Genomic DNA, 72,089 nt, shown 5'->3' with positions numbered 1-72,089 from the left:
CACCCTTTGCCTTGATGACAGCTTTGCACACTCTTGGCATTCTTTCAACCAGCTTCACCTGGAAAGCTTTTCCAACAGTCTTGAAGGAGTTCCCACATATGCTGAGCACTTGTTGGATGCATTTCCTTCACTCTGCAGTCCAACTCACCTCAATTGGGTTGAGGTTGGATTATTGTGGAGGCCAGGTCATCTGATGCAGCACGCCATCACTCTCCTTCTTGGTCAAATAGCCCTTACACAGCCTGGAGGTGTGTTTTGGGTCATTGTCCTGCTGAAAAACAAATGATCGTCCTACTAAGCGCAAATCAGATGGGATGGTGCATCACTACAGAATGCTGTGGTAGCCATGCTGGTTAAGTATGCCTTGAATTCTAAATAAATCACTGACAGTGTCACCAGCAAAGCAAACCCACATCACACCTCCATGCTTCCTGGTGGGAACCACACATGGCGATCATCCATTCACCTACTCTGCGTCTCACAAAGACACAGCGGTTGGAACCAACAATCTCAAAATGTGGACTCAGACCAAAGGACAGATTTCCACCGGTCTAATGTCCAGTGCGCATGTTTCTTGGCCCAACCAAGTCTCTTCTTATTATTATTGTTGCCCTTTAGTAGTCATTTATTTGCAGCAATTCAGGCTCTCACACAACCGGCCGCCATTGGGAGTCCCATAGGGCGGCACACAATTGGCCCAGTGTCATCGGGGTTTGGCCAGTGAAGGCCATCATTGTAAATAAGACTTTGTTCTTAACTGACTATACTAGTTTTATATACAAACACACTAAGAAATTCAACCACGAAGGCCTGATTCACGCAGTCTCCTCTGAACAGCTGATGTTGAGATGTCTGTTACTTGAACTCTGAAGCTGGTAACTAATGAACTTACCCTTCGCAGCAGAGTTAACTCTGGATCTTTTCCTGTGGCTGTCCTCATGAGAGCCAGTTCCATCATAGCGCTTGAAGTTGTGCAACTGCACTTGAAGAAACTTTCAAAGCTCTTAATTTTCCAGATTGACTGACTTACATTCATGTCTAGGACTGTTGTTTCTCTTTGCTTATTTGAGCCATTCTTAGATATATTTTTTTCACCTTTATTTAACCAGGTAAACTAGTTGAGAACAAGTTCTCATTTGCAACTGCGACCTGGCCTAGATAAAGCAAAGCAGTTCGACACATACAACACAGAGTTACACATGGAATAAACAAAACATACAATCAATAATAATACAGTAGGAAAAGAATCAAGGGGCATATTGAAATCCAAATGATCCTAATGCATGTATTTACTCAACATCCAAAGTAATTTCCCCTGGTATAGTTTGTGATGGTTAGCTGGCTAGTTTGGGTTGATAGCTGAATCGCTAACATACTACTATAAAGCAAACAAACGTATAATTAATTAATGGATGAAAAATAGGAATGTTTTTGACAAGTTTAAACAAACCATGATGTAACATTAATTTGTATTCTTAAAAATAACTTACTTCAGACACCACAATTACGCACAACGTCCAGTTCGATCCCAGAGACTTTCTCCCTCATCCAGCAATGCACAGAAAAGTGAGCGGGTGAAATGCACTAGCAACCTCGGCCTACTGACGAGCCAATAAGTGTTTAGAGCAAATTAATGACAGGCTGCGTTTACAGAGTCAGCCTAAATCTGATCTTTTTTTACACTTATTGGTCTTTTGACCAATCACAACAGAAATTTTGACATCAGCTATTTATCAGAGCTGAGCTGATTGGTTAAAAGATCAGAATTGGGCTGCCTGTGTAAACGCAGCCAAAGTGGGCCCAATTCGGATCTTATTTAGACTAATTGGTATTTTGACCAATTACATTTACATTTAAGTCATTTAGCAGACGCTCTTATCCAGAGCGACTTACAAATTGATATCAGCTCTGATGTGACTGGTCAAAAGACCAATTAGTGGAAAAAAAGATCAGGGGCATAATCATTTTTATATTTGATTTAACCTTTATTTAACTAGGCAAGTAAGTTAAGAACAAGTTCTTATTTACAACGACGACCTACCCCGGCCAAAACCTAAACCGGACGACTCTAGGCCAATTGTGCACCGCCCTATGGGACTCCCAATCACAGCCGGTTGTGATACAGCTTGGAATCGAACCAGGGTCTGTAGTAATGCCTCTAGCACTGAGATGCGGTGCCTAAGACCGCTGCGGCACTCGGGAGCCCCGATCATTATTCTGATTCTGTTGCAAAACGTTTTTTAAAAGGAAGCAAATGGAACGAAACGTGGAGGGACCTACCTGAATTTGTCCAATAGAAACTCGTTTTGCGCTGTTTGCTTTCGTTTAGTTCTTTAATGGTAAACTGTTTCCGTAATTAATAAACCCCTGAATTGGGCTGCCGGAATAAACACAACTGTGAATGTAATCTCCACAATATGTATATCACATCTCAATGGCGATTCGTTTTGGCGGAGTGTTCCTCCGACTACATCGAGTTGGTATCATTCTATGTGACCCCTGTCAAATTGCGCTGCACAATCTACTGTTTTTGCAATGAAGTTAGCAACTTCAAACATGCATTACCACTCGATCATTTTATACATTTCAATTAGTTAACGCTTTATGTACCTTGTCCTGATTGTTATAGAGTTGTCAGTGGGCGTTGATTAAAACAAATTCTATGCATCCTAAGCCAAAACAAAAAAAATCTGACTTGCAATGACGGGGCTGCTCTCTCAAACAACTGCTCCCTTGGTGGACGTCGCTTATAATGCTATTTGTTTATATAAAAAAAACTACGGATTGCAGCACCTTTACACGGGACCAAATATGACAAACGCACTGTAAATCAGTTTATACTCCTGTTTTATGTTTGCAATATTGTATATTCTGTATGTTGACTTTGTGTCTGTGTTCTTTTTGTAAATTGTCTATTGCTGGCAGCACCTATTCGCCTAGTCAAATTCCGGGTATGTGTAAATGGACTTGGCGAATAAAGTGATTATGTTTTTGTGCTTTTTAATGGAACAACCAATTTGGCTGAATTTCGTAGCGTGACGTAAGGCCCTACATGTCGCTTTGGATAACAACGTCTGCTATATTACCGTATTACTTCAGTACTGTATGATCATTGTTTATGCAGGGAGTCATCACTCACACAACCCTAAAGCAGTTATAATGAGTTTACTTCGGTCAAAATTGGAGCTGTAGGACAACAGGACAAACCCGTTGTTTCACTATATTGGATCACTCCACTATATTGGTATCGCTCTGCGGCGGAGGGATACATCCGAGGTGAGGATTTACAGATTTACTCCCGTGTACATCTGTGTCACGGCTGGGGTCCGCCCCTATATGTAACCCCATGGCCTCGACACACGTTCTCTTTCATTTTCTCGGCGATCGTCTGTATGGTTTGAGGTACAAACTTTCTGAAGTTCGTTTGGTAAATCACTGGTAAGTGTAATATCTTGTGTGGAAGTATACTCACTGGCTGTTTGCAGTTTTCTTGTTCTTTCTCCTGCAGAATATAAGAGTATGGTGGTGGGCTGCCACTAAGTTGATGGAGTTCCCTAATGGAGTTACTCCATATGGTGCAGTCCCTTACCGGGTTCCTATTCCTCCAAGCGAGTCACGACATAGCTCTTCCAGGGCGTCGGACCCCTGCTCCGTGGCCTTGTTGGCTTGGCTGAGCTTATGGCTTCCCTTTGTGATAGGTGTGATGTTGGCATCCCCCTGGGGATCTGCATACCTCGCGTATGCACTGCCTGGGTTTGAGCCATACTGGATGTCTGTTTGTGTGGTGTTCTTAGAACACCTGCACCTGGTGTGATTGGAGGCCTTGCGCAAGTGGGTCGGCCAGGCTGGGGACGAGCTCCCTTCCTCAGGAGTGATGCAGCAGCAAGCTGTTAGTCCCTCTACTGGGCCCAGTACCACGCCAAGGAAGCGTGTCCAGAGCCACCGCAGGCAGAGCCAATCTGCTGCCAGTCCTGGACGGGGGCATGAGTCAGACCGCTGGGACCGGCGGGCCCTCGGCGTGTGGTGTCAGGAAAATAACCTCGCACTCAATGTCAACAAAACAAAAGAGATGATCGTGGACTTCAGGAAACAGCGAGGGAGCAGCCCCCTATCTACATTGACGGGACAGTAGTGGAGATTTTTAAGTTCCTCGGCGTACACATCACGGACAAACTGAAATGGTCCACCCACACAGACAGCGTGGTGAAGGCGCAGCAGCGCCTCTTCAACCTCAGGAGGCTGAAGAAATTTGGCTTGTCACCAAAAACACTCACAAACTTTTACAGATGCACAATCGAGGGCTTCCTGTCGGGCTGTATCACCGCCTGGTACGGCAGCTGCTCCGCCCATAACCGGAAGGCTCTCCAGAGGGTAGTGAGGTCTGCACAACGCATCACCGGGTGCAAACTACCTGCCCTCCAGGACACCTACACCACCCGATGTCACAGGAAGGCCAAAAAGATCATCAAGGACAGCAACCACCTGAGCCACTGCCTGTTCACCCTGCTAACATCCAGAAGGCGAGGTCAGTACAGGTGCATCAAAGCTGAAACCGAGAGACTGAAAAACAGCTTTTATCGCAAGGCCATCAGACTGTTAAACAGCCATCACTAACATTGAGTGGCTGCTGCCAACATACTGACTCAACTCGAGCCACTTTAATAATGGGAAAATGTATGTAATCAATTTATCACTTGCCACTTAATATTATTTATATTAGATAATGTTTACATAACCTGTTATTCATCTCATATGTCTATACTGTACGCCATACCATCTACTGCATCTTGCCATCTTGATGTAATTAGATGTATCACTAGCCACTTTAAGCAATGCCACTTTATATAATGTTTTCATAACCTATATTACTCATCTCATATGTGTATATACTGTACTCTATACCATCTACTACATCTTGCCTATGCCGTTCGGCCATCACTCATTTATATATTTTTATGTACATATTCATATTCATTCCTTTTACACTTGTGTGTACAAGGTAGTTGTTGTGGAATTGGTAGATTACTTGTTAGATATTACTGCATGGTCGGAACTAGAAGCACAAGCATTTCGCTACACTTGCATTAACACCTGCTAACCATGTGTATGTGACAAATTAAATTTGATTTGATTTGGGACCACCTTGAACGGAGGGTGCATGCCCTGCGTCAGGAGGTTGATAGCTTCGATGGCAACGACAGCTGTTCCCTGTTGGCCAGTGATGGGCTGTTCCTGGGGGACGATGCTGGCACTGTTCACTACGTGGGGGGGGGGGGGGGGCCGCCAGCGGCTCAAGAGGCTATGAGAGGCCTACTCACTTGGGTAGCCACTGCACTGGACATCAGCTGGTGGACAGTGAGGACTCCATCTGTCCCCATCTCTGCTGTGTTCTGCTAGGCCTTGCAGGAGAGCTGGGCCTCTTTTCAGTCACTTCTCTTGCGTTCTGTGCAAGCAGAGTCAGGGTATGTGCAGCAGTTTGGGTCGCCTGGCTCGATGTAAACTGTGTGAAGATCATTTCTTCCTAACAAAGACCGTAATTAATTTGCCCGAATTTTACATAATTATGCCATAACATTGAAGGTTGTGCAATGTAACAGCAATATTTAGACTTAGGGTTGCCACCCGTTAGATAAAATATGTAACGGTTCCGTATTTCACTGAAAGAATAAACATTTTGTTTTCGAAATTATAGTTTACGGATTTGACCATATTAATTACCTAAGGCTTGTATTTGTGTTTATTACATTATAATTAAGTCTATGATTTGATAGAGTAGCCTGACTGAGCGGTGGTAGGCAGCAGCAGGCTCGTAAGCATTCATTCAAACAGCAATTTACTGCGTTTGCCAGCAGCTCTTAGCTATGCTTGAAGCACAGCGCTGTTTATGACTTCAAGCCTATTAACTCCCGAGATTAGGCTGGCAATACTAAAGTGACACTTGGATGTTCGTATAGGCATATGAAATACATATGGTATAGAGAGAAATAGCCGACGTGTCATAATTCTTACAATAACTACAACCTAAAACTTCTTAACTGGGAATATTGAAGACTCGTGTTAAAAGGAATCACCAGCTTTCTCATGTTCTGAGCAAGGAATTTAAACGTTAGCTTTTTTACATGGCACATATTGCACTTTTACTTCTCCAACACTGTTTTTGCCTTTATTTAAACCAAATTGAACATGTTTCATTATTTATTTGAGACTAAATTGATTTTATTAATGTATTAAGTGTTAATTGTCATTTTAATATATATTAATCAGTATCGGCTTTTTTTGGTCGTCCAATTATCGGTATCTGCGTTGGGAAAATCATAATTGGTCGACCTCTAGTTTCGACTGATTCTGGGCCTCCGCAAACTCAATGGGTACTTGAAGGTACTGAGGTTTCACATGCTGTCCCCAGCCCGTGTGTTGCAGGCCGTGTCCAGGGACAAGTGGTTTGTGAAGCTGGACGTGATGGATATGTACTTCCATGTTCCTCTTCACCTAGCTCATTGGCAGGACCTCCGAATCGCGTTCGAAGGGAGGGCTTACAAAATTATGGCTCTTCCCTTCAGCCTCTCCTTGGCACCCCACACTTTCACAAAGTGCATGGACGCCGTCCTGGCACTTCTCACGTCCGAGGATTGTTTATCCTCAATTACCTGGACGATTGGCTGATTTGTGCCCCGACTAGGACCCTGGTCCTGTCAGATAGACGTGCTCCTGACCCACATCGGTGGGCTGGACATTACTGTAAATGACAAGAGTCATCTGACACCCACCCAGAGGGTGGCCTTCATTGGCATGGAACTGGACTGTCGTCATGAGTGCACCCCTGCCCACCAGAAGGGTTCAGGCATTCTTATCTTGCCTCGACTACTTTCATAAGGGGCGGGTGGTATCCGCCCTAACCTGCCAATGCCTGTTGGGCTTGCTGACTGCGTCCTCATTGTTGACTCCCCTGGGCCTGCTTCATCTGCGGCCTTTTCAACGGTGGTTCAACTCCCACCAGCTTCACACTGTGCTGGACAGGACCAGGATGGCAGAACATTGTCTGCTTCTGGTGGCCCCATACTGGCCCAGATGACACTGGTTCAGCCTTCTCCTGTCCCTGTTGTCTGGGACACCTTGGCAACTTCCCCTGAGACCGGACCTGCTGTCTCAGGTCGGGGAAACTCTGAGGCCGCACCGCCTCAGTCTGTGGGCTTGGCCACTGAATGGCACCAGTGGTACATGTTAGGACTATAGGAGGCTGTAATGAACACCGTGCAAGGGTGCTGGTTACAACCGCGGCATACCAGTTGCACTGGCGGTTGTTCTGCTCTTGGTGCACTGGTATTGAGGTTGTGCCTGAGTCATGGGGGGGTGCAGTATGTCCTCCAATACCTGCAGTCTCACTTGGATGAGGGCTTGGCAGCCTCTACACTGAGAGGGTATTTGGCCGCTATATCTGCCTGCCATGCGGGGTGGATGGACAGGCCAATGGGGTGCCATCCCTTGGCCTCCAGGTTTATGAAGGGGGTTTGTCGCCTGCGTCCAGCTAGGACCCGCTCAATGGCTATGTGGCCTTGGCAGCTTTAGCAAAGCCACCTTTCGAACAGTTGTCTTCCTCCCTGAAACACCTATCTATGAAGGTGGTTTTCTTGGTAGCAATTACTTCCATGAAGAGGGTGGGTGAGCTCCATGCCCTTTCGGTAAATTCTGAGTGCTACCAGACTGACCCTGGGGGGAGGAGTATATCTGTTCGCCCCAACCCTTCATTCCTCCCGACTGTTATGTTCACATGCCTGTCTGACAGCACTTTTTATCCTGTCTGTTTATGACCTCCGGTGCTAGCGGCTCCTCAAAAATGATGTGGAAAACGTGTTGCGGCCATGGGGTATTTAAAAATATATATATTTATTTTTAATATGGGCGGACCCCAGCCGTGACACAGGTGTACACTGTGTAAATCTGTAAATCCTCACCTCGGATGTATCCCTCCGCCGCAAAGGCTAAACGGGACCCTTGGAAAGTCGCACTCTGTCATCTAATCGAAGTTGAAAAACTAAACTCAGCAAAAAAAGAAACGTCTCTTTTTCAGGACCCTGTCTTTCAAAGATAATTTGTACAAATCCAAATAACTTCACAGATCTTCATTGTAGAGGGTTTAAACACTGTTTCCCAAGCTTGTTCAATGAACCATAAACATTAATGAACATGCACCTGTGGAATGGTCGTTAAGACACTAACAGCTTACAGACACTAAAGAGGCCTTTCTACTGACTCTGAAAAACACCAAAAGAAAGATGCCCAGGGTCCCTGCTCATCTGCGTGAATGTGCCTTAGGTATACTGCAAGTAGGCATGAGGACTGCAGATGTGGCCAGGGCAATAAATTGCAATGTCCGTACTGAGACGCCTAAGACAGCGCTACAGGGAGACAGGACGGACAGCTGATCATCTTCAGTGTCAGACCACGTGTAACAACACTTGCACAGGATCGGTACATCCGAACATCACACCTGCGGGACAGGTACAGGATGGCAACAACTGCCCAAGTTACCAGGAACGCACAATCCCTCCATCAGTGCTCAGACTGTCCGCAAAAGGCTGAGAGGCTGGACTGAGGGCTTTTAGGCCTGTTGTAAGGCAGGTCCTCACCAGACATCACTTGCAACAACGTCGCCTATGGGCACAAACCCACCGTCGCTGGACCAGACAGGACTGGCAAAAAGTGCTCTACACTGACGAGTCGCGGTTTGTCTCACCAGGGGTGATGGGCTGATTCACGTTTATCATCAAAGGAATGCACGTTACACCGAGGCCTCTTACACCATCCTCCTCCCTCATGTGGTACACTTCCTGCGGGCTCATCCTGACATGACCCTCCAGCATGACAATTCCACCACGCACAGAACGAGCAGTATGGCTGATTTCCTGCCAGACAGGAATGTCAGTGTTCTGCCATGGCCAGCGACGAGCTCGGATCTCAATCCCATTGAGCACATCTGGGACCTGTTAGATCGGAAGATGAGGGCTAGGGCCGTGCAGGTGCCTTGGTGGAAGATTGGGGTAACATCTCACAGCAAGAACTGGCAAATCTGGTGCAGTCCATGAGGAGATGCACTGCAGTACTTAATGCAGCTGGTGGCCACACCAGATACTGACTGTTTTGATTTTGACCCCCTGCCTTGTTCAGCGACACATTATTCAATTTCTGTTAGTCACATGTCTGTGAACTTGTTCAGTTTGGCTCAGTTGTTGAATCTTATGTTCATACATAAGTTACAGTTTTGACTTAAATCTATGGCAAGAAAATTGCTGTCTAGCCATGAGGGCTTCAAGAATTATGAAAAGAATATTGCGCAATCAAGGTATGTAAAGTTCATTAAAATGTACCCAAGAAGGCATACGGCTGTAATCGCTGCCAAAGGTATTTATAACAAATATTGACGGAGGGAGCTGAATACTTTTTTTTGTATTTTTTTATTTTTTTTTTACATTTAATTTCTGTCAATCATTTAATTAAAAATAATTCTTCCACTGACATTAGTGTTTTTTTGTAGATTGTTGACAAATGACAAATCTATTTAAATCCCACTTTGTAACACAACATGTGAAGAAATTCACGGCATATGATTGACATACAGTGCCTTGTAAAATTAGTCTCATTAACCTGTTAAATGAAAGCAACAATGTAATCTCCAGAAGTAATTATTATGAAAGGGCTATAAACCATAACTAGTATTGCTGCATACTCCAAGAAAGGTTAAAATCTCACTTTTCTGGTAATTTTTTTAATAAATTGCAACATTGTGTAGTCACAATGTCAAGTATGATTTTTTTTTTTTTAATATATTTGTTGTACAGTATTTCTTAAACAAAACTGTATGAATACGGCTTGAAATGACATGCTTTCTAAATATAGTATAATCTAATTATAAAATGACTAACTATGAGAAGTCATCTTCCTTATAACTGTAAAATACATTTGTTTGGTGTTAGAGAAAATGTGCAGGTCAAAATGTCTGCCCCATTGCTGTGAATGTCTCAGAGCTCTAGCTTGGCTTCCTGAACTCGTTAGGAACTTGTCCGTTCATGGAAAAACAGGTGTTTCTTAGTTAAAATTTATGAATGATGAGATTTCTGGCAAAAATGGATCTCTCTATGCGATACAGTGACAAAACCACACGATATAAGGTTTCCAGGCATATGCGTTGTCAGTGGCTGTGAGGTAGGGGTCAGACAGGAGTTGATGGACAGTCAGAAAAGCGAATGAAATGGTAGGAGGGACAACCCAGCTTCAAGTGGTGTCAGATTTCACATCCTGCTTCATACAGGCAAAATATACATCAAATTTTATTTGTCACATGCGCCAAATACAACCGTTATAGGCCTTCCAGTGAAATGTTGGTTAAGGGCTTGTAAGTAAACATTGCTTTAAGAATAAGTGTTAAGGAAAAAAAATAAGTAAAAATATTTATAAAAGTAACAAATTCCACAGCAGCAGTAAAATAACAATAGCGAGGCTAAATACAGGTGGCACCGGTTAGTTGAGGTAATCCAGCTTAAATCGGAAGTTTACATACATTTAAACTCAGTTTTTCACAATTCCTGACATCTAATCCTAGTAAAAAAATCCCTGTTTTAGGTCAGTTAAGATCACCACTTTATTTTAAGAATTTGAAATGTCAGAATAATAGTAAAGAATGAGATTTCAGCTTTTATTTCTTTCTTCACATTTCCAGTAGGTCAGAAGTTTACAGTGAGGGGGAAAAAAGTATTTGATCCCCTGCTGATTTTGTATGTTTGCTCACCGGCAAAGAAATGATCAGTCTCTAATTTTAATGGTAGGTTTATTTGAACAGTGAGAGACAGAATAACAAAAAAGTCCAGAAAAACACATGTAAAAAATGTTATAAATTGATTTGCATTTTAATGAGGGGAATAAGTATTTGACCCCTCCTGCAAAGCATGACTTAGTACTTGGTGGCAAAACCCTTGTTGGCAATCAGAGGTCAGACGTTTGTTGTAGTTGGCCACCAGGTTTGCACACATCTCAGGAGGGATTTTGTCCCACTCCTCTTTGCAGATCTTCTCCAAGTCATTAAGGTTTCGAGGCTGACGTTTGGCAACTCAAACCTTCAGCTCCCTCCACAGATTTTCTATGGTATTAAAGTCTGGAGACTGGTTAGGCCACTCCAGGACCTTAATGCGCTTCTTATTGAGCCAACCCCTTTGTTGCCTTGGCTGTGTGTTTTGGGTCATTGTCATGCTGGAATACCCATCCACGACCCATTTTCAATGCCCTGGCTGAGGGAAGGAGGTTCTCACCCAAGATTTGACGGTACATGGCCCCGTCCATCGTCCCTTTGATGCGGTGAAGTTGTCCTGTCCCCTTAGCAGAAAAACACCCCCAAAGCATAATGTTTCCACCTCCATGTTTGACGGTGGGGATGGTGTTCTTGAGGTCATAGACAGCATTCCTCCTCCTCCAAACATGGCGAGTTGAGTTGATGCCAAAGAGCTCCATTTTGGTCTCATCTGACCACAACACTTTCACCCAGTTGTCCTCCGAATCATTCAGATGTTCATTGGCAAACTTCAGATGGGCATGTATATGTATTCTTGAGCAGGGGGACCTTGCGGGCGCTGCAGGATTTCAGTCCCTCACTGCGTAGTGTGTTACCAATCATTTTCTTGGTGACTATGGTCCCAGCTGCCTTGAGATCATTGACAAGATCCTCCCGTGTAGTTCTGGGCTGATTCCTCACCGTTCTCATGATCATTGCAACTCCACGAGGTGAGATCTTGCATGGAGCCCCAGGCCGAGGGAGATTGACAGTTCTTTTGTGTTTCTTTCATTTGCGAATAATCGCACCAACTGTTGTCACCTTCTCACCAAGCTGCTTGGCGATGGTCTTGTAGCCCATTCCAGCCTTGTGTAGGTCTACAATCTTGTCCCTGACATCCTTGGAGAGCTCTTTGGTCTTGGCCATGGTGGAGAGTTTGGAATCTGATTGCTTCTGTGGACAGGTGTCTTTTATACAGGTATCAAGCGGAGATTAGGAGCACTCCCTTTAAGAGTGTGCTCCTAATCTTAGCTCGTTACCTGTATAAAAGACACCTGGGAGCCATAAATTGAGAGGGGGTCAAATACTTATTTCCCTCATTAAAATGCAAATCAATTTCTAACATTTTTGACGTGTTTTTCTGGACTTTTTTGTTATTCTGTCTCTCACTGTTCAAATAAACCTACCATTAAAATTATAGACTGATCCTTTCTTTGTCAGTGGGCAAATGTACAAAATCAGCAGGGGATCAAATAAATCCCCCCCCCCCCCCCCCCCCCCCCCCACTGTATAGCCTTAAATCAGTGTATACAAGTGTTTAAGCCTATGCAAGGTCAATGACGACCAGCCAACATTGCTGTAGAGATCACAATGATATGTTAGACGTTTTTGATTGGTAATGAACCTAAGGGCCATATGATATACTGAAATAAATGCTCTCAGGATAGTGGTTGAGGCATAGAGATATATATCACTACCATTCAAAAGCTTAGGGTCACTTAGAAATGTCCTTGTTTTTGAAAGAAAAGCACATTCTTTGTCCATTTTTAAAATAACATCAAATTGATCACAAATACAGTAGACATTGTTAATGTTGTAAATGACTGTTGTAACTGGAAATGGCAGATTTTTTTTATGGAATATCTACATAAGCATACAGAGGCCCGTGATCAGCAACCATCACTCCTGTGTTCCAATGGCATGTTGGGTTATGTAATCCAAGTTTAGCATTCTAAAAGTCTAATTGATCATTAGAAAACCCTTGTGCAAATATGTTAGCAGGGCTGAAAACTGTTGTCCTGATTTAAAGAAGCAATGAAACTGGCCTTCTTTAGACTAGTTGACTATCTGCAGCATCAGCAGTTGGGGGTTCGATTACAGGCTCAAAATGTCCAGAAACAATGAACTTTCTTCTGAAACTCGTCATTAAATAGTACCCCCAAACACCAGTCTCAACAGTGAAGAGGCAACTCCCGGATGCTGGCCTTCTAGGCAGAGTTGCAAAGAAAAAGCCATATCTCAGACTGGCCACTAAAAAGAAAAGCTTAAGATGGGCCAAAGAACAGACACTGGACAGAGGAAGATTGGGGGAAAAAAAACGTGTTATGGACAGGCAAATCAAATTTTTAGGTGTTCGGATCACAAAGCATGACTTTCGTGAGATGCAGAAAAGATGCCGGAGGAGTGCTTGATGCCATCTGTCAAGCATGATGAAGGCAATGTGATGGCCTGGGGGTGTTTTGCTGGTGGTAAAGGGGGAGATTTGTACAGGGTAAAAGGGATGTTGAAGAAGTAAGGCTGTCACTCCATTTTGCAACACCATGCCAATCCAATTTGTGGGAGGTGCTTCAGGAAGCAAGAAATCTCTTCAGATTACCTCAACAAATTGACAACTAGAATGCCAAAGGTCTGCAAGGCTGTAATTGCTGCAAATTGAGGATTCTTTGATGAAAGCAACGTTTGAAGGACACCATTTCAATTAAATATCATTATAACCTTGTTAACGTCTTAACTATATTTCCTATTCATTTTTCAACTCATTTCATGTATGTTTTCATGGAAAACAAGGACATTTCTAAGTGACCCCAAAGTTATGTATGTTTCCAGTCAAAAGTTTGGACACACCTACTCATGCCTGGGTTTTTCTTTATTTTTACTATTTTCTACATTGTAGAATAACAGTGAAGACATCAAAACTATGAAATAACACATGGAATCATGTAGTAACCAAAAAAGTATTAAACAAATCAAAATATGATTTAGATTCTTCAAAGTAGCCACCTTAACAGCTTTGCACACTCTTGACATTCTCTCAACCAGATTCACCTGGAATACTTTTCCAACAGTCTTGAAGGAGTTCCCACATGCTGAGCACTTATTGGCTGCTTTTCCTGCACTCTGTGGTCCATCTCATCCCAAACCATCTGAATTGGGTTAAGGTCGGGGGATTGTGTAGTGCAGGTCATCTGTAATGTGTAATGTACATCATACCAGCTCCTTCCTGGCCTCCAGAGAAAAACAAGCCTAATGCTGGTAATAAAAACTTATTCTCAGCTTGAGCTTCTTTATCAAGTTCTCCACATGAACAGTGAAGCTCAGCTTGTCATCCACCCACACTCTCAAATATTTGTACAATTTGACCTGCTCTATAGTATGTCAATCCAATGTAGCAATGACATGTTTAGTAACATCCCTGGCATTTGAAAATACCATGCATTTTGTTTTACCTGAATTCAGAACCAACTTCAAATCACATAGATTCTGTTGTATGTTAAATGCTCTTTGGGCATTTTCAAAAGCTAAAGATAACTGCTACCACTTGAATAAAGAACAGTATTATCGGCATGAAAATGAACATCCGCTGTTTCAATATGATCCCCAATGTTGTTGATATACAAAATTAACAGTGGGCCTACTTGACCTTTTGATAGGTTAAGTAGAAATTATGCACCAATATATAATTTTAAAGGCCTGTTCTATGTGCCCTTTTAATATAGACTCCATGCAGAATTCAATAAATCAGATTTTCAATATGAATAAAGCCTTTCTAAAGTGCCAAAATTCATCATTTTGACATGTCCCTCCATGCACCCTCTGTGACTTCTAGGAAGATTTTAACTCCAAGTTTTCACCATCATTGTAAAGACCTAGTTATTTTGTTGCTTTGACAAAGTTATTTCTGAAGATGATTATGTATTTCATGTGATTAGTGATTCATTTACGTCTGTCCCTCATTTTAAGGTCAACCCTGTGACCTGAACTGAACTCTCATTTTAATATAGCAAAACTATTCCTTTTGAAATATTTATTTCAAAACCAACATTGAATATCTAATCAAAGCATAGTAGAACCAGTTCACCTGGTTTTACACCACTTTTTGCAATTTTCTCGTGTTTTGTGTTGGAAAAACTAGTAATTACCAGTTATTACCAGCCTTTTCAAGTGTTTTTTTTTCTTCCCCCAGATGTGATAGATTACAACTTTCAACTTGGTTATGAGAGCACCATAACATTGCCAACCATCCACTGAGGAGCCATATAATATCACTCATTGGAAGCACAAAACCAAGACCTACACATATTGACACATTGTGGCGTGTTGTATGATGTATAGTTTGTTAGAATCGATTAAAAACAACAAAAACACACACAAAAACAGCCAATTCTTTTCATTATTTAATTAATTAATTACTGTGGGGGTTTTTCACGTCTTGAGATGGGAAAACGTGTTTTTTATGAAGTTGAACATGTGCTCTTTATGACAGAATGTAAAACATTTTGTGAAATCAAAAGTTTTCTTTTTACACACCATAACAATCTAAATTATATCACTGGCAAAGTTTTGGCTCGGTGGCCGAAAGAATCATCTCCATTGATCAATATGTAAAGAGTTAGGAACCACTTTGGCCACCCTGTGGACTAGATGTCATAGCCATGCATATCTGGAATATTGTCAGGCATTACATACATTTCAGCAAAGATGCAAATGTATCTACGTGTATTTGAAGTACATTTTAAATATATATATTGAAATAAATGTTTTCCTGTACAAGTTAAAATGGTTAGGGATGTCCCAAGGATCCCTGGATAGCATTAACCATTACACTACCCTCTCCATTCAGGATTCAGATTGTTTAATAGTCACATGTACAAGGTTGCAGGTGTGATTGCAGGGTACAGTGAAAATCTTAGGCTTCAAACTCCAACATGCAGGACTAATGAAATTAGTAATAAAAACTATAGAAATAGCACTATATAAATAATAACAATGGGCAGAGATGAATAAATAAATGTCCATTGGGGTGGAGGCAGAGTAAAGACTGTTGAGGGAGTGGAATGACCATGGCCGTACACGCCTTTCCAATGGCCTCAGGGGTGCCATCCTACTTCTCACACCAGTGTAGTGAACAACGACTGTGCATCGTCTCTTTTGAGTCTCAAACTTGGGTCTCCCAGGCAACCTGCTAAGGCGAGATCGTAATGACGACCCAAGGGTTGTTACAATTCCAATGTGGCTCAGAGGCTTTGCGTGATCATCTGTACAATGCGAGTAGCCTACAATAAAAACACTACCTGGAAAGTGACCACCGTAACATTTTAACTCGGAGTGAGATTCTGGGGATGGAGGAAGCTGATGTGGAACTTGAATCAAATGGCGGTAGAAAAAATGAATTCATGGTAAAAGGAGCAAAATTGCTGTGGAAAATATGTCTAGTTCTCATCATACCCCATTGTATCTGGTAGGAGTGTGGTTTTTGGAAAAACAATGTATGCCAGATTTGGTGAATCCATTTTAAGCTTCTAAAATGGTGGGGAAAGCTTTGGGTAAAGTGAAATTGGTGACGTTTATGAGAAGTGGGCATGTTTTCATTTCGTGTGTTTCTGCTGATCAGGTAAGGTGTATTTTGGGTCTCGCTCTAATTGATTCATTTAATGTGTCTTGCTTTGATCTACGGAGAAGGGCAACTGGAAAGGAGTCATTTCTGGTGTCTCGGAAGAAGTCTGCATTGCTCTAGAGTGGTCAATGCACAAAGATGAATTGTGTGGTAAATGGCATAAAGGTGAAGAGTACATCTGTTCTTGTGTTTTTAAGGCAGCCCCTGCACCTCTCTGATTCAGAGGGGTTGGGTTAAACTTTAATGAATATTTTACAGACAAAGTGGAAAAGTTGAGGAATGCCATGATTCCAACTGATGGCTCCATGTCATATACCCTTATAAAAGATTGTATCATGAAGGAGAGGCAATGCATGTTTGAATTTCATCAAGTAGAAAGAATGCTGTTGTCTCTTTCGGATGACAAGTCACCTGGTACAGATAATCGTGACGCCAAATTGCTTAGAGTTACAGCAAACCAAATATCTACCACAAACACTGATATTTTTAATAAGTGCTTGATGTATGGGGTGTGACCAGAAGTCTGGAAAAAGTCAAAGGTTAATTCACTACCTAAGGATAAATAATCTGCATTCACTGGACCTAATATTTAGTATTTTATTAGGATCCCCATTAACTGTTGCAAAAGCAGCAGCTACTCTTCCTGGGATCCAGACGAAACATAAAACATAATACAGAATGACATAATACAGAACATCATGAGACAAGAACAGCTCAAGGACAGAACTACACACATTTTTAAAAAGGCACACACAGCCTACATATCAATGCATACACACAAACTATCTAGGTCAAATAAGGGAGAGGCGTTGTGCCGCGAGGTGTTGCTTTAACTGTTTTTTGAAATCAGGTTTGCTGTTTATTTGAGCAATATGAGATGGAAGTTCCATGCAATAAAGGCTCTATATAATACTGTACGTTTTCTTGAATTTGTTCTGGATTTGGGGACTATGAAAAGACCCCTTGTGGCATGTCTGGTGGGATAAGTGTGTGTGTGTAAGTTAACTATGCAAACAATTTGGGATTTTCAACACATTGTTTTTTATAAAAAGAAGTGATGCAGTCAGTCTCTCCTCAACTCTTAGCCAAGAGAGACTGGCATGCATAGTATTAATATTAGCCCTCTGATGACAATTAAGAGCAAAATGTGTCACTCTGTTCTGGGCCAACTGCAGCACTGGACCACACGACTGGACAATAGTCAAGATTAGACAAAACTAGAGCCTGCAGAACTTTCTTTTTGGAGTGTTGTGCCAAAAAAGCAGAGTGTCTCTTTATTATGGCTAGACCTCTCCCCATCTTTGTAACCATTGAATCTATATGTTTTGACCATGACAGTTTACAATCTAAGGTAACGCCAAGTAATTTAGTCTCCTCAACTTCTTCAACAGCCACACCATTCATTACCAGATTCAGCTGAGGTCTAGCACTTATGGAATGATTTGTACCAAATACAATGCTCTTACTTTTAGAGATGTTCAGGACCAGTTTTACTGGCCACCCATTCCAAAACAGACTGCAACTCTTTGTTAAGGGTTTCAGTGACTTCATTAGCTGTGGTTGCTGATGCGTATATGGTTGAATCATCAGCATACCAAAATCTTTTGTATGATCTCTTATACACTATTTTAGGCCCAGCTGTTGGAACTTTGGCTTTCCTGGATATAGCCACAATATTGTGATCACTGCATCCAATGGGTACGGATATAGCTTTAGAACAAAGTTCTACAGCATTAGTAAAAATGTAATCGATACATGTGGATAATCTTGTTCCTGTAGTGTTTGTAAACACCTTGGTAGGTTGATTAATAACCTGAACCAGATTACAGGCACTGGTTACAGTAAGAAGCTTCCTCTTGGGCGGACAGCTTGATGAAAACCAGTCAATATATAGGTCCCCAAGAAAGTAGACCTCTCTGTTTACATCATAATAGTCGTCCTATAAGCTTGCTGCCTGTGTTAAGTAAATTATTGGAAAAAATTGTATCTGTACAAATCAAGGATTATTTCTCATGTAATGGTCTGATCAGGTTTCCAGCATGAATAGAAAGAAGGGCATTCTACGAGTACGGCCTTAGCATAAAATAACAGATGATTGGTTAAAGAGTATGGATGACAGGAAGATAGTTGGTGCAGTGTTGCTAGATTTCAGTGCTGCTTTTAATGTAATTGATCATAAACTGTTACTAGGTAAACTCAAATGTTATGGTTTCAAGTCTGCAGCTCTATCCTGGATGGAAAGCTATCCAGGAGAAGTGGTAATGGTAGCTTTTCAAACAGTAAAGATATACACTGTGGTGATCCTCAAGGAAGTTGCCTAAGCCCACTTCTCTACTCTATATTTACTAATGATTTACCTTCAGTAATGAACAAAGCAAGAGTGGTCATGTATGATGATGACTACAATGTATAGCAGCATCAGAATGTAATGAGCTAACAGATGTACTGAGCAGTGAACTAAGAATGGTGTCTGAGTGGGTTGATATGAACAAATTGGTGTTGAACATTTCTAAAACAAAATGTATTGTATTTGGTTCAAGATATATGCTTGCTGATGCTCCCCAATTGAATTTGTCGATGAATAGAACACATGTAGAGCAAGTGAAGAAAACAAAACTACTAGGCATCATGTTGGACTCAGCTTTATCATGGTCAGAACACATAGATAATATTGTTATTACGGGTAGGGGAATTGCTGTTTACAAGAAAATGTTCAGAGTACGTAACATCTAGCACACTGAATCAGGTGATTCAATCCCTGGTCCTATCACACTTAGAGTACAGTCCAGTTTTATGGTCATCTGCAGCAAAGAAAGATCTAAAAAAGCTCAAAATCGCTCAAAACAGGGCTGCCAGATTAGTTCTTCATTGCTCTATACATATGAATATTATCCAAATGCATCAGAATCTCTCATGGCTTCATGTTAAAAACGAATTACTATCCAGTCTTCTGATTTTCTTTAGGAATGTTATATTTTTCAAAAAACCACAGTATTTTTCAGGTCAGTTAGTACATACTAGCAACAGGCATAACCACCAAACCAGACAGGCAAATTCAGGACAGCTAAGACAACCCAAGCCAAGGACAAATCGCCTTAAATCTACAGTTTTATATAGAGCCATAGCTGAAAAGAACTCTTTACCAATCCATATTTCTCAGGTAAAAAGTAAATCTACCTTAAAGAAAAAAATTAAAACATCTAATGCGATAGACCGTATGACTGGACAGGAAATAGAAAGCATCAACTGAATGTTAAATGTGTTTACTGTTAGATATTTTAATTGTCTGTATTGTCTACTTGTTGAATGTTTGAAGTCTTGATTTGTGGTTGTTTATAATGTCTTGTTAATTGGTGTTGGACCCCAGGAAGATTAGCTAGCATTACGGCGTTAGCTAATGGGGATCCTAATAAAAATGACAAATGCGGAAGACACATTTCAGTTGAATGCATTCAGTTGTACAACTGACTAGGTATCCCCCTTTCCCCTTTTTGATGTGGATTGTCTCTCTATGTCTGAGGAGTTACATGAAGTACTTTCTCGAGCGACCCCACCCTCTCAGGCCCCAGAGCCTGAGTAGGGAGTTATGGAGTTTTTTTGAATGACTCAAGGAGTGGAACAATTTTTGGAAAGATTTATTTATTAGTAGTGTGTGAGGATGAATGACTTTTTCCCCTTCTGTATTTTTTTCCACTCCCACCAGTTGGTGGCGACAATACAACATTAGTTGTGGTATGCCATAAAACCTTAGGAAAGAAGATGTAGCTTTGTTTGAATACTCAGGTTGCAGTTCAAACTCATAAAAGACACACCCTCGTCCACTTACTCTCACCTTATGCCCTTGGGGGATTCCCTGTCACCATCTTGGAGAGTGGTCCAAATGATTAGACAACTAAGGGAAGTTTGCAACGTAAACACCTCAGCCCTCGTTTTTAGTCGAGCTTGCGAGTGAACAATTATGTTCACTTCGGGGCCTGAAACTCCCCATAATTCAATTTGCGACGATTGTACATCCCCTAAGAAAAGTCTGCCAAAAATTAAAACCTCAACATCAATATATGGAGTCAACATACAAGTAAGTAAAAACGAATGTAAATAAGTTAGAAATTGTGCTACTAATGCACATGAGGGCACAAACACATCTCGTAAAAGTAATTATGTTTTTGTTTGGTTAACTTTTGGAAATTGTAAAAATAAAACATTTTCCTTCTTCAGAAGTTCCAGCTAGGCAGGTGTAACGCCCTGGCCATAGAGAGGGGTTTTTGTTCTTTATTTTGGTTAGGCCAGGGTGTTACATTGGGTGGGCGTTCTATGTTCCTTTTTCTATGTTTTTGTATTTCTTTGTTTTGGGCCGTGTGTGGCTCCCAATCAGGCACAGCTGAAGCTCGTTGTTGCTGATTGGGAGTCACACATAAGGAGCATGTTTTTCCTTTGGGTTTTGTGGGTAATTGTTTCTGTTCAGTGTGTTTCCTGTCAGTACTGTTTGGCTGTCGGTTTTCCTGGTTTTTGTATAGTGTTCTCTTTGTTTGAATTAAATGTCAAGATGAAGACTAACTCCGCTGCACCTTGGTCTTCTTCCGACGACAGCCCTTACAGCAGGCTAACGTTATTTAGCTAATTCATTTGCTAGCTATCATACAGTAGGTGTATATTAATAATGGTATATTTATGCAATCATAATTGACTGTAGCGCATATAAAGCACCCACAAGTTACCGGTGGCTGAAAACACAATCATCACAGGATGAACAAGTGACGAATTTCCGGGCATGGGCGGTCGGTTTAAAAATCATTCCTTATCGCTTACGTTTTTGACTCATCCTACTACAGCTTATACTTTTATCTAATCTTTGTTGTTTTTGTCTTTGTCTATAGTTTCTCTTAATGCTAGGGGGTTACGAAACAATGTGAAGCACAAGGCCTTATTTTTATTTGCTAAACAATTTCAAACAGATTTTTGTTTTTTTCAAGAGTCTCACTCAATTTCGGCTGATGCCAACTTCGGGAGGCCACAGTGGGGCAACGATATTTGGCTTTCCCATGGATCTGAACGCTCCGCTGGTGTCACTACAATGAAAAATACCTTTGGTGGTAATATTCTACACTCGGAATGTGACCCCATTGGTCACTTTATTTGGAATCCTCATCTCTCCCAAGTGGACATTCTCTCTTTCTCCCCTGACTCATCTGTCTATCTCCTCATTTGAATTCCATGCTGTCACAGTTACCAGCCCTTTCAAGCTTAACATCCTTATCATTTATCGCCCTCCAGGTTCCCTTGGAGAGTTCATCAATGAGCTTGACGTCTTGATAAGTTCCTTTCCTGAGGATGGCTCACCTCTCACAGTTCTGGGTGACTTTAACCTCCCCACGTCTACCTTTGACTCATTCCTCTCTGCCTCCTTCTTTCCACTCCTCTCCTCTTTTGACCTCACCCTCTCACCTTCCCCCCCTACTCACAAGGCAGGCAATACGCTTGACCTCATCTTTACTAGATGCTGTTCGTCCACTAATCTCATTGCAACTCCCCTCCAAGTCTCCGACCACTACCTTGTATCCTTTTCCCTCTCGCTCTCATCCAACACTTCTCACTCTGCCCCTACTCGGATGGTATTGCGCCGTCCCAACCTTCGCTCTCTCTCTCCCGCTACTCTCTCCTCTTCCATCCTATCATCTCTTCCCTCTGCTCAAACCTTCTCCAACCTATCCCCTGATTCTGCCTCCTCAACCCTCCTCTCCTCCTTTTCTGCATCCTTTGATTCTCTATGTCCCCTATCCTCCAGGCCGGCTCGGTCCTCCCCTCTTGCTCCGTGGCTTGACGACTCATTGCGAGCTCACAGAACAGGGCTCCGGGCAGCCGAGCGGAAATGGAGGAAAACTCGCCTCCCTGCGGACCTGGCGTCCTTTCACTCCCTCCTCTCTACATTTTCCTCTTCTGTCTCTGCTGCTAAAGCCACTTTCTACCACTCTAAATTCCAAGCATCTGCCTCTAACCCTAGGAAGCTCTTTGCCACCTTCTCCTCCCTCCTGAATCCTCCTCCCCCTCCCCCTCCTCCTCCCTCTCTGCGGATGACTTCGTCAACCATTTTGAAAAGAAGGTTGACGACATCCGATCCTCGTTTGCTAAGTCAAACGACACCGCTGGTCCTGCTCACACTGCCCTACCCTGTGCTTTGAACTCTTTCTCCCCTCTCTCTCCAGATGAAATCTCGCGTCTTGTGACGGCCGGCCGCCCAACAACCTGCCCGCTTGACCCTATCCCCTCCTCTCTTCTCCAGACCATTTCCGGAGACCTTCTCCCTTACCTCACCTCGCTCATCAACTCATCCTTGACCGCTGGCTACGTCCCTTCCGTCTTCAAGAGAGCGAGAGTTGCACCCCTTCTGAAAAAACCTCCACTCGATCCCTCTGAAGTCAACAACTACAGACCAGTATCCCTTCTTTCTTTTCTCTCCAAAACTCTTGAACGTGCCGTCCTTGGCCAGCTCTCCTGCTATCTCTCTCAGAATGACCTTCTTGATCCAAATCAGTCAGGTTTCAAGACTGGTCATTCAACTGAGACTGCTCTTCTCTGTGTCACGGAGGCTCTCCGCACTGCTAAAGCTAACTCTCTCTCCTCTGCTCTCATCCTCCTAGACCTATCTGCTGCCTTTGATACGGTGAACCATCAGATCCTCCTCTCCACCCTCTCCGAGTTGGGCATCTCCGGCGCGGCCCACGCTTGGATTGCGTCCTACCTTACAGGTCGCTCCTACCAGGTGGCGTGGCGAGAATCTGTCTCCGCACCACGTGCTCTCACCACTGGTGTCCCCCAGGGCTCTGTTCTAGGCCCTCTCCTATTCTCGCTATACACCAAGTCACTTGGCTCTGTCATATCCTCACATGGTCTCTCCTATCATTGCTATGCAGACGACACACAATTAATCTTCTCCTTTCCCCCTTCTGATAACCAGGTGGCGAATCGCATCTCTGCATGTCTGGCAGACATATCAGTGTGGATGACGGATCACCACCTCAAGCTGAACCTCGACAAGACGGAGCTGCTCTTCCTCCCGGGGAAGGACTGCCCGTTCCATGATCTCGCCATCACGGTTGACAACTCCATTGTGTCCTCCTCCCAGAGTGCTAAGAACCTTGGCGTGACCCTAGACAACACCCTGTCGTTCTCTACTAACATCAAGGCGGTGACCCGATCCTGTAGGTTCATGCTCTACAACATTCGCAGAGTACGACCCTGCCTCACACAGGAAGCGGCGCAGGTCCTAATCCAGGCACTTGTCATCTCCCGTCTGGATTACTGCAACTCGCTGTTGGCTGGGCTCCCTGCCTGTGCCATTTAACCCCTACAACTCATCCAGAACGCCGCAGCCCGTCTGGTGTTCAACCTTCCCAAGTTCTCTCACGTCACCCCGCTCCTCCGCTCTCTCCACTGGCTTCCTGTTGAAGCTCGCATCCGCTACAAGACCATGGTGCTTGCCTACGGAGCTGTGAGGGGAACGGCACCTCCGTACCTTCAGGCTCTGATCAGGCCCTACACCCAAACAAGTGCACTGCGTTCATCCACCTCTGGCCTGCTCGCCTCCCTACCTCTGAGAAAGCACAGTTCCCGCTCAGCCCAGTCAAAACTGTTCGCTGCTCTGGCAACCCAATGGTGGAACAAGCTCCCTCACGACGCCAGGACAGCAGAGTCAATCACCACCTTCCGGAGACACCTGAAACCCCACCTCTTTAAGGAATACCTAGGATAGGATAAAGTAATCCTTCTACCCCCCCCCCCCCACCCACCCCCCTTTAAAAGATTGAGACGCACTATTGTAAAGTGGTTGTTCCACTGGATATCATAAGGTGAATGCACCAATTTGTAAGTCGCTCTGGATAAGAGCGTCTGCTAAATTACTTAAATGTAAATTTGTCTTGTGATCAGTTACAATGACATTACGCTCATTACTGTAAACCTCTACGGGTACAACACGAAACATGAGAATAATGAGTTGCTTGAATTTATAGAGAAACATATACTTCATTGGTTATCTAAATTTCCGAATTCGTTATTATTGATAGGAGGGGACTTTAACATTACTATAGATAATTCAACTGATAGATGGCCCCCAGGTAGTCCAACCAATCAGAAATTGGGTTTAATACCTTTTATGGAAAAGTTTGATCTTACTGATATATGGAGAGAGAGGTTTCCGGCCGACAAATCATTCACTTGGAGTAACAAAACAGGTTCCAGACAATCCAGAATAGATTTTTGGCTTATATCCAAATGTATTGATAGTGAGTGTGTTACTAAAAATATTTGTACTACTCCCCTCACAGACCATAGGGCCATTTACATTGATATCAAAATATTTACCCCTGATACTAACCTTGGTAGAGCATCCTACTGGAAGCTAAAAAGCTCGTTATTAAATAATGATATAGTTAAGTTTGAGGTTAAAGATCTGCTTTCACACTTTTGGGAAAGGGCTTGTGAAGAAAAATCTTATTGCAAGAACTGGGAGCTCTTTAAATTTGAGGTGTCCAAATACCTTAGAAAATATGGTAGTAATCTTGTAAGACCAGAAGAGCTGAGGAGGAAAAGGTGAAGAGCTGAGGAGGAAAAGGTGATCATTAAGATCACTTCCCTTTCTCAGAAGTCCCCAGCCGGCCTCTCGGGGGAGGAGAAGATGGAACTGATTGAGTTACAAAATAAACTGGATAATATATATAGATTAAAAGCAGAAGGAGCCTTTTATTAGATCTAGGAAAAAATTGATTGAGGTGGTAGAACAGAGTTCTTCCTATTTCTTTAGACTTGAGAAATTTCACTCTACAAATAATACTATCCATAAGTTAAGCATTGATGGTGTTATTACAGATGACCAAAAATGAATCGCTAAATACTGTAGCAATTTTTTACATAAAATTGTATAGCTCTACGTATGGTCAGGAATCCACAGATATGTTTTTTGACTCACTGAATACTGTTTACTCTCAGTGATATAGAATCTAAACAGTGTGATGAATCCATCAAAGTTGAAGAGATTATAGAGTATCAAACATCTAAAGAACAATAAATCACCAGGTGTTGATGGAATTACATCAGAATTTTACAAATTATTTTCTGAACAAGCAGCTCCCTTCCTATTTGAAGTCTTTTTAGAGAGTATTAAAAGCAATGTTCTCCCTCCTACAATGAGTCAGGGGTTAATAACACTGATACCTAAGCCTAAAAAATAAGTGCTGCTCATCGATAACTGGCATCCAATTTGTCTTCTTAATAATGACTATAAGATATTAGCCTTACTACTTGAAAAAAGAATGAAAGAAGTCCTGGATGCAATCATTGATGAATCACAGTCTGGCTTTATGAAGAACAGATATATTTCTAACAATATCAGACTAGTATTAGACATACTTGACTACTCAGACCTAATAACCGAGGATAGCTTCATATTATTTTTAGATTTTTATAAAGCATTTGACACAGTAGAGCATCAGTTCCTCTTCCACTCCCTTGAGAGACTTGGCTTTGGGAATTTTTTCTGTAAGGCTATTAAGACTCTATACAAATGGTAACAGCTCTATCAAATTGAAATATGGCACCTCACCTAGATTTGAGTTAAAGAGAGGAATTAGGCAAGGTTGTCCTATCTCTCCGTACCTGTTTTTATTAATCACCCTTCTTACAAAGTCTTTAAATAATAGTCCTGTACAAGGTATTTCCATAGCTGGTAAAGAAATGATTATAAGCCAGCTGGCTGACGATACAATACTTTTTCTGAAAACGCTAACCAAATTCCCATATTGATTAATGTGATACAATCCTTTTCCAAAGCGTCTGGTCTATATCTTAACATCAATAAATGTGAACTCATGGCTGTCAAAGATTTTGTGACACCTTCATATTATGGTATTCCATTACAAAGGATCAGAAGTCTAGAGGCTTACTCAATTTTAACCCTCTTATTAAGAAAAACCCAGAAGAATCTAAATCAATGGCTACAGAGGGACTTATCTTTAAAGGAAGAGTCCTAAAATCCAAGGCTGAAGGTATCTCTAGACTAACATATGGCACTCTATCTTTATATCGTGACAGTAAAATAAGCAAGGAGATAGACCAGATGCTTTTCAACTTTCTGTGGAGAAACCGTACCCATTACATTAGGAAAACTGTTGTAATGAACACTTATGAGAATGGTGGGCTGAATTTTTTGGACTTTACTACCTTAAATAATACTTTTAAGATCAATTGGATAAAACAATTCCTAAGAAGACCCACTTCTATGTGGAATTTTATTCCTCATCATGTCTTCTATACTTTTGGTGGCCTTAACTTCATGTTGGTTTGCAATTATAATATTGCCAAAGTTCCAGTGAAACTTTCTGCTTTTCATCGGCAGGTTTTCTTGTCATGGTCCTTAATTTATAAGCATAATTTTTCTCCACACATATATTATATATGTAATAATCGGGATATATTGTATAAAAATACTTCTTTGTTTTTGGAATATTGGTTCCGAAATAATATCCTATTGGTGAGCCAACTGGTAAATGCAGAGAGTATTTTACTTAGTTATAAGGAATTCTTATCACTTTACAAGGTCCCTGTAACACCTAAAGATTTTGCAATTGTTTTAGATGCCATTCCCTCGAGTGTTGCTTTATTATTCAGGAATGTGTCAAGACCTGACCCTCAGAGCCTACCTTCCATTGACCCTGTTGACTCATCAGTAGGAAAGATTTGTTTCTCTTTTGGTCCATTCAACAACCTTGTTTCAGCAGGATGTTGTATCTATACCTTATGTCATGCCTTATTGGAATGGCTTTATTGATAATATCTGTTGGAAAAAAGTGTGGATGTTGCCACACACATACCTACTTGTTAACAAAATTAAGGAAGTTTCCTTTGAAATTATTCATAAATATTATCCTGCCAACCACTATATGAAGAAGTTTAAGGAAAACATCAACTCAAATTGTTCCTTTTGTAATGATCACCCAGAAACAGTGTTGCATCTTTTTTGGCATTGTATTCAAATTTATTCAAATTTCATATTCACGAATGTAAATTTACAAACAAAACACCACATTTTCTTACCTTACAAAAAGAAATTGAATTGTATTTTAAGACAATTACATACTCTACAAACAAAAAATCTGTTAGAATAATAAGTATATGTATGTCCCTTAAGGTCCTTGTGTAATGTGATATTGTACCCCCTAGCCCAATTGTCCTTTGTATATTATTTATATATACTTGTGTTACCAGATGTACTTCCTGTATTGATTTGTTGTTAATAAAAATAATAATAATACAAATAAATCCTTCTTCCCTCGCCCTGCAAGTGTAAACTCGTCAGACATCATGAAGTGTATACTCGTCAGACGTCATGGCCAGGTCGCAGTTGTAAATGAGAACTTGTTCTCAACTAGCCTTTCTGGTTAAATAAAAATAAATACAAAATGAAACGTCATCAGAAGTGTCAACTTAATTTGAGGGCTGAAGGGATAGGGTGTCTAAGTGTTTGGACTGCTGCCTCATACTAACCGCACTATTTCTGATGTACATTAAGTATATAGTATGCTTATAGGTCATAGTATGGATATAGTTAGTATGCCAAAAGTCCCCGGATGTCGTACTAAATTCGCCAAAATACGAAGTATGCAAGCAGTGGACGTATTTCCGTGCTTTAGGTCCCATAATGCCATTCTTTAGAAAATGGGTGTGGCTTCACAACGTTTTCAGATGTGAAGAAAATGACAGAAAATATACAGGCGAAGTTCGACGAGAGCGGATACTAATTAATTGCTTTAACTAACTATGACAAATGTTAAGAAATGTAATAAAGTAATGACTTCTCAAATAAGTTACGATGACTGACAATTTGTTAGCTAATATCCTTACGAACCGCATAGCATTACAGCAGTATGATGTTATATGTTAGCTAGTTACCTAACGTTATTTGGCTAATACATCGAACTTGCCAGGCAGTACATTAACTAACTACCCAACGTTAATTTACTTGATTATTCACATTCTTAGTTAAGTGCTATAGTCGTTGTGCGTTCTCAATGGGCATTGTTAATTCTGGCTATCTACTCCGATATCAGAGCACTCTCATCTGAGCGTGCAAGAGCACATATCTGATGAATGTAGGAATGCTCAACACTGTTGAATGTGGCCGTTGTCAGTGAACGTTGGCAAAAAAAAATGCGCTATTAAATTGTTGCCAGCAGCACAGTTACAGTCACCAACGCTCTGGATGAAATGAAAACAGTCTAACCATCTCTGCTAGGGCGAGTAAAATGGTCAGAGTGAGGTGTTCTCTCATTTGTGTCTGGAAGTAGCAAGCCAACGTTAGCCAGTTAGCTTGGGTGCTTGACTGACGTTGAACACTCGGTTCAACCCTATTCCTCAGCCAGAGCGTCCGGTGTGGGCCCTGGAAGTACAAACGGACAATCTGACAATGCTCTGTATTTACGAACGCCCAAGCGCATTCTGGCACTCCATATTGAATTTACAAAACACCCGAAATCATAAAATGTCTAGCAAGTCATTTGTTACACTAACAAGCTAGCAAGATGTTGCATAGCAACATAATCAACTTCCGGTAGATAGGCGAAACTATAGTAGGCTCAATTGAAATGATATGTTTCGTTTACAGTATACTAAAATGAACTAATAGTATGTAGTATACAGCTACAGTCTTTATACCGAGATACAGTACGCCCAATGATTTTTTTTATAACTAGCTCATTGTTCTTTCTGTGGTAGGCCTACAGACTGGAACGCGCCCATTTTCAAGTCTGCGCAGTCGCAATGACGAAGGCATCGGAGAAACAGCGCCATTTTTGCTTAGCTAGCGCCTCTGTCGGTGTCTGGCATTGTGTTAGAAATCTGAGCAAAAATTACTTGGAATAATGAGGGTAATTGTGAAATTTTGGGGGGAATAAGCCCATATAGTGCGCCGTTTGCATAAGGTGCATTTGACCATCTCAACATGTCCTCAGAGATGCTCAGGTAACGTTAATATAGCAAAGGTCTCCAGCTGCCTGAACAAGCTAATCGGGCAAGCAATAGCTAACTAGCTAGTTTATTTGCTGCAGATAGTCCTAAAGTAGCTAGTTAGTCAGTTTTCGCATTCAAGCTGCTACTCCTACTTGTAACATTTACATTAAATTAGTACGTGCATCAAGATGGCCACATATCTGTGCCCAAAGTTATGCATGTTGTTTGATATTTAAGTATGATAGCTACTAGCGAACGTTAGCTAGCTAACGTTCGCTAACTAAATTGTTTTGTCAATGATCTGGAATGCATTACTAGCCAAGTATTGAATCATGATAATAACTGTGCCTGAAGGAAATGGACCGATGCGCACAAGGACAGATATGTCCACATCATAGCTATATCACATCCAAACACTTTTGGTTAGGCATTTGAACGAAGGTGGGGGGGGGGGGGTTGTTGAAAGAAACTCGCATGATTGAGGACATATGTTGAATTACTGGTCATTCTATTCATTCCTTTTAGCGTGCCACCTGGCACGAGCAAGCTCGATGTGTTGGTGACCAAACTGCATGAATTCTTGGCTCATGCTCCAGAGGATGATGAGGACAGACTGGTAACAGAAAGTCCTGATGGTGAGAACTTTAATAAGTGTAACTTTAACTCAGGCATGGTGGTGTTTGTAGTAATATTAGTAGTGACTCACAATTGTCTACTGATTTTAATTCACAGGTATGACAAACAAGGACTGTGTGGAGCCACACTCAACAGACCGAACCCCTCTTGAGGTATTAACATGAGAAGTATCAGTTTAGGCTGTTATAGACCAAAGAGTATTCAGTGTTGATTCAGATCTAGAAGATATATTTGTAAAATGTTCTTGTTGAATACAGCCTCAACAGACCTCGACAGACACCTTGAAGCAGTCTGGATGTGGTTCCAGGAGGTGGGCTTCCTTTTGATATTTTGAAAAATTTGATATTTCATGTACATTGTTTATGGATGGGGAAACATAAAAACACAGTATTTTGATGTATGTGCATGCTCTAATGGATGTCACTTGTATTACAGAAAACCTTCAGTTGTAATTAAACACAGTGGACTGGATGAATCTGGTGCTTCAAATGAAAGTGATGATGATGATGATGGCTTGATCATCAATTCAAATGGTTATCCTGATGTATCAAGGTTACCTAAAGGTTAGTTTTTCTACTACTGCTTGCAATTAAACTGTACGGAGATATAATCACTGGAAATTAATAATGTAATAATGCATTAATGAACTGAAAATGCTTTGGTTTTCATTCATGTGTTTTTACATGTCTTATGCACAGGCACTGTACTGGTGAGGCCTGAGCCAGTGGAAAATGTCAGAGATGACTTCAGAGGTCCCGAATTCCGTTGCGGAAAATCTGGAAATCTGAAGAGAGCTTTTTCTAGGAGACGTGGAGGTGAGCTTTCGTTAATAAATGGGAAAATACATATCCTTTAAGTTAAAATAGTGTGCCACAGAATGATGATTGATGTGTGTTTGTAGGTGGTGAACACTTGGAGATTGTTAGCTGTACAGCCTGTGGCCAGCAAGTTAACCACTTCCAGAGGGACTCCTTCTATCAACATCCAGTACTCAAAGTACTTATTTGCAAGGTGAGAGGATCCTGGGTCTGTCAAAGAATGGGTCAATTAAATAAATGGGCTTAATATCACATTGGTTAAAATGGGCATTCTTCAGCAATGTTGTTGAGCTCATCTACATTTTTAGGGGCTCCATTCCTAATTTTCTTATCTTATTATTTTCTCAGTCTTGTTTCAAGTATTACTCAAGTGATGACATCAGCAAGGATTGTGATGGCATGGATGAACAGTGCAGGTACGATGGGGTGGTTCTCTTATATAACAAGATGCTCCAAGCAAATCCTGAGATGTTAATAAACATACAGGTTGGTTCGTTAATCATTACTTCAGTCTATTATATTTGCTTTTTACAGATGGTGTGCAGAGGGGGGAAACCTGATCTGCTGCGACTTTTGCCCCAATGCCTTCTGTAAGAAATGCATTTTGCGGAACCTGGGGCGAAAAGAGTTGTCTGGCATCCTGGATGAGGAGAGTAAGTGGTACTGCTACGTATGCAGCCCAGAGCCTCTTCTGGACCTGGTCGTCGCTTGTGACAACGTCCTTGACAACTTGGGGCATTTGTGGCCAGACCACCGCAAGAGGGGCAGAGGCGAGGGAAAATCTGGACATTATGACTCCCATCCAAGGCATTCTCAAAACATTCCCGTGGGTCATTGGAACCATAGTGGCATGGATGGTCACGTTGTGTTCAACTACAACACCCTTCAAATTCCAGAGGAGATGGCCAAAAAGGCTAAAAACCTGGTGGACTCAACAAACACCGTAAACACAACTTTTGTGAAGTTCATTCAAGGTGGCATGCAGCAGAAACAGACAACTGAGTTAAAGCTACAATACCTGAAGACTTTCCAGTCAGTACTGAAGGGTCTGAAGAAGTCTCAGACAGCTCTGGAGGAAGCCCTTTTGGAGGAGTTCAGAGAAATGGGTTTGCCAAATGGTGGCGAAAACCCCACGTTTGATGATACTGATGTACCTCAACAAGAACAAGAGGGTTGTGTGGAAATTGACATTTCGGATAAGAATGGCCTTCATTACTTAAAGAAAATTGCAGCTGAACATTTGGAAGAGAATGATTCAGACTCAAATGGCTTTATGGATGATGGAAGGCCTTCGTCCTCAATTGAAATGAAAGGTGTCCTTGGCACAGAGATAATTCCCAGACGAGGTAGAGGCAGGCCGCGGAAAAACTCAAAGCCTGGAGAAGATGCTTGCAACGTGACAAAACAACTGGTGGTGCAAATTTCACCTGCCCCTGTTGAACAAGAGCCACTCTCTGGCCCCTCAGAGTTGGAGGTGGAAGTGGAGTTGGAGGCAGAGGAGGAAGAGGAAGAGGGAAAAGAAAAAGTGGAGGAACGGGAGGGAGACTGTGAATCTATTGAACTTGTAACTGAGGGGGAGTATGAATCTGCTGAGGGAAGTGAATCTCTGGAGCTGGAAGAGGAACCAGATAATAGACGCTCACCTCGGGTAAAGACCACTCCCTTGCGCAGGCCAGGTGAGGGCAAGACCCAGCCTACCCCCTCGGGTGCGGACAGTGAGAGTGACTCGGACCCTGACACCAGCCCCAATGCTGAAGTGCCTCAAGGAGCTGACGAGGGAGGGCTTGGGAGAGGAACTGATGACTCTGACTCCGATGAGGTCCCAGCTGTCCTCCAGCGGGCCGCCATGACGCGCAGTTCAGACGAAGCCGAGAGTGACGATGGAGACCATCGGAGTGTGACCAAGAAATGCCTCTTCGGCCTGAAGAAGAACACGCCCCTCTCTCCAGAAAGAGTTGTCCGCAAACGCAAGGTGCCAGACCGCTCCTCTGACTCTGATTCCTCCAGTGACGATCCGGACTTGCAGAAGGAGATCAAAACTATGACCAGGCCCAGGGGGAGGCCTCGGAAGGTTAAGAGAGAGGATGAACCTACCCCCAGCAAGGACAGTCCGCAACATAGGCCCAGGGGCAGACCTCGGAAGGTCAAGAAAGAGGATGAATCTACATCCAGCAAGGAGGGTAATACCCAGGCAGCCAAGCCTCAAAGCACACCTCAATCCGAGCATAGAACGAAGCAGACGCCATCCTCTTCCAGTCAAGAAGAGGGGGACCTGGACTCTGAGTCTAGCGATGACAGTGGTGACCAGAAGATCAAGCCTATCACTGAGGAGGTGGCCTTACTGGGGGCAGCAGCTTTCCACCAGTCGTCCGGTGAGCTGGTCTCTCACTTTCTCTGTACTTTTTAGACAATGCACTGCATTCCTGAGCTGTATTTTTAACAATTTTCAGCTCAGTGGCAAATGTTGAAATAACCTTCTCAATTTTTTTGTACTCTGTAGGCGATGAAGAGCATCCCCAGTCTGGGCCTTCTTGGGCAGCAGAAGATGATGACGATCCAGAAAATAGGTATGGTTCAGAACGAACGGACATAGCGTTTGTAACACACCCTAGGCGCAGGAGAAAGGCCATGCCACGGAACCCTAAGTTGAGTGCTAATAATGGGGACTCCTCTGTTGTCAAGACCCCGTCCCAATCGAACCGGTCTCGTCCAACTCGCAGCTGCAGTAAACCAGCAGCTATCCCATACAATTTCTAGTGTTAAGTTCAGAGGTACGTGTCAAGCGCAGGGAGAAACCCCTCCTCATACCTCGCTTAGGCTGTGTTATAAATGATAGGCCACTTATGCCACTCTGTTTTCGTTGATTACCTATTCTTTAATTCATTTTTTTGTCTTTAATTTGAAGTTAAATGTGACGTGTCTATTAGCAGAATGTGGCATCAGTTGAGTCCATGTCTCTGTGCATACCAAGGCGATTAAGAAGGGAAAATGCTGTTTAATGCATCACTTTGCACAAAAGCATTATAAACTTATAAAAACAGATTAAAGAAATGATTTTATCTCATAGTTTCTCATTGGTTAACAATTCTGTAAGTCCGGGGTGTCAAACTAATTTCCCCCCGGGGCCGCATTCAGTCTTAAACGAGGTCCAGAAGGCCGCACAGAATATTTTTGGTATTTCCTTGCCGTCAAAATGTGCAATTTTTTTTTCCCTATCCGTCGTTTTTGGAATTTGCGATGGTCCTTGACTGTCTAGCTTTAATTTCTGGGATTTATTCATGAACTGGACTCAGTCAAGAATCTATGAATGTTGTTTGATTATCATTTTTACAGTTTCGATTTGGTTTGAGTCATAATAAGGTAAATTGAGTTCGCCCCCCTCCACCAGAAAAGAAAACCCGCGGGCCGGATTGCACGCCCTCCCGGCCCGCGTACCGTATGTTTGACACCCCTGCTGTAAGTCATCCTTATTTCTTCCACATACAATATTCTTTTAATTTTTTACAAAAATAAATGACTGTATACTGAATATTAAAACTTATTTTAAGCCATGTTAAGGATTTGATTGCATTATTTGTAAATAATGTATCATTTTATTTGCTCCAAATATATTAAGTTACACTCATTTGAATCTGGATTCGGTTCTTGATCTATAGTCTGATGGTAGTACAAGTTACATGCATGAAAACCAGTAAGGTGATGTTTTTGTAGAATTTTTGTTTTTCGCAAAGCATATCCTAAAATGGTTAACTAATAAACCACACCACCAATCCACACCAGTGTACGCAATACAAACCTGAAAATGCCCTTAGACTTCACTTACAGATCTGGATATATCTGTGTCATTATACCAGATGGGGTGAATTATGTTCCTCTCACTGGGAATTAGTCATCATGGAGTTTGATGTTATTTCTGAAGTGACTGGGATTTAGAACCCAGACCCTGATGATATTATACATGCTGTAATGGTCAACTTATGATCAGGCATTCTTTAGGCTGGCAGTATTGTACATGACTGCACCCTTGTACAGTGGTGTAAAAGTAACTAAGTAAAAATACTTTGAAGTACTACTTAAGTTATTTTCTTGGGTATCTGTACTATTTATGTTTAAACTTTTTTTTACTTTTACTCCACTACACTCCTAAAGAAAATAGGTTATTTTTACTCCCATTTTACTGGGCACCAAAAAATACTTGGTACATTTAAAATGCTCAGGCAGGACAGCAAAATAGTTAAATTCACGTACCTATCAATATAACGGGTTGTCATCCCTACTGCCTCTGATCTGGCGAACACACTAAACACACAAATACTGCGTTTTATAAATTATTTCTGAGTGTTGCAGTGTGCCCCTGGCTGTCCGTAAATAAAATAGTTTGAATAATATAAGGAATTTGATGTGTAGCTTCTGCATTTACTCAAGTATGACAATTAAGTATTTTTTCCACCACCACTTAAGTCAATTTTAAACCACTTTAACTTAAGTAGTGTTTTACTGGGTGACTTTACTTGAGTCATTTTCTGTTACGGTATCTTTTTACTCCAGTATGACAATTGAGTACTTTTTCCACCACTGCCCTTGTGGCTGCTGGATTTGGCTAATTTCTCTAAGTCATTGTAAAATCATACAAGTTTCTGCTAGTATTTGGTAATTCTGTTGGTATATGGTTACCATATGGAGATTTCTTTCTTTGCTATATTGATAACGTTCATGTGCAATATGTCAGTGGTTATGTGGCTGTTTTACGTGCTGCTATTCTCACACTCATACTAATAAGATGGGTTGACGATCCGATTCTCTCTGAACAGACTGGCACTACAATCTATTCTGCTTGATTCAATTTTAAAATATATGATATATCGCTTCTGACAGGTTGAGGGCTAAGCAGAGTAAGAGGACTTGTGATGCTAAACAGCAGTATACCAAATACACTGATTATTAGACCTACTGTACTGTATTTGGGAGCCGTTTTTTTTCTTACCACAGGCACCAAGCTGAATTTCTTGTATGCTTTGTTTATTGTACTCGATCCATAATCATATTTTCAGTATTTTCATGTCTGTTTTGCATGCAAGGCCACATTTATTGGCCATTTAGCTACTTTTAAAAGTATTTAAATGCAATTGCATTTCACTTTGGAGAAGCTCAATGCCCTAAGCAACAGCTCTGAAAGCTGGTCCTGTAGAATGGTTGTAATGCATTTTATTCAACCACAACTTTGTGACCTCTGAGGTCAGCCTTACAACATTGCTGTGAGACGAGTATGTAGTGAAGTGTCTTTTTTTCTTCCATTTTTCTCTCTTCCCAGTTTAAACACTTGAGGTAAGGCCCAGGCCGAGGCTGTTGCCAGCCGCTGCTGTTTGTTACTGCCTCATATGGGGCCCTCATCATGTACACGTACTTCTCGCTGAGGCTTCATCAGAGGCTTCGTTCAACTATTACTATCTGCCAAAAGGATTCTTTCTGCAAAACATATTCATGTCTAAATGGATACGTACATGTATTTCACAGAGTATGGAACTTGGAAAAAGCCCTACAAAACCATTTTGACCCTGTTTTCTTTTTTACCCTTTACAAACTTTCTTTCGTACCAACAAAAAAAACAGTGGTTAGAAAACGTATTTTCAAATTGAATTAATCATTTATGTTGTCTTTAGCTCTGAGGTGCTGTAGTGTTAGCCTTGTAGAGGCCTGTTACTTGTAGAGCATGCATTAAACAAGAATATGTTCTTACTTTTGTAATTGAATGAACTCTGTAAGAGAAACTATTCGTTGTAATAAATTAATACCCTTTATGATGTCTCGTATGTCTTCCTTATTCTATATAGGACCGGGTTTGTTCATCTTGTTCTGAGTGATAAGTCTTAGATATTTGTTATGGAGGGATTGTTTACAAGGTCATTAAGTCATCTGACTTTTGACTCAATGTGTTGCGTTAAGACAAAATTAAATGAAGTGAAATCGTCCTTGACAGTGTTTTAGCTCTATCTATTTTCTCACAGCATACACTATATATGCAAAAGTATGTGAACAACCCTTAAAATTTGTGGATTTGGCTATTTTAGCCACACCCGTTGCTGACGGGTGTATTAAATTTAGCACGCAGCCATTCAATCTCCATAGACAAAAAATGGCAGTAGAATGGCCTTACGGAAGAGCTCAGTGACTTTCAATGTGACACTGTCATAGGATGACACCTTTCCAAAAAGTCAATTTGGAAAAATTCTGCCCTGCTAGAGCGGCTCAGGTCAACTGTAAGTGCTGTTATTGTAAAGTGGAAATGTCTAGGAGCAACAACGGCTCAGCTGTGAAATGGTAGGCCATACAAGCTCATAGAACGGGACTGCCGATTGCTGTAGCACGTTAAAATCGTCTGTCCTTGATTGCAGCATTCACTATTGAGTTCCAAACTGCCTCTAGAAGCAACGTCAGCACAACAACTGTTCGTCAGGAGTTTCATGAAATGGGTGTCTGGCTGAGCAGACAAGCCTAAGATCATGCGCAATGCAAAGCGTCGGCTGGACTGGTGTAAAGCTCACCGCCATTGGACTCTGGAAACGTGTTCTCTGGAGTGATGAATCATACTTCACCATCTGGCAGTCTGAATGACGAATCTGGATTTGGCGGATGCCAGGTGAACGCTACCTTCCCGAATGCATAGTGCGAACTGTAAAGTTCAGTAGAGGAGGAATGATGGTCTGGGGATGTTTTTCATCGTTCTGGCTAGACCCCTTAGTTCAAGTGAAGATAAATCTTAACGCTAAAGCATACAATGACATTGTAGACGATTCTGACTTTGTGGCAGCAGTTTGGGGAAGGCCCTTTCCTGTTTCAGCATGACAATGCCCCCATGCACAAAGCGAGGTCCATACAGAAATGGTTTGTTGAAATTGTTGTGGAAGAACTTGACTGGCCTGGACAGAGCCCTGACTTCAACCCCATTGAGCACCTTTGGGATGAATTGGAATGCCAACTGCGAGCCAGGCCTAATCGCCCAAACTCACTAATGCTCTTGGCTGAATGGAAGCAAGTCCCTGCAGCAATATTCCAACATCTAGTGGAAAGCCTTCCCAGAAGAGTGGAGGATGTTATAACGGCAAAGGGGGACCAACTCCATATTAATGCCCATGATTTTGGAATAAAATGTTTGATGAGCAGGTGTCCACATACTTTTGGTCATCTAGTGTATTCACATCAGTAAAGAAAACATTCAACTACTTAATGCAATGGCCTTTCCCCTCTCGTAGTCACTTAAACTCTATTGTCGGCTGTTTGCAGGTGGGGGACTGCAAAGTGATACTAGAATAGCTAACATTACCTTGTTATTTTCATTAATTCTAGAATAAATGTATGTCCTGGTAATATTAAGTTTAAGGTGAAATCCTGCATCTTGATTGTAAATTCCTATATAAAGACCAGTTCCTTTAGAGAATAAACCTATTAAGCAGTGCTTGATGGATTTGATGTGATGATCATTAAAATGATCCCCCGGTCCCTTTCCCTCTCTCCCTTGCTTCTGAAAGAATCGCTAAGAAAATGCTCTTGGCCCAAATCAAAGCCAACTACTCATCGGGGGAGGATTTCTCTTCAGACGTGGAGTCATCACATGATGATGAATCTGACAGGGAAGAGAAGGAGCAAGAAGATGGGAAAGATGAAAGCTCCGATGAGAATGGTGAGTGATCCCTCCATAGTGCCGCTACAATTTCAAGTTTATTTTGAGATGCAGCAATAAGCTCAATTTAGTGTTGCTTTAAATAAGCCATTTTTTTTTTACATTAGGCTGAAATACTTATCTGACATCACCTGTTGCTTAGTAACTGAACATTTTAAAGTAGGCCCATTATTGTTGTGATGATCTAAACCATCACCCTGTGTTACTGTGTGTTAGTGTACAGGTTGCATTGACATTCACTATAGGAATATGATGTCCTGACAATATAACATGTTGTTTCTGCTGCAGGGGAGACCTCCAGTTTGACCTCTGACTCTGAGTCCAGTAAAACACGTCACAGACATCGTCTGCTACGCCACAAGCTCAGCCTTGACAATGGAAATCCAAGTGATCAGAAAACCGCTGAAGAAAATGGGATTGAGCAGAAAGTCAGGAAGTCTAGAAGAACCAAAGGTTTGTATGGGATGGGTTCTGTGGTACGACTATGATTGGATATCATCAGTGCCCTAGTGTTGGAGTGGCTCTGTTACCCAGAGTAAACTCATTCTCTGCTTTCTTCCATCACCTCAGGTGAGAAATTGGATAGCCAGAGTAGTGATGATGATAGCCAATCACAGCAGGAAGAGTCTGGTATGAGTGAAGAGCTGAGCCAATCGGAGAACGAGGGCAATGAACAGATGCTCAAAAGGTAAGAAGACTCCTTATTGGTCAGTGTTGCTAACCAGGAAGGAAACCCTAATTTTCTTTCATTACATGTGCATTTCTTTCATTATATGTGCATTACATGTGCATCAGTGAAATATCTTTCTGCTCTTTTGTCTCCTTAGCTCTACATCATCTAGCTCTAGAGTCGAGAGGGAATCAGTCCGTAGTTATCTACAGAAGAAGCAGCAACCCTCGTATATTGTGCTGTCTGACTCCAGTGTCGATAAGGTAACCAATCACTAGTTGTCGCATCCCCAGTTGAATGAATGGTCAACTCTCAAACTGATGGTTCATGAAAGTTTAATGCGGTACCATTTCCATAAACACACCGTAAGAGCTGATGGAGAAACAAACCATAAATGCTCTTACAATATGAACAACAGAGTGCACAAACAATACACTTTTACACAACTTTACATTGGCATGCTTCATATGTCAAATGCACCAATATGCATGAGAATTTCTACCCAAATAGTTGATTACGTGCCAATAGCTTGTTAATGTGGTGCAAGATTAACTAATATTAGCCAGCACCAACAGTGGAGCTAGGCTACAGCTAATAACGTTATATTGCTAGCAGACTTCAGAAAATCAATTACAATACAAATATCTGTTCAGTAGACGTTCTATAGAATTAGAAAGATTTCTGAAACAAGACCAGTATTGAAAGACAGTAAATACCTTGATCTCTTTCCAGCTAGGTGCTAAGTTTGACGTTGTTTCTTGGACGCCCATTTCCCATGTACCCTTTGCGTGTAAAACAGGCAAAAAACATGCTGTCAAAATGTTTATTTTTTTATTTACTTAGGGATTGGTGTCCCGTCCACGGGACAGTTGAGCTAATGTGATTAGCGGATTAGCGTGAGGTTGTAAGTCATTTAGCAGACGCTCTTATCCAGAGTAACTAGAAAATTTCCCAGGACATGGACATATCTGATTTTGGCAGAAAGCTTAAATTCTTGTTAATCTAACTGCACTGTCCAATTTACATTGTGGTCTGACACTTGTTTTTGGGGTTTCATTTACACTCCCACGAGCAATTTACATGGTATACACAAAGCACAAATTATTTCTGTACTTTAAATGACTTATGACCATATATAGGGTATCATAAAGGTATGGAATCATAGTACAAACCATTCAAAAGTATGAGATTATGGTTAGATACCAGTCTCCAGCAACAAGACCAGTTTCTGAACTGGGCGTTCGAACACTGACAGCTTGGTGAGACGCTTGCCTGTCTTGTCTAACATCCGATCACCAACACATATTTTGACTCTCTTTACTAGTCCATCTTTATCAACAGTAGTCTCTGAAACTCTTCCCAAACGCCACTCATTCCTAGGCAGATCATTGTCTATCATCATCACTATGTCACCGATTCGCAGGTTTCTCTTCAGGGTGTGCCAGAGCTGCCTGATGGCGATGTTGGCTAGATACTCTTTTCGCCAGCAGCTCCAAAACTGTTCTGCTAGATAATGAACATGCCGCCACCTTTTCCGAGCGTACATGTCCTCCCTCATGAACATACCTGGAGGAGGTAGAGCTGTGGTAGATTTCATAGTAAGCAGATGATTAGGGGTGAGTGGCTCAAGACTGTTTGGATCATTGAGGATGTCAACTGTGAGTGGGCGATTGTTTACAATTGCCATTGCTTCGTAGAAAAAGGTTCGTAGAGAAGAATCATCTAGTCTACCAGAAGAGAGTGTGGAGCTAAGGACACCTCTCACTGTCCTGATATGTCACTCCCAGACGCTGCCCACGTGACATGAATGGGGGAGCGTTCATGCTGAAGTCACACTGTTTCTCAGCGAGAAAGGCAGTCAGCCTGTCCATGTCAACTTCCTTGAGCGCTTCCTTCAGTTAATTTTTGGCTCCCACTAAATTGCTTCCTTGCTCACATTTAATCTGACAAACTGCACCACATAGCTCATGGCTTTGAAGCAGCGCAGACCATTAATGAAGGCATCTGTTGACATGTCATCCAACATTTCAATATGAACAGCACAAGAGCAAAAACGGGTGAAGAGAAGACCATACCTTTTGTGCACTCTTTGTCCTTGCTTAATGATAAATGGGCCAAAACAATCCATACCGCAGTATGTAAAGGGAGGTGATGAGTCCATGCTCTCTGGAGGGAGATCAGCCATATTTTGCTCTTCTGTGGGTCTCCTGAGCTTTCTAAGTCACACATCGGCGAAGATGAGGTGCTACGGCCCGATTAATACCTAGGATCCAGTAGTCATTTGACCTGATCTCATTAATGGTGTGAGGCCTTTTACCCTGGTGTTTCACCTTTTCCATGGTAGTGAGCAATTATCATTTTCGTGATGTGGTGTTCCTTGGGAATGATTGCAGGGTGTTTGACTGAGTTAGGAAGAGATGAGACAAAGTCTTCCTGCCACCTTGAGCACAGAAATTTTGTCTAGGAAGGCATTGAAGCAGTATAACTAATTTTGGAGTGGCAGCTGAGTCCCTTTACTTAGTAACTTAAGCTCATCTTCATACAGTGCATTCGGAAGGTACTCAGACCCCATTTACTTTTTCCACATTTTGTTACGTCACAGCCTTATTCTAAAATTGATTAAATAGTTTTTTTCCCTCATCAATGTACACACAATACCCCATAATTACAAAGCAAATACAGATTTTTAGCAAATGTATTAAAAATAAAAATGATATCAAATTTACATAATTATTCAGACCCTTAACTCAGTACACCGTTGAATCACCTTTGGTAGCGATTACAGCCTTGAGTCTTCTTGGGTATGACCCTAGAAGCTTGGCACACCTGCATTTGGGGAGTTTCTCCCATTCCTCTCTGCAAATCCTCAAGCCCTGTCAGGTTGGATGGGGAGTGTTGCAGCACAGCTATTTTCAGGTCTCTCCAGAGATATTCGACCGGTTCAAGTCCAGGCTCTGGCTGGGCCACCATTTGTCTTGATGATAGCTTTGCACACTCTTGGCATTCTTTCAACCAACTTCATGAGGTAGTCACCTGGAATGTATTTCAATTAACAGGTGTGCCTTTTTAAAAGTTAATTTGCGGAATTTCTTTCATTCTTAATACGTTTGAGCCAATCAGTAAGTGTTTTGACAAGGTAGGGGTGGTATAAAAAAGATAGCCCTATTTGGTAAAAGACCAAGTCCATATTATGGCAAGAACAGCTCAAATAAGCAAAGAGAAATTACAGGCCATCATTACTTTAAGACATGAAGGTCAGTCAATCCGGAAAATGTCAAGAATTTTGAGAGTTTCTTCAAGTGCAGTTGCAAAAACCATCTAGCGCTATGATGAAACTGGCTCTCATGAGGACCGCCACAGGAATGGAAGCCCCAGAGTTACCTCTGCTGCAGAGGATAAGTTCATTAGAGTTACCAGCCTCAGAAATTGCAGCCCAAATAAATCCTTCACAGAGTTCAAGTTTTTAATTTTAAATTTTTTTATTTCACCTTTATTTAATCAGGTAGGCTAGTTGAGAACAAGTTCTCATTTACAACTGCGACCTGGCCAAGATAAAGCAAAGCAGTGCGACACAAACAACAACAACACAGAGTTACACATGGAATAAAAAAACATACAGTCAATAACACAATAGAAAAAGTCTATATACAATGTGTGCAAATGAGGTAAGATTAGGGAGGTAAGGTAATAAATAGGCCATAGTGGCAAAATAATTACAATTTAGCAATTAAACAATGGAGTGATAGATGTGCAGAAGATGAATGTGCAAGTAGATATACTGGGGTGCAAAGCAGCATTTTTTAAAATAAATAACAGTATGGGGATGAGGTAGTTGAATGGGCTATTTGCAGATGGGCTATGTACAGGTGCAGTGATCTGTGAGCTGCTCTGACAGCTGGTGCTTAAAGTTAGTGAGGGAGATATGAGTCTCCAGCTTCAGTGATTTTTGCAATTCGTTCCAGTCATTGGCAGCAGAGAACTGGAAGGAAAGGCGGCCAAAGGAGGAATTGGCTTTGGGGGTGACCAGTGTAATATACCTGCTGGAGCGCGTGCTATGGGTGGGTGCTGCTATGGTGACCAGTGAGTTGAGATAAGGCGGAGCTTTACCTAGCGGAGACTTATAGATGACCTGGAGCCAGTGGGTTTGGCGTTGAATATGAAGCGAGGGCCAGCCAACGAGCGCATACAGGTTGCAGTGGTGGGTAGTATATGGGGCTTTGGTGACAAAACGGATGGCACTGTGATAGACTGCATCCAATTTGCTGAGTAGAGTGTTGGAGGCTATTTTGTAAATGACATCGCCGAAGTCAAGGATCGGTAGGATAGTCCGTTTTACGAGGGTAAGTTTGGCAGCATGAGTGAATGATGCTTTGTTGCGAAATAGGAAGCCGATTCTAGATTTAATTTTGGATTGGAGATGCTTAATTTGAGTCTGGAAGGAGAGTTTACAGTCTAACCAGACACCTAGGTATTTGTAGTTGTCCACATATTCTAAGTCAGACGGGCGGGCAGGTGCGGGCAGCGATCGGTTGAAGAGGATGCATTTAGTTTTACTTGCATTTAAGAGCAGTTGGAGGCCACGGAAGGAGAGTTGTATGGCATTGAAGCTTGTCTGGAGGTTAGTTAATACAGTGTCTAAAGAAGGGCCAGAAGTATACAGAATGGTGTCGCCTGCTTACATTTTACATTTTAGTCATTTAGCAGACGCTCTTATCCAGAGCGACTTACAGTAGTGAATGCATACATTTCATACATTATTATATTTTTTTCCCCGTACCCCGTACCCCGTGCTTAGAGGTGCTAACGGTAACAGCAACAGACACATCTCGACATCAACTGTTCAGAGGAGACTACATGAATCAGGCCTTTATGGTTGAATTGCAGCAAAGAAACCACTACTGAAGGACACCAATAATAAGAAGAGACTTGCTTGGGCCAAGAAACACGAGCAGTGGACATTAGACCAGTGAGAATCTGTCCTTTTGGTTTGATGAGTCCAAATTTGAGATTGTTGGTTCCAACCGCTGTGTCTTTGTGAGATGCAGAGTAGGTGAACGATCTCCCCATGTGTGGTTCCCACTGTGAAGCATGGAGGAGGAAGTGTGATTGTGTGGGGGTGCTTGGCTGGTGATATTGTCTGTGATTTATTTAGAATTCAAGACACACTTAACCAGCATGGCTACCACAGCATTCTGCAGTCATATGCCATCCTATCTGGTTTGGGCTTAGTTGGACTATGATTTGTTTTTCAACAGTACAATGACCCAACACACCTCCAGGCTGTGTAAGGGCTATTTGACCAAGAAGGAGAGTGATGGAGTGCTGCATTAGATGACCTGGCCTCCACAATCACCCGACCTCAACCCAATTGAGATGGTTTGGGATGAGTTGGACCTCAGAGTGAAGGAAAAGCAGCCAACAAGTGCTCAGCATATGTGGGAACTCCTTCAAGACTGTTGGAAAAGCTTAACAGGTGAAGCTGGTTGAGAGAATGCCCAGTGTGCAAAGCTGTCATCAAGTCAAAGGGTGGCTACTTTGAAGAATCTACAATATAAAATATATTTTTATTTTTCTAACTTTTTTGGTTACTACATGATTCCATATGTGTTATTTCATAGTTTTGATGTCTTCACTATTATTCTACAATGTAGAAAATTGAACGAGTAAGTATGTCCAAACTTTTGACTGTTACTATACCTGTCCCTACACATTTTTGATTATGAGACGCACTGCGTTATCCGGTTCCATTACCGTTGAGAGACCATTTGATCTGACCTTGCTGATTTGTCCAAGAATACGTGCAACAGCTTGAGAAGCCCTAGACCAGGATGAGAGGTTACACAGGCGATCTGCAAGACTTACTTGTTCTGTGGTTCTTGTGTTTAGTGTTTGAGCCTTTCTGACTTCCGGGTCTCCTAATGGCAATTTTGAGACCACGTATTCTGTGAGAAATATTTTTCTTCTACAAAAACTTGGGTCCTGTGAACCAATCAGATGATAGCAGTTCATTGACGACAGTTAGGCCTCTGGATGCATGATCTGTGGGATTTTTGTAAGTCGGGACCTGTCTCCATTGGTGAGAAGATGTGCTGAGATGTATCTTCTGCACTCAGTTGGGTACAAATGTGTGGAATTGTCACGCCTCATTGTTAATTTACCATACAACTACTTTGGAGTTGGTCCAGAAGAACTCTTCAAAATCAGCATTTCTAAGTTCCTCCTTGAGAACGTTGCTTGCTTTTACTTGAGACAAATGCAGCTGTGAGTTCTAGTCTGGGAATAGTTGTGACCTTTTGTGGGAGTGACACAAGATCTTCCCATGACTAGAGCACAATGAATTTGGCCCTCTTCATTCTTGAGTTTCAAATATGAACACTGACCATATCGGCTCGTGCTTGCATCAGAGAAATTATGTAGCCCTGTTTAGGTAACCCTTTCAAAGTCAGTAGGTACATAACTACGGGGTATGTTCACCTCCAAATGAATAAGATCATTTTTCCAACATTCCCACTTTGGTTGAAGTTCATCAGTCAGAGGGTCATCCCAACCTGTGCCATGCCTACACATGTTCTGCAGTACTCTTTTTCCGTTGAGCAAGAATGGAGCTACAAACCCTAAAGGATCATACAAGGAGTCAACCGTAGACAGTACACCTCTACGTGTTGCAGGTTGGTCCTTGAGATTGACATTGAACTTGAAGCAGTCAGACTCAATGTGCCACTGAATCCCGAGTGCTCTTTCTGATGGCAAGTCATCACATGCGAGGTTAAGGTCCTTAATGTCGGATGCACGTTCACATGGCGGTATGCGTTCTAGGACAGCTCTGTCATTGGATACAAACTTGTGCAGTCGAAGACCACCGATGGCACAAAGTTTTCGAGCCTCCTGTGCAAACTGAATAGCATATTCCGAACAGTCTATGCTTGTGACCCTATCATCGACGTAAAAGTCGCTCATGATGAATTGTGAGGGTATAGGTCTCTGTTCTCCTTAGCTAGATGCTTCAGTCCATAGTTTGCACATCCAGGAATTGGTACAGTGCCAAACAGATGCACCTTCATGCGGAACTCTTGAGGCTCTGCAGTAATGTCTCCCTTTTTCCACCAAAGGAAGCACAGATAGTTTCGGTCAGTGTCGGGCACATGGAATTGGTGACACATCTCAATGTCACACATCAATGCAATAGGGTGCTGCCGAAAACGCATGAGAACACTGTTCAGCTAGCTCATCAAATCAGGCCCTGGAAGCAGATGGACATTTAAACTGGTTCCCTTGTACTTGGCAGAGCAATCAAATACTACGCGTAGCTTATCTGACTTCTTAGGATGATAAACGCCATGATGAGCAATATACCATTTCTCGCCTTCATTTCCATCATCTTCAACTTCTCCGCGTCACCCTTTTCAATGACCTCATCCATGAATTTGACATAACGTTCCTTTATATCTTTCATCCTTTAACAGTTTCCCTTTGAGATGTCTGAGCCGTACAATGACGAGTTGTTTGTGGTTGGGTAGATTGGGTCTCTCCTTAAAAGGCAAGGGCATTTCATAGTGGCCATGACTATTTTTCCTTATACCATCATTCAGCTTGTTCAGGAAGAGGATGTCATCCTGAGACACTGTCTTGCCATCTTCACTGGTGTCCTTGAAATTGGACTCCAGAATGCGAATAGCATCTGCAGGGATTACTGAGGGGACCTTTTTGACGATGACCCGGTGACAGACTAGTGACGCTTGGTGTATCGATGAATGGCGATGAGCGTCCCACAATGCTCTGTCCTAAGACAGTTCGAACAGCGTAGGGCTCATCATTTTCACCTAAAATCACTTGTTTTGGTGCCATTGCCCTTGAGCAGTTCTAGCCTATCAGAAATGTTGTGTCTGTGACAATCATTAACCTCTATGGGCTAGGCGGGACGAATTCGTCCCACCTACGTAACAGCCACTTGAAGCCTGTGGCGCGATTTTCAAAACCTTAAAATTCCTATTACTTCAATTTCTCAAACATATGACTATTTTACAGCTATTTAAAGACAAGACTCTCGTTAATCTAACCACACTGTCCGATTTCAAAAAGGCTTTACAACGAAAGCAAAACATTAGATTATGTCAGCAGAGTGCCAAGCCAGAAATAATCAGACACCCATTTTTCAAGCTAGCATATAATGTCACAAAAACCCAGAAGACAGCTAAATGCAACACTAACCTTTGATGATCTTCATCAGATGACAACCCTAGGACATTATGTTATACAATACATGCATGTTTTGTTCAATCAAGTTCATATTTATATCAAAAACCAGCTTTTTACATTAGCATGTGACGTTCAGAACTAGCATACCCCCCGCAAACTTCCGGGGAATTCGCTAACATTTTACTAAATTACTCACGATAAACGTTCACAAAAAGCATAACAATTATTTTAAGAATTATAGATACAGACCTCCTCTATGCACTCGATATGTCCGATTTTAAAATAGCTTTTTGGTGAAAGCACATTTTGCAATATTCTAAGTACATAGCCCAGGCATCACGGGCTAGCTATTTAGACACCCGGCAAGTTTAGCACTCACCATAATCATATTTACTATTATAAAAGTTTGATTACCTTTTGTTGTCTTCGTCAGAATGCACTCCCAGGACTGCTACTTCAATAACAAATGTTGGTTTGGTCCAAAATAATCCATCGTTATATCCGAATAGCGGCGTTTTGTTCGTGCGTTCCAGACACTATCCGAAATGGTAAAGAAGGGTCGTGCGCATGGCGCAATTCGTGCCAAAAAATTTCTAAATATTCCATTACCGTACTTCGAAGCATGTCAACCGCTGTTTAAAATCAATTTTTATGCCATTTTTCTCGTAGAAAAGCGATAATATTCCGACCGGGAATCTCCTTTTCGGCAAACAGAGGAACAAATCACAAAGACGGGGGCGGTCAGGTCACGCGCCTAAGCCCAGAGTCCCTTGATCGGCCACTTGAGAAAGGCGATAATGTGTTTCAGCCTGGGGCTGGGATGACGACATTCAGGTTTTTCCCGGGCTCTGAGCGCCTATGGACGACGTAGGAAGTGTCACGTTAGAGCAGAGATCCTTAGTAAAAGATAGAGATGGAAAAGAAGTTCAAGAAATGGTCAGACAGGCCACTTCCTGTAAAGGAATCTCTCAGGTTTTGACCTGCCATTTGAGTTCTGTTATACTCACAGACACCATTCAAACAGTTTTAGAAACTTTAGGGTGTTTTCTATCCATATGTAATAAGTATATGCATATTCTAGTTACTGGGTAGGAGTGGTAACCAGATTAAATCGGGTATGTTTTTTATCCAGCCGTGTCAATACTGCCCCCTAGCCCTAACAGGTTAAATGTGAAGATTATTTATATCAAATCAGTTCTCTAGGTTTAATTATTACGTGATTAAACTAATCATGTAAACATTAATTAACTAGGAAGTCGGGGTACCACAAAAAATGTTGAGATTAAAGTTATAATTTTCTGAATATAACTTCAGATATTTTAATATTGAATCAATTAGTCTTCTATTAATGAATTCTTAATTGTTACCTCATTAGTCTCATTCCAAACGTTGTAAAATTCTTGGTTATCTGCACAAACCCTAGTTTCAATAATGAGTCAGCAATATACAAAATGTCTTTAATAATTTATTTACTAACTAACTAAATAATCACAGAAATACATCACAAACAAACAGTAGATATTGGTTACTAACTGATAGAAAAGTCCAGAGTTGGCTAAACCAATATGATGGCTTGGTAGACAAAGGAAAGGGGTGGGGACTGAGAAAGTGCGGAAAAGGGATTTACTACACACAGTCTATAATTGTATTAATTGAAATGCTAATCCTTTGCACATGAACACGGATACTTCAGAGTACCATTCGGAAATGTTCTCATATATAGATGCTTCGGCGGTAATCGGTATTCTCGTTCTAGACTTATGTAATTTCTAGCTGCAGACTAGTAATTATTCGTCTAAGATTTTTATTCTGTAGTGATCGATAGTCTCAGAGTTTAACCATTTCCGGCCGTGTAGCCAAACTACAGCTGTATGGTCTCCGATGGCCTATAGAATTGTAGCCACTGACTAGTTCATCTTTATATGAAAATCCATACTCTCATTTAGAAGGTTAACATGACATTACATCTTTTCACAAATAGTTTCATGTTTAATCATATATGTTTCACAATATTTAGATGTAAACCTGACAGCTGGGACATGTACACTTTAAGAGATACAGTTATGTGTGTTTCCTGTCCTTCATGAGATCACCAAATGAAACATACTCGTCATAACCGTCCCTTAAGTGTCCATGAACCATTCCCACATTCTCAAAAATAGAAATATTGTTTAGTTCTCCCATTTTGGGGATTAGGAGTTTTGAACAAAATATGTACTTTGTTCTGGTAGACTGTCTCAATACTGCATGGCAGTTTCTATCAGGTATTTATGACCTGTCGTAAAGTCATAAAACTGTGGAGAGAGAGGGGGGGGCTATGATCTTCCCCCCAGGGCACGTCATGACAGAAGGCCAACCTGACAATCCTTCAGTGTTGGGATTTCATCTACTACCATGGAGTGATGATTCCAGTGCTTGGCCGTTTCACAGGTCGGAATGTGGGTGCGGTTTACAGGTATGCAATCCTTGGTTTAGGTAGGAGGAAGATCGATTTGGATGGTAGAGCTGTAACCTCTCACACGAAGCCCTGAGACTATTTTGCTTTTCACAACTGTCACGTCCTATCATAGTAGTTAATTTCAGTTTCACTGGCTTGTAAAGCATTGCTCACTTCCGGGTCAATGAATTTAGTATCATTCTTGGTGTCAAGCAGGGCGTAGACAAGTTTTTCAGCACCTGACATGTTCCTTTGACACCCACACTGATATGATCATGGAAGTGTTAGTAGATTGTCCTTTTCCAGCTATGTTGAGTGACAATGCAGTTGCTGCCTCATCCATATTATTTTGGTAAGAAATCGGCAGAGGTGTATGCTTTTCCCGTTTTACCTAACTGTCATTGTGGAGACACGTGGGATGCTTTCCTTTGCAGGTGTCAAATGTGTGGTGATGACGATAGTCCTTTGCACTGTGACCAGATTTCAAGCACCCATAGCAAAGCTTATTTTCTAAACATATTTCTGTCGCTCCTCCAGAGACTTGGTCATGAATTTAGAACAGCCATGGAGCTGATGCTTATTGTCCTGGCAATCTAGAAGAAAAAGAAACACACACCTATTAAGGCGAGGTGCTGGCTAGCGGAGTAAACTTGAAAATAAGGGAGAGCCGCACACTAGGAGCTCAGATGCAAAAATGTAATATCCAACGTTTCGACAGCCAAGCTGTCTTCATCAGGGTATGATCACAAACACTGCGAGATGACTCGTTTATATAGTGTCAAAAGACACACAGATGTCTGTAATCATGGCCAAGTGTGGCCTAATATCATTGGTTAATTCTCAAATATAAAAATGGCATACAAAGAACAGCATACAAAAAAAACGAATGGATAGCATACGATCATAGATTCATTTTAGACTACACAAGCTTACAAACAATTACAATGGCAAAGTCACAATCACAAGAATGGCTTAAGATCAAAGTCTATGTTGAGACCAAAGGGTGCGAAGGTCTTTAAGTTAAAGATCCAGGCAGCCTCTCATTTTAACAATAAATTATCAAGGTCACCCCCTCTCCTAGGGAGGGTGACATGTTCGATGCCAATATAACGCAGAGACGAAATTGAGTGGTTTGCTTCCAAAAAGTGGGCCGCAACTGGGTAAGTCAAGTTTTTGCACCTAATGGTGCTACGATGCTCTGAGATACGTACTTTTAATTCACGCTTTGTTTTACCCACATAATTTTTACCACAAGGACAAGTTATAAGATAAATAACTGCCTTAGTGGAGCATGTAATAACACCTTTGATTGGGATCGATTTTCCTGTTTGTGGGTGTTTGAAGGATCTACATTTATAAGTGCCATTACATTGAGCACAGCCATTACACTTGTAGTTTCCATACAGTATGGGTGCAAATAGACGTTGTTCAGGAATATCTTGGGGTGGTAAATCAGAGTGTACCAATTGGTCTCTGAGATTTCTGCCCCGCGAGAATACGACCAAGGGAAGGTCAGAAAACACATTACCGAGCCTATCATCGTATTTTAGAATGTGCCAATGTTTGAACGATTCCCTTAATTTATTCAGAGCACTTTGAATAGCGGGTAGTTAGAACGCAAGAATGCGTCTTTTTGCGAGATTGACCTTGAAAAAGGTCATGTTTTGTTTTGAATTTTATCAATGGCAATATTAATCTGATAATTTTTGTACCCCCTCTCCTTGAACTTTCTTTGCGTCTCAGCCATATTTCTGTCGAAATCTGATTGTTTTTTGCAAATTCTTTTGATTCTACAGAATTGGCTGTAGGGCAAACTATTTTTCAAGGGAAGTGGGTGACAGCTATCAGCCCTCAACAAACTGTTACGATCAGTAGGTTTCCTGTAAAGATCATTGTATAGAACATTGTCTTCACACAAGATCAGAAGATCAAGAACACTGATTTGACGTGTATCAGGTTGCATAGTAAATCTCAAATGCTCAGAACAGGAGTTAAGAAAAGCATGGAACGCCTGGAGCTGTTTTGCATAACCCCTCCATAGAACAAAAATATCGTCAATATACCGTTTCCAAATAATGATGTAAGGCAAGAAAACATTTTTGAGAGGATTGAAAATAGACTGTTTCTCCATGTAACCCACATACAAATTAGCAAAGTTAGGAGCCATGGGGGATCCCATTACAGTACCCTTCTTCTGAATAAAGAAATCGTTTAGAAACATGAAATAGTTATGTGTGAGTACTATTTCAGACAATGTTATAATGCAGGCACTGGAAGGTAGTTCATTAGGGTCACGTTGCAGAAGAAAATGTTCCATAGCTTCAATACCGCCCTCGTGTGGAATATTTGTGTATAACGACTCAACATCAAAAGTAACTAACACGGTATTCTCAGGGAGAGGATCAGAGATCATACTGCTGGTGTCCTTTACAAAGGAGGGGAGCTGTTCTGCGAGTGGTCTAATAAAAAAGTCAACAAAAGTAGATAGAGGGGCCGTTACTGTGAGACAGGGGTGGATGGAAGTAAGTGTCATCCCACCTGCGTCTGCCCTGGAGGTTTTGTAACATTCTTGTGTAATTTCGGCAAAGTATAGAAAGTGGGAATTTTAGGGTGTTGAATAGCCAAAAAGTCATTTTTTTTTTGGTTATCTGACCAGAACTTAAATACCCATCTAGGACAGCAAAGATAGTATTCTGAAATTGGGAAGTAGGGTCACTTCTGAGTTTCTTGTAAAAGGTATTGTCAAGCAGCTGTCTATGACGCTCATTTACATAATCTGTCCTATCCATGAATACCACCGACCCACCCTTATCAGCAGGACGAATAAGGACTGACGTATCAGATTGTAAATCAAGCAAAGCTTGTTTTTCATCCTTAGATAAATTATGGAAAGATTTGGACTCCTGTTTGTTCTTAAGGAGATGAACAACATCTTTTTCAACAAGTCTGCAATATGTCTCAATAGAGTGATTGCGATTGGCTGGAGGTACAAAATAACTCTTACTTCTAAAAGGAGTCGGAGTACGTGCAGGTGAGCAACCTACTTGTTCAATAGAAACATCACGATTAGGGGAGCTGAAGTATTCCCTTAAACGGATGTTTTAAAAAAACTTAAACATGTCTACCTTAACATCAAAATCGTTACACTGAGTTGTAGGCATAAAATATAACCCTTTATTAAGCAAGGAGATATGGGCAGGGCTCAATATCTTGCTTGATAAATTAAAGACACTCAGTCCCGTGGGTTCTGGGACTGTGAACGGTCTCCTCTGCCTCTGGGAGTAGTTTCTTCTTACCCCGTTGGGTGCGGCATCTCGTCGGTGCACGTGTCCACGGCCACCTGCGCCCTTCCGTCGGCCCAGTCTCTCGTTGAAAAAAAAACTACCACTGGAAGCCGATGAGGCGCTGGTTGTAGAGTGTTGGTGAGACGGGGGTGGATGGAAGTAAGTGTCATCCCACCTGCGTCTGTCATGGAGAGGAGGAGCAGGACCTCCTCTGTCAGGGTTTCTCCAGAAGTAGACTTTATCCTCGGCCTTGTCTTTGTTGAATTTCTTGATTTTAAGTTCCTTTATTTCTGTAGACAACTTGTCCTGGAGCACTTGGTTAGTTTTCATCAGTTCATTGAATATGACATCATCATTAACAGCTATGCTTTCCTTTGCAGGTGTCAAAGGTGTGGTGATGACGACAGTCCTTTGCACTGTGACCAGATTTCAAGCATCTATAGCAAAGCTTATTTTCTTCACATATTTCTGTCGCTCCTCCAGAGACTCGGTCATGAATTTAGAACAGCCATGGAGCTGATGCTTATTGTCCTGGCAAAACATACACGGAGGCCTTGCACTTGCTTTGGCTGACTTTTGATTCTCACTATCTGTGAATGTTTGAGTGCTGAGAACACTTTCCATTCTCCTCTTAGTCTCCCTGACATTTCGTTTCTCAGTGGTACATTCGGATGAACGGAGAGCATAGAAAGAAGTTATCTTATTGCAAGCAATCTCTGCTTCCATCGTCATCAAAGTAGCAAATTCCTGGAAACTGGGGAATTCTTGACTATTGTTCAAGGTTTGTGTAACTTGTCTGTTCCAATAAGAAGCTGCCCAGTCAGGCAGTTTTTGAACTAGCTTCTGATTCTCTTTACAGTCATTTAATATCTGAAGACCTTTAACATAGGTATAGCATCCTGACAGGCATTTAAAAAAATCTGAAATATCTCTGAGTCCTACGGTGTCCTTAAGTTGAGTTTTTGGCCAGTTTGCAAGCCTTTCTCTAAATGCCCTCTGTATGACAAATGGCTGGCCATATCTATGGTTGAGTTTGTTCCACACGTCTTTGTAGGCCTCGTCATCATTTCTGTAGAAAGTACCATTCAGGGTCTTACGAGCTGGGCCACCCACGTACTTCTTAAGATAATAAAGCTTGTCAACTGACAAGACACTTCTTTGATCGATAAATGACACAAAAGAGGCTTTCCACTCAAGGAATTGAATTGGATCACCATTGAATACAAATGGCTCTGGCATTGGAAGTCGATTAAGGGCTATGCTATCTTGGAAGGCTTGAGCCAGAGAAGTCACATCCACATGAGGTAATGATGCTGGGGCATTAGAGAGTTGTTGAATGGTAGTTGGAGTAATGTTGTTGACAGTTCAGAAGCTAGTTTTCCGTACTACCTCCTGGTTCTAGGCCTATAACCTGGCCCGAGCTGCCTTTACATCTCGCTTTGCCTGTAGTTGTTCCAACTCACATCCTTACTTTACTGCTCTTCTGAGTGTTGTATCATTTCCTTTTGTTTCTTTTTCTCCAGCAACACTTCATACTCAACTTCCTTTGCTGTCAGCTCTGCTGTTGCATCTGCACGTTTGGCTGCCATACATGAGGCCATGGAGTGATGGCTGCATTGAGCACTGGACTTGTGACTCATTTGTGAGACTGTAGATCCGTAAATGGAGCGAGTGTAGTCGCGATCAAGTAACTCACTGAGACAACGTTTTTCCTGTTCAGCATCAAGCTCTTCATCAATGCCTGATATCTTTTCATAGGCAATTCTGATAATATCTGCTGTAACTGCCACACCTGTGTCGACACGACGCCTTAACTCAGTTGACTGTGTGATGTGACCTTGAATTTCAAGATAGATGCTCATGACATCATCCGTTCCTTTCTTCAATGTGTCGATCAGAAATGCCAGCTGGCTCTCTGTTATATCTGACTTTAGCTGCTCTCTTGCTTTGCGGGCTTGGATCTTTCATTGGTCATACATTGGTCATGCTTGCAATGCAAGCATTTTGTATGTAGGGTTCTTTGGTCGGACAGAGCATCGAAGGCCTTGAGGTTCCTCGTAGACATCTTGAAGTTGACCTTGGAGGTCATTCAGAGCTTGTTCTTTGGCTTGATTTTCTTCCTCAAGGATTTTCTTCCTTATCACCATCTCATTTTACATTTGCGTTGTCAGTCACCCTTTTGTATCTTTCTTACTAACTTCATTGATGTGTAACTATTGGATTTCTGAGATGTATGATGATCATTTTGCTATTCTTGATTTATTGTTTGTGTACTATCAGGTGCTAAATGTATCATTGTTAAAATGTATGTTCTTTTTTTACAGTGTGTTAAAGGGTTCTTTAACTGCTGGTGACTTACTGATCTATCTATCTAAACAGAGTGACGATGAAGAGAAGGACGGCGAGGAAGGGGACAACAAAGGTACACCTAAGGGCCGCAAGAAGATCCGCAGGATCATCGTAGACGAGCACCTTCGCTCGGAGACCCAGAGAGCCCTGAAGGAGGAGGAGGAGAGACGCAGACGCCTGGCAGAAAGAGAGCAGAGGGAGGACTTCAGAGAGGTACACTACACACAGCTGACCCTCTCCATGCACTGTAGAATCCATGCACTATCAGAAATGTCATACTAATACAACATTTTATTTGATTAAATTATATATTATACCATTTTGTATTATCAGTTTTGGTCTAATGGTGGTTTCCTCGCAGGTGATTGTTATTGAGGATGAGGCGTCTCATGTGACCTGTCCCATCACCACTAAGCTGGTCCTGGATCAGGATGAGGGGACAAATGAGCCACTCATCCAGGTGCACAGGAACCTGGTGACCAGGCTCAAGCCTCACCAGGTGGATGGTAAGTCTCGGTTTTTATTTCAGTTGTACAAACCCAATACAGAGTAAGTCAAATACAGTGGCTATCAGCATTGCCCCTTCAATTTGCTGTATCTCTTCCTCCTTTTGATAGGTGTGCAGTTTATCTGGGACTGTTGTTGTGAGTCTGTGAAGAAGGCCAATTCAACCCCTGGATCAGGCTGCTTACTGGCCCACTGCATGGGCCTAGGGAAGACACTGCAGGTAAAAGGAAGAATACAGTAGGAGTGTTGTCATATGCATATGTCATTCATAAAACAGTATCTTTTGTTAACAATACTAGAGATACTCCACTGAACAAAAATATAAACACACCATGTAAAGTGTTGTTCCCATGTTTCATGAGCTGAAATAAAAGATCCCAGAAATGTTCCATATGCACAAAAAGATTATTTCTCTCAAATTCTGTGCATTAATTTGTTTACATCCCAGTTAGTGAGCATTTCTTCTTTGCCAAGATTATCAATGCACCTGACAGGTGTAGCATATCAACAAGCTGATTAAACAGCATGATCATTAGGGATGCGTGTTTAGTCCCCTCCTGTACTCCCTGTTTACCCACGACTGTGGCCAAGCACGATGCCAACACCATCATTAAGTTTACTGACGACACAACAGTGGTAGGCCTGATCACCGGCAACAATGAGACAGCCTATAGGGAGGAGGTCAGAGACCTGGCAGTGTGGTGCCGGGACAACAACCTCTCCGTCAATGTGAGCAAGACAAAGGAGCTGATCGTGGATTATAGGAAAAGGAGGGTCGAACAGGCCCCCATTAACATCGACGGGACTGAAGTGGTGCGGGTTGAGAGTTTCAAGTTCCTTGGTGTCCACGTCACCAACAACTGTACCCCGCACATTGACTCGGTACCCTCTGTATATAGCTTCGTTATTGTTATGTACATTTCTTGAGTTACTTTTTGATTGATTCGATTTTTTTACTTTAGGTTATTTAGTAAATATTTTATTAACTATATTTATTGAACTGCATTGTTGGTTAAGGGCTTGTAAGTAAGCATTTCACGGTAAGGTCTACACCTGTTGTATTCGGCGCATGTGACAAATACAATTTGATTGCACAAGTGCACCTTGTACTGGGGACAATAAAAGGCAACTCTGAAATGTGCAGTTTTGTCACAACACAATACCACAGATGTCTCAAGTTTTGAGGACTATTTCTATCTGTAATAAAGCCCTTTTGTGGGGGAAAATTCATTCTGATTGGCTGGGCCTGTCTCCCTAGTGGGTGGGCCTATGCCCTCCTAGGCCCACTCATGGCTGCGCCCCTGCCCAGTCATGTGAAATCCCTAAATCAGGGCCAAATGAATTTATTTTAATTGACTGATTTACTTCTATGAACTGTGACTCAGTAAAATCTTTGAAATTGTTGCATGTTGCGTTTATTTTCGTTTAGTATATAATACCAGAATCTCTTGCTTCAATATTTTCTCATGTAGGTGGTGACATTTCTCCATACGATGCTGCAGTCAAAGTGCATGAACTTCAGGACTGCCCTGGTGGTGTGTCCACTCAACACAATCCTCAACTGGGTCAACGAGTTTGAGAAGTGGCAAGTTGACATGGGAGCTGACAAAGTCAAGGTAGCCAAGAAGATATATATATATTTTTTGTCAAATACATGCAGAGGTTATTGATATGCATTGTAGTATATTCAAGGTATTTCATGTTTCTTCTTTTCCATCTCGTAGGTGACAGAGTTGGCCACACTGAAGCGACCACAGGAGCGTTATATTGCCCTGCAGAGATGGCAGATGGATGGTGGTGTTATGATCATGGGCTATGAGATGTACCGTAACCTCACACTAGGCCTCAAAGTCATCCACGGAAAATTCAAAAAGACCTTTGACAGTACTCTGGTCAATCCAGGTACATCCTCCACCAATTATGTGCATGTGAAGTGTTGAGAGGTATGTACAATTTTGAAGTAGTATAATTGATTGGTGTTGAAACTCTTAATACACTACATTTGTTGTACTCCAGGTCCAGACTTTGTGATCTGCGATGAGGGTCACATCCTGAAGAACGAGGCATCCAACATCTCTAAAGCTATGAGTGCCATTAAGACCAAAAGGAGGGTGGTACTGACAGGCACACCACTGCAGAACAACCTCAATGAGTGTAAGGAGGCCTGCTTCAGTTTGAACACAGCCTATAACAGCCTTTCCATTTAAGCTACTTCTCTGGGCAGTATGTCAACGTTTGGGTTAGTTTATTCATGTTTCAGGTGTAGCCGTGTCTTATATATTTTTGTTTTCTCAGACCACTGCATGGTCAACTTCATCAAGGAAAACCTTCTGGGCTCAATCAAGGAGTTCCGGAATCGCTTTATCAACCCCATTCAAAACGGCCAGTGTGCAGACTCCACCCCAAGAGACGTCCGCATCATGAAGAATCGCGCCCATGTCCTTCATGCAATGTTGGCGGGATGTGTACAGGTGAGACAGCTCAATTACTAGGAGTGTATGGCACCTTTATTTGTAGTTTATCAGAACCACTGCTTACTTTTTTACAAGTATTGGTTGTGAAGTTCTTTGTCAGTTTCCAGTGGCTACACTTAGTGTGTTTTCCTCTGTCAGAGAAGAGACTACTCAGCCTTGACCAAGTTCCTGCCCCCTAAACATGAATATGTTATGGCAGTGAGGGTGACCCCTCTCCAGTACAGACTGTATCGCTACTACCTGGACAACTTCACTGGTAAGAACCTCCATCGTTAGCTCAGAAAGCTCTGTACATATCAATGAAATGTGCATTATTTAATAAACCTTTTGGAGAAAAAAGCTGCATGTGTGTTTAGGAGCTAGGTCTGTGGTTGAGGGAGCCAGGGGCAAAGCCGGAACCAGCCTTTTCAAGGACTTCCAGATACTCAGCCGAATCTGGAACCATCCCTGGTGTCTGCAGCTCAGTTATATCAGCAAAGAAAATAAGGTAAACAAAAACGACTATTTTCTCATCTGCAGACGGATCCTGAGGCATGTCAGTCAAACCGTCATCAACATAATGCTCTTTGTTTTCAGGGCCATTTTGATGGGAAGCACCAGGAGAAACCTGAGAGGTGTGTCAGCATGAGTATTCAGTAGGCTACCCAAATCTTTTAACTGCTACCGCTGTGTGATGCCTGAAGTAGTTTATTACCACCAAATGACAGATAAAATGCAAATAATAGATTGTTGCCTTTCATAACTTTACCTTTATGTCCCACTCAGGAAAGAGAAGGAGAACAAGGGGAAAGTGGTGAATGCTGATGAAGACAGCAAGGATGTGGTGATCCTGGTGTGGAACAGCACATCAAAGGGTGTCAATGTGGAAGGAGACCAGCAAGCAGGTCCACTGGTTCCAGTGGTAAAAGGTAGAGTTGTCTCTTCCATTCAGGAAATTACTTCACCGAGTCTATTACAATACCTTCTAGTGTTACTATTGAACATTTTGAAGGATTTACCTTATATTAATGACTTATTTGTTAGTCTCATTCATTTGAGGTCAGTGGTGATATTGTATGCTCTGTGTTCAGCGTTGAGAGCGTCCACCAGTTTCAGGCCTGACAGTCCGGCTGCAGACTGGTACAAGTCAATGCTGAGTGACTCTGACGCCACCATCCTGGGACACTCAGGGAAGATGGTGCTGCTGTTTGAGATTCTCAGAATGGCAGAGGAACTGGAAGACAAAGTGTAAGGCTGAATCCCAAATCATCCCCCTTCCCCTCGCCCCTCCATTTATGCGTTCACGCACGCCTCCGCCATATTCACTAGTGTCCCAAAGCTGAGGAATTGAAAATGATGGAGGGTGTAGGGGCTATTTAGACCCTCCGATAAACACTTTGACCGAGCAAGCTATGCTTCAGAGCGAATAGGTATCCCAAAAACACACCACATTATTTTGAGTTTGCACAATTTCACACAAAAGAATGGAGAGCCGTGCCTAATTATAAGCCACCTGTATTTGTTTTTGTCTAATTTCAAAGCTTGACACATGTAACATATGAAATACATCCCAAATTAAACGTTTAACTGTTACTGATGTTTATATCTTGTAAAACGACAGGGAATTTTCTCATTTGAATTTCATGCTAATTTTATTATTTAAATGTAGAACATGAATTGCATCATTCAAGTCACGAGTGTGTCCTGAAGTTGAAGGGTTTATTTGATCCCCCCGCCACTCTAGAAGTCACCATCTAAGTTTCGTCAGCAACATGACAACAGAGGGCCCTCCAAGCGAGTTGGTAGGGGTGAGGGGCTGGTTTGGGATTCACCATAAGTGTGCTTGGGAAATGGATTCAGGCACCAGGGGTGCATTTCAAAAAAGAAGGATCAAGTTAGCCAGTTTCACAGAGCAGATTTGTTGAAATAACCAATTCTTCATCAGTTGCTGTTGTATATTTACAGGTTGGTGTTCAGTCAATCCTTGATCACATTAGACATGATTGAAGATTTCTTGGACCTCACCAACAAAGCCAAAAACAACAGGCAATCATCCCTATACAAAGGTACCAGTCCCGTTGGCTTTTCAAATGTTATAGTTTTACAAAAAAAAATGCATCTTCATAGTCTATTATTGTGTAATATTTTCTTTATTTCCTTTTCTAAACTGTAGGTGATGGCAGCTGGATCAGAAACACTGACTATTACCGTATTGACGGGTCCACCAGCGCCACATCCAGGATGAAATGGGTGCAAGAGTTCAATGATGCCACCAACGAGCGGTACATTTCTGTCTTACTGCTGTACTTTTCTACATCTCACAATTCGCTGTACCAAACCACAATATGAAGCATAACACTTTACTTAGTGATGTATTATTATATGGCAAGGCATCAGTAATTGTAGACCTAATGTGAATTGATGAGATGGTCTGTTTTTAAGATCACACTCACTACTTTGATTTAATTTCATCCCCCTTTTCATTCAGGGGTCGTCTGTTTCTCATCTCAACAAGAGCTGGGTCCCTTGGGATCAACCTGGTAGCAGCTAACAGGGTCATCATTTTTGATGCTTCATGGAATCCCTCCTATGACATCCAGAGCATCTTCAGGGTGTACCGTTTTGGCCAGCTGAAGGCTGTGTTTGTCTACCGTTTCTTGGCTCAGGTAATCACATCTCGTATGACCCTATCTCCTGTAATATGATTGTCGGACACATTGTATGATTACATATTGTGGCAAACCTCTTCAAAGTTAGGAGCGTTTGTCACAAATTAAGTGGGAAACTGTCACCAAAGTCAGCCCAGAATGAAAGTTCTTTCGAACATGACAGTACCTGTGTGTTTGTTTCGCTGTCCTGGTCCACCCAGGCCGCAGGTAAGGTCAAGAATAGCAGGGTTCGGTACACAAATCTGGTTCTCGGTAGGTCCAGGTCTAAACGCCAACAGGTAAGTCCAAAACAGTCCAGCTCGTACACGGTAAATCCAGCCAATGTAGATTGTCTCTTTCTCTAGGGTTCATAGATCCTTCCCGCCCTCTCTCTCTCTCTCTTCCTGGTTTTTCTTGACCTTTTATCTGTGGGTCGGCTCCACCTTCTGAGGGTTCCCCTTGCTTCTGGGAATTGTAGTTTTGGCAGTCGGCCATTTTGTGATCTGTAGTTCTGATCGGGGTGGCCATTTTAGTGATCGGGCAGAGCCCGTTTATTAGTTCTGCCCTCACATATCTGCCATTTATCACTCGACCCCCTTCTTTGCCACAATATGAACTCAGCAAAAAAAGAAATGTCCCTTTTTCATGTCCCTGTCTTTCAAAGATAATTTGTAAAAATCCAAATAACTTCACAGATCTTCAATGTAAAGGGTTTAAACACCTTTTCCCAAACTTGTTCAATGAACGAACATGCACCTGTGGAACGGTCGTTAAGCCTCTAACAGCTTACAGATGGTAGGCAATTAAGGTCACAGTTAATTGCAATGTCCGTACTGTGAGACGCCTAAGACAGCGCTACAGGGAGACAGGATGGACAGATGATCATCCTCGCAGTGGCAGACCACGTGTAACACCTGCACTGAATCGGTACATCTGAACATTTCCTCCGTTTTTTTTCAGGTTTTCCATCTTAAATTCACAACTTTTTTTTATAGGAAAAGAAAATACAAAATTTGGATGTTCTAAGTACACAACAATGCTCAGGAGACCAATTTTGGGAAATGGTCTGGGAAAACTAGAAGTTTGGTTATTTAGGTGTAGTAACCCTTTAATGCATGTGTGTACCAGCAAGAGACCGTTGCTACGCTTCTGTTTCTGTAGAGCTCATGCATTGCAGTGTGTAAAACATATGGCCACTGGATTGATGCAAATAATCATGATATTATTCTGCCAGGTAGGCATAGGTTACTTTGTAGTTAACATTTAATTGAGATGTATTTTTTGGCAAGCCTTTCCATCTCTACCAGAAGAAGGTTATCATTAGCATCATCGCTAACAGTTTAAACATATGTGCACACACACTCGGACAGGGACATTCCTGTGCAATTTTCATAAAGTTGCAGGAAAATATGAATCACTGATGCATTTTGTTCATGTCTTGTGAACTTTGGCAAGTTAATGAATTTTCTAATAATATATTTAGTTGATTTCCTACTAAGTTTAACATTTAAATTTTTGAATATTGTTGAATTCCGTTTTAATGTCTAGATTCCGTGATTCCGTCAGCGTTCTTCACAACGCGGATTTTATAGGGCCCTACATATAATTCTGTAATCACTGACATTGAATTGCTGATTCTTTCCAGGGCACCATGGAGGAAAAGATCTACGACCGGCAGGTGGCCAAGCAATCACTGTCATTCCGGGTGGTGGACCAGCAGCAGATACAGAGACACTTCACACTGTTTGAACTGACGGAGCTCTACATGTTTGAGCCAGACCTGCTGGATGACCCCAACTCTGAGAAGAAAAGCAAGAGGACCACACCCCTGCTGCCCAAGGTGACCAGAGCTACAAATTAAACACACAAGACCATTATAATCTCAATTATTAGAGTAGGGAGTGGAGTGACATTGTTTGTCTGTGTTTCCCAGGACATGGTGCTGGCAGAGCTGCTGCAGAGCTGTAAGGGGCAGATTGTCTGCTACCATGAACACGAGTCCCTGCTGGACCACAAAGAGGAGGAGGAGCTCAGTGAGGCTGACCGCAAAACTGCCTGGGCTGAGTACGAGGCAGAGGTAAAGAGGAACTACTATACATTAGTTTTACAACACAGCTAAATACGTTTTCATTGACAGTGGTGAGCAGTCTAGTAGTCAAATCAAAAGTCATATTTTATTTGTCACATGCGACGAATACAACGGGTGTAGACTAGCGTGAAGTGCTTGCTTACGAGTTCTTCCGAATGATGAAGACTTAAAAAAACACGAGGAATAAAATGCATAAGAATGAATCTATATTCAGAGAGTGCTAGTACTTTATCACTGTGCAGCTGTACAAGGTATTTAAGGTAGATATGTACATAAAGGCAGGGTACTCTCCATCAGGATAGATAATAATAAGAGTAAAATAAAGAACAGTACGTAGTATATGTGAATGCGTATGTATGTATATAGATAGAGATAGATATCTCTCTATATATATATATATTCGTTTTGTGAGTATGCATAGTCAGTGCAAGATGGGGTCAATGCAAGAACACATTGGCCTCCATCATTTTTAAATAGAAGAAGTTTGGAACCACTAAGACTCTTCCTAGAGCTGGCAACCCGGCCAAACTGTGCAATCAGGGGAGAAGAGCCTTGGTCAGGGAGGTTACCAAGAACCCAATGGTCACTCTGCCAGACCTCCAGAGTTTCTCTGTGGAGATAGGAGAAGCTTCCAGAAGGACAACCATCTCTGCAGCACTCTACCAACCAGCCCTTTATGGTAGAGTGGCCAGACGGAAGCCACTCCTCAGTAAAAGGCACATGACAGCTTGGAGTTTGCCAAAAGGCACCTAAAGGACTCTGACCATGAGAAACAAGATTCTCTGGTCTGGTGAAAACAAGATTGAACTTTTTGGCCTGAATGCTAAGTGTTACGTCTAGAGGAAACCTGGAACCTGGCATGGTGGTGGCAGAGTCATGCTGTGGGATGTTTTTCAACAGCAGGGACTGGGAGACTAGGCAGGATCAAGGGAGAGATGAACGGAGTAAAGTACAGAGAGATCCTTGATGAAAACCTGCTCCCGAGGCACTCAGGACCTCAGACTGGGGCGAAGGTTCACCTTCCAACAGGACAACAACCCTAAGCACACAGCCAAGAACGCAGGAGTGGCATCGGGACAAGTCTGAATGTTTTATAGTGGCCTAGCCAGAGCCCAGACTTGAACCCGAACGAACATCTCTGGAGAGACCTGAAAACGCTCCCCATCCAACATGTCAGAGCTTAAGAGGATCTGCAGAGAAGAATGGGAGAAACTCCACGAATACAGGTGTGCCAAGCTTGTAGCGCAATACCCAATAAGACTTGAGGCTGTAATCGCTGCCAAAGGTGCTTCAACAAAGTACTGAGTAAAGGGTCTGAATACTTATGTGATATTTAATTATTTTTTGGGGCAAGAATTTCTAAAAACCTGTTTTTGCTTTGTCATTATGGGGTATTTTGTGTAGATTGATGAGGTGATAAACTATTTGATCAATTTTAGAGTAAGGCTGTAATGGAACAAAATGTGGAAAAAGTGAAGGGGTCTGAATACTTTCCGAATGCACTGTAATTAACTAATTAGCAGTCTTATGGCTTTGGTACCGTTTGCTGGACGTTATAGCAATTTGTGTCACCGCCTGATGGAGGTCCTGTATTGAAGGGAGCTCGGACCCCCCCCCCCCCTCTCTCTCACTTCTGCTCTTGCCTGTAAACAGAGTAATTATAGTTTTGAGACATTGCGACTTCCTTACTTGAACTCTTGTTCATCAAAAATAAGTAAAGTGTGAATGATATGTATGATGTGTAAAAACAGCTGTATGTTTATCTCTCCACTATGAAGGGTGCTTTCTTCTTGAACAAAGCAGAACACAGCAACACCAACGTTCCCAGCCCCTCCACCTCCACTATGGCTGTCAGTCTGTCATCCCTGTACAAGAAAACTAATGGGCAGCTGAAGGTATCAGGCCTGTCTCACCACCACACTTGTGTGATAATCAGTTGCTTATCTCTAAAGTTTCTGTTTGGGATTATCTGTCAGTGGATAGATGCCTCTCACATTAACATTTGAATGCATCTCTCTCCTGAATAACAGAACATGATTTATTCTAGCTGTGAGAAGGTCAACGAGGCCATCAAGTCCCTGCATTCCTTACTGAACCTCTCCCTGGATGACTATGTGTTGCGCTTGGTTAGTCCCTCATATTACATTACATTAATATTCGTATTTAATATTACACTGATGCCTCCTTGAAGTATTGTGTGGAAAAAAATCTAATGCGCATTACAATGACATGTGACTTTACAGTCGCAAGATAACCCAAGTCTAGATGAGAAGCAGGTGAGAGCCCTGGCCCAGACCTGGAAAACCAGCAATGACAGGGAGCGGGAACGACGACAGGCCTTACATCACGACCTTCTCGCAAAACAACAATCAGTAAGCCGCAATTCTCAACATTTAGTTTTTTCTTTCTGGTTTTGATATGTCTTTAACTTGTAACTGCTTAACCTTACATCTTTCCATGATTCCCCTCGACAGCTTACAATGTGCATCCAGACCATTTTGGCCAGTAGAAACACCGAAATTACCCATACTGCCATGGTCACCAATCACACACCAGCTCTGACAGATTCCGCCAATAAACCTACACAGTGAGGCAGAAGGGATGTCTCCAGCCTCAGTCCCCTGTTCCACTAGAGGACGCTCTAGTCTAACCACAGTAACTACAGAGGGTTCTTAGTGCTTATTCACCCCAAAGGGGTGACAGACAACATTTCCGTTAAGGATTTACTTTATTTTACATTGAAAATGAATGCATTTTCTGTAGCAAAGCTATTGTTAAACACATGTTTTTGTATTTGTCTGCCTTACAATTATTTGGAAAAGATTTTCCTATGTGATTAATTCTATATTTCTCTGTCTTTCTCTAAAGCTATAATAAAACCTTTGTCTAACACGTTATAGGTTTTATGGTGAATTTTTGTTACACTTTATTTTATGGGTACAGTCAAATTACTAGGTAGTTGACCTCAAATAAGATGGTAATAATGATTGGTACTTCTTGGTACTTAATTCTAAAATATTTAATTAGTAACATTTGGATGATATGTGACTGTTAGAGGTACTGAATCACTTCAATAATACATCCTGTTCAATACATCCTCCCTCAGCGAAAATTACACATTCAGGTCAAGAAAACTGGGTTACTAGGATTGGAGAGATTGTTCATCAGAAAAGTGTTTGTGCTCAGTAGTTTGGTTTTTACTTTGGTGTAGAGCGGATGCTAAACTGATCTTTATCTCTGATGCTCCAGAAAGGTTGAATCAAACAGAAGAAAACAGGTCAGAGCCTGTCATGGAATAAAAACACGAACATTGCATGTTACAGTAAAAACAGCAAAACTCACTATAACATTGCTTTTTATAGGACATTGTGAAACTACTTAAGTGGAACTAATTGCATGCACAATGGTTTGTCAAAAACGATAACAACTATATATTCCAATATAAACGGTCTCAATCATATTTCAAATGTTATCTTAACTTACCCAAAGCTACAGCCTTGTCATAAAAGAATTGAACACACAGTTGCTTTGCATAGCAGTTGAATAGCCTCACTGAACAGTTTACAATGGCAAATGAGGTAGAATTGGACTTGGAGAGCAGCAGAGTGGTATTGCAATACATCAGAGGAAGTCACACCCCGAGTAAACCCTGAAGGCATTATAGAGAAAGAGATTGCACTCATTTCTGTTTGGCTTTCTCCAGATATAGTTCAGACACTTATTACCACAGCCATCAGAAGACTGATTCAACAGGGTGCACTGGACTGATGACAAGTATGCAACAGTATTGGACCACAGAGAGAGGTACTGTCAACTTTCATGTTTATTTTTGTTGTATTTAATATTAGACCTGTTGAAACGAGTGAATACTAAATCCATATGAGAAACCAGATTCCCTGGAATAAATCAACAGCAGATCAGCTAGGTCTAATAGAGGGCTCTCCGACCCTGTTCCTGGAGTCCTGTAGGTTTAACCTTCCAACCCTAATCTACCACACCTGTTTCTAATAATTATCTTGTTGATCATCTGAACCAAGTTAGTTACAACTGTGGTTGGAGTGAAAACCTACAGATAGCTCTCCAGGAACAGGGTTGGAGACCCCTGGTCTAATATCATTAATTTACAAAAAAATTATAATTAGACATTGGACATCAATTTGGAAAGTATTCTGACCCCTTGACTTTTTCCACATTTTGTTACGTTACAGACGTATTCTAAAATGGATTCAATTGCCCCCCCCCCCCATCAATCAACACAATACCCCATAATGACAAAGCAAAAAGATTTGTTGACATTTTTGCAAATTTAAAAAACAAAATAAACATATCACATTTACATAAGTATTCAGACCCTTTACTCAGTACTTTGTCGAAGCACCTTTGGCCTCGAGTCTTCTTGGGTATGTCACTACAAGCTTGGCACACCTGTATTCGGGGAGTTTCTCCCATTTTTATCTGCAGATCCTCTCAAGCTCTGTCAGGTTGGCTGGGGAGTGTCGCTGCACAGCTATTTTCAGGTCTCTCCAGAGATGTTCTATTGGGTTCAAGTTCGGGCTCTGGTTGGGCCACTCAAGGACATTCAGAGACTTGTCCCGAAGCCAGTCCTGCGTTGTCTTGGCTGTGTGCTTAGGGTTGTTTTTCTGTTGGAAGTTGAACCTTTGCCCCAGTCTGAGGTCCTGAGCTCTCTAGAGCAAGTTTTCATCAAGGATCTCTCTTTGCTTTGCTTTGCTTTGCTTTGCTTTGTTCATCTTTCCCTCTATCCTGACCAGTCTCCCAATCCCTGCCGCTGAAAAACATCCCCACATCATGATGCTGCCACCACCATGCTTCACCATAGGAATGGTGCCAGGTTTCCTCCAAACGTGATGCTTGGCATTCAGGCCAAAGAGTTCAATCTTGGTTTCATAAGACTAAAGAATCTTGTTTCTCATGGTCTGAGAGTCTTTCGGTGCCTTTTGGCAAACTCCAAGCGGGGTGTCATGTGCCTTTTACCGAGGAGTGGCTTCCTTCTGGCCACTCTACCATAAAGGCTTGATTGGTGGAGTGCTGCAGAGATGGATGTCCTTCTGGAAGGTTCTCCTATCTCCACAGAGGAACTCTGGAGCTCTGTCAGAGTGACCATCTGGTTCTTGGTCATCTCCCGGCAACCAGCTCGAGGAAGAGTGTTGGTGGATCCAATCTTCTTCCACTTAAGAATGATGGAGGCCACTGTGTTCTTGGGGACCTTTTTTGGTACCCTTCCCTAGATCTGTGCCTTGACACAATCTTGTCTCGGAACTCTACGGACAATTCTTTCGACCTCATGGCTTTGTTTTTATTCTGACATGCACTGTCAACTGTGGGACCTTATATAGGCAGGTATGTGAGTTTCCAAATCATGTCCAATGAATTGAATTTACCACAGGTGGACTCCAATCAAGTTGAAGAAACAACTCAAGGATGATCAATGGAAACAGGATGAACCTGAGCTCAATTTCGAGTCTCATAGCAAAGGGTCTGAATACTTATGTAAATAAGGTATTTCTGTTTTTATTAGTAATACATTTGCAAAAGTTTCGGTTTGTCATTATGGGGTATTGTATGTAGATTGAGGATTTTTTATTTATTTAATCCATTTTAGAATAAGGCTGTAACGTAACAAAATGTGGAAAAAGGGAAGGGGTCTGAATACTTAATAAATGCACTGTATGTGAAAAATACTTCCTGTAAAGTAGCTCTGGCTATTTTGTTAGAAAAACACAGGTTTAAAAATCTATCAGTCATTGTTGGCCAGTTTTATAAACTAACCACAACATCTGATAGTAAAGCATATAATCAGATTCTCTCTTTATGCCCCTCATGTGGCTGTAAAAATGTACGTTAAATAGGTAGCATCGGAAGAGGAGAGGTCTGCAATTAAATGCCTCAACATAATGTACTGTTAGTATTCACCTTTTCAGTCTTTTGTTTGCTGTCTTTTTACCTTCCAGCACTTGTAGTACATTTTCCATACCTGTGTCTCCCTCCCTTTATTCACAGGTCTCACTGGAGGCACAGGCAATATGAGTCTGGAATCAGAGGTGACGTGCAATTGTTCCATTGACAGCTTCAAGCGCAGCGTGTTTCCTGCTGCATACCTGCTCTTCTTCTTCCTGGGCCTGATAGCCAACAGTGCCTCCCTCTGGGTCTTTCTGAGCATGTACAGGAGGAAGAGGAGCATCACCACAGTCAACCTGTACATGTTGAACCTGCTGTTGTCTGACCTCATGCTGGTGTGCTCACTGCCACTCAGGGCAGCATACTACCTGCTGGACTCCCATTGGCCGTTTGGGGACATCACCTGCCGCCTGGTCTCCTACGTATTCTATATCAACATGTATGGCTCTGTCTACTTCCTGCTGGCCCTGAGTGTCCTCCGTTACCTGGCCGTATCACGCCCCTATACGTTCATGAATCTGGAGGGGGGATCCTGTGGTTGGGGAGGGTGTCTACTCATCTGGATCTTTGTGTCCCTGGCCTCCGCACCCCTACTGAGTTCTGGGACTATCCAGGAGGGAGAAGAGCGGATCCGCTGTCTGGAATTGGGCAGCAGCCTTGGCACCATCATCGTCCTGAACCGTGCCTCCCTGGTGGTTGGCTTCACCCTGCCCTTCACTGTCATCTCTGTCTGCTACGTGTGTGTGCTGCTCAGCCTGAGGCAGTGTAGGGCTGGGGTGGAAGGGATGAAGAGGCCCTCCAGGAGGAAGTCTTGTGCCCTCGTTATCCTCGGTCTCGGCATCTTCATGATCTGCTTCTTGCCCTATCATGTAGTACGAACCTTCTTCCTGGCAGCAGAGCGGAATGCTCAGCTAAATGGTTGTGAGGATTCTTGTAGCTATCTCCAGGGGATTCGGAAGGCCGCCGTGGTAACGCTCTGTCTTGCAGCAGGTAACAGCTGTCTGGACCCCTTCCTTTTCTTCTTTGTGGGAGAAAACTTCAGAGATTTCTGTATGAACAATGGTAGGAGACAGAGGAGAGTTAACAACACAGAGAGACAGAGGCTTCAAGTGCTGCAGACCATTGAATTAACAGTAAATTGATCAACGTTACACTTTTTTTTTTAAACATACGAAAAATGTTGCATTCACTTTTACATCCAATGTTTTTTTGTTTTTTTTTACATTTGCTAATCTGGTATTGCATTATGAACTTTTGTTATGGGTTGTGTCAGTCATTTATCTATCTGCTTTAAAAGAAATGCATATCAATATGTAAAGAGTGATCTCAATAAATTAACTTTATTCTCAATCTGTCTCGACTTGAAATGTATGATTGGGCTACTTTTACATTGCACAAATTGGGCCTAGAGGCCTGTGCCTGTCACCCTGCTCTATGGATGTACGACTTGTAGTTCTGTAATTCGTTTAGAGCCAAATTGTTTGTGGTTTTAGATTTATGGGACCATTGAAAATAAGTTAATAATAATGACAATATTTAATTTGTAGAGCCCATTTCCCATGCTCAATGCGCATAAGGTAGAAAACAAAACAGCATCAATACATCAATAAGTAGAAACATCAAAACATTACCTACTAATGCAAAATATAGACTTTAAGCAAATTAAGCAATCAAACATTAAAAGCTAGCTTGAATAGGTATGTCTTAAGTTGTTTTTTAATGGTCTAAGCCCTTCAATCGCAGTAAATACTAAGGCTAAGCTAACACATGGAATTGTTTTTTATATGGTCATAAAGTGTATAGTTTAGTCATTTGATTTTGAATTTTAGGACCCATGTAGGTCTAAAAAATATATATATATAAAAATATATATATTTTATGAAATCTTGAATTTGGCCTTTACTGCTATAGCTCATAGAAACGCATTGAATAACACATTCATAAATGGCAAAACAGAAAGTCAAAAAATAAATCTGTCGTTCTGCCCCTGAACAAGGCAGTTAACCCACTGTTCCTAGGCTGTCATTGAAAACAAGAATTTGTTCTTAACTGACTTGCCAAGTTAAATAAAGGTAAAATAAAAAAAGGAACAAGGTTTTGAAGTGTCTGTCCTATAGCTGTACAGCCCGGTCCTGGGTTACCTACAGATGACTCCCCTGAAGCTTGTCTACCAGAGCTGTTGCTAGAGAATTTAATGTTCATTACTCTACCATAAGCTGCGTCAAATGTTGTTTTAGAGAATCTGGCAATATGTCCAACTGGCCTCACAACCGCAAACCTCTTGTAACCACGCCAGCACAGGACCTCTTCATCTGGCTTCTTCACCTGCGGGATTGTCTGATAGCAGCCAACCTGACAGCTAATGCAATTGTTGGTTTGCACAAGTGAATAATTTCTGCACAAACTGTCAGAAACCGTATCAGTGAAGCTCATCTGCATGCTCGTCGTTCTCACCAGGGTCTTGACCTGACTGGAGTTCGTCATCATAACCGACTTCAGTGGGCAAATGCTCACCTTCCATGGACACTGGCACGCTGGAGAAGTGTGTTCTTCAGGATGAATCCCGGTTTCAACTATACTGGGCAGATGGCAGACAACGTGTATGGCAAGCGGTTTGCTGGTGTCAACATTGTGAACAGAGTGCCCCATGGTGGCAATGGGGTAATGATATTATGGGCAGGCATAAGCTACGGACAACGAACACAATTGCATTTTGTCGATGGAAATTTAAATGCACAGAGATATCATGACGAGATCCTGAGGCCCATTGTCGTGCCATTCATCCACCACCATCACGTTTCAGCATGATAATGCACAGCCCCATGTCGCAAGGATCTGTACATAATTCCTGGAATCTGAAAATGTCCCAATTCTTCCATGGCCTGCATACTCACCAGATGTGTCACCCATTGAAGATGTTTGGGGTTCTCTGGATTGACTTGTACGAAAGCGTTTTCCACTTCCCATCAAGATCCAGAA

The 72,089-nt window shown here is 41.9% G+C and overlaps 3 protein-coding genes and 1 long non-coding RNA gene across 5 annotated transcripts in view; 2 read left to right on the top strand and 2 right to left on the bottom strand.

The window, feature by feature from the left end:
* Nucleotides 1–2,739, bottom strand: part of LOC106567809 (plastin-3) — a 28,784-nt gene extending 26,045 nt beyond the window's left edge. The window contains exon 1 of one of the 2 annotated variants that reach the window (XM_014137565.3): nt 2,611–2,739. The gene's annotated coding sequence lies outside the window, so the exon portion shown is untranslated. Of the gene's footprint in view, nt 1–1,490; nt 1,623–2,610 lie in introns of those variants that run through there. The other variant, XM_014137564.3, reaches the window with a different exon arrangement.
* A 26,460-nt stretch (nt 2,740–29,199) lies between these two features.
* LOC106567810 (transcriptional regulator ATRX) lies at nt 29,200–66,091 on the top strand. The gene is made up of 35 exons (XM_014137568.3): nt 29,200–29,441; nt 29,955–30,064; nt 30,162–30,217; nt 30,323–30,375; nt 30,501–30,628; nt 30,764–30,880; nt 30,967–31,076; nt 31,232–31,299; nt 31,418–33,255; nt 33,384–33,450; nt 38,410–38,561; nt 38,850–39,014; nt 39,132–39,249; nt 39,389–39,494; nt 55,528–55,710; nt 55,859–56,003; nt 56,115–56,224; nt 57,477–57,620; nt 57,729–57,906; nt 58,021–58,158; nt 58,300–58,475; nt 58,617–58,734; nt 58,835–58,965; nt 59,055–59,092; nt 59,244–59,386; nt 59,549–59,705; nt 60,423–60,523; nt 60,631–60,739; nt 60,946–61,123; nt 62,751–62,945; nt 63,039–63,182; nt 64,973–65,089; nt 65,225–65,320; nt 65,438–65,566; nt 65,669–66,091. The coding sequence occupies exons 1-35, from the start codon at nt 29,422–29,424 to the stop codon at nt 65,783–65,785; spliced, it is 5,955 nt and encodes a 1,984-aa protein (XP_013993043.3). The 5' UTR covers nt 29,200–29,421; the 3' UTR covers nt 65,786–66,091.
* LOC106567812 (uncharacterized) lies at nt 48,880–61,594 on the bottom strand. The gene is made up of 4 exons (XR_001320179.3): nt 61,293–61,594; nt 55,815–56,218; nt 55,508–55,674; nt 48,880–50,457 (listed from the first exon to the last, which is right to left on the bottom strand). It is a non-coding gene; the product is annotated as an uncharacterized LOC106567812 (long non-coding RNA).
* A 673-nt stretch (nt 66,092–66,764) lies between the features above and the next one.
* LOC106567811 (cysteinyl leukotriene receptor 2) lies at nt 66,765–70,460 on the top strand. The gene is made up of 2 exons (XM_014137569.3): nt 66,765–66,998; nt 69,213–70,460. The coding sequence occupies exons 1-2, from the start codon at nt 66,962–66,964 to the stop codon at nt 70,250–70,252; spliced, it is 1,077 nt and encodes a 358-aa protein (XP_013993044.2). The 5' UTR covers nt 66,765–66,961; the 3' UTR covers nt 70,253–70,460.
* Nucleotides 70,461–72,089: the final 1,629 nt, after the last annotated feature.

The sequence above is a fragment of the Salmo salar genome, chromosome 13, assembly GCF_965601325.2.
Source record: "Salmo salar chromosome 13, fSalSal1, whole genome shotgun sequence".
Taxonomy (NCBI): Eukaryota; Metazoa; Chordata; class Actinopteri; order Salmoniformes; family Salmonidae; genus Salmo; species Salmo salar.
Note: the sequence above shows the minus strand (reverse complement) of the source record. Positions and strands in the feature narration are given on the sequence as shown.

Bases quoted from the DNA above. Each gene is read 5' to 3' on its own strand.
- LOC106567810 (XM_014137568.3), top strand. From the start codon at position 29,422: ATGTCCTCAGAGATGCTCAG. The intron at 30,629-30,763 runs GTTAGTTTTTCT...TCTTATGCACAG, and splicing joins TGTATCAAGGTTACCTAAAG to GCACTGTACTGGTGAGGCCT. The intron at 57,621-57,728 runs GTAGCCAAGAAG...TCCATCTCGTAG, and splicing joins TGGGAGCTGACAAAGTCAAG to GTGACAGAGTTGGCCACACT.
- LOC106567811 (XM_014137569.3), top strand. From the start codon at position 66,962: ATGACAAGTATGCAACAGTATTGGACCACAGAGAGAG. The intron at 66,999-69,212 runs GTACTGTCAACT...CTTTATTCACAG, and splicing joins GTATTGGACCACAGAGAGAG to GTCTCACTGGAGGCACAGGC.